Genomic DNA, 72,089 nt, shown 5'->3' on the forward strand with positions numbered 1-72,089 from the left:
GGGGTTTTGAAATTTCCGTTGAAGGTTTAGTCTCGTTGAAGAAACCAACCTGTTCTGAAAAGCCTGGGTACACGGATGTTTTTAATTCACTGGGTTATCGTGGGGCGCACATTAGGAACGTTATGGGGTTTGGAGGCTGTCAGTTCCAGGCGATGCAAGGAATAATCTACCAGAGTAGTATCTTTCAGCACCTTACCTGGAGGTTCTGCTCAAGCGCTATACCAACGCGGGGTATAACCCCGCAAATTTAGCGAAAAAAGAGCGTACCTGCCCATTTTTCATCCGAGTGCTATATCGGCCCCGGAAGATTGGCATAGGTTAATCATCTAACGCTGTCCCTTATCCGGAATTGGAGCAGAATATGAGTTCGTTTGTTGTCATCGCATCTACCAATTAAATACTGAAATGTTTACCCTTGATGCGGGTTTCTTGAAGAAAGAATACATGATGCTGTCCCATTAGGCCTAAATTGACGCAGGGTATTACTTTTTCCGTTGTGAAGTTGCCACAGGGTTATATGAGTTTGGCATATGTGTGAAAAAATCGAGTAACCTAAGGGCAATGTGATCAGCGCATTTCTAGATAAGAGATACCACCACCTGCTTTTCAATCGCGAGATTCACATCACATGGTCGTCTATTGGCCGACTGATGAAACAAGTTCTCACCCATTATGGGGTCTTATTCGTTCTCCGACCCTCATCTCCAAAAGGACGGATTAGATGCTCATTGCCGCAGCTGCTTTGCTACTTGTGAATTCATGGATGACAAGTTCATTTTCTAAAACGTTCTTTTTAGGGGCCACTACTGTACGTCCCATAAATATGCAAGAAGTATGTTAATACCTGGCAAAGCATGACCATGTTCCGAGAGAATGACAATCTGGTCGTTGTTGCAGTTTTAGAAAACACATTCCATGTCTTCTCAACCCACCACACGTTCAAAAACTTTGCGAAACATCGAGTCATGTAATTTTCATCGCCTGGCGAAGTGTCTGTAATGCACACGTTTTCACTTCCACTCATCGTGCTCAGTAGTGTGGTAATAGCCGGCAATCATTTGGCTTATCTGTGGTAGACTTTTTAATTAACGGCATATAGGCGTGAAATAAGTCCTTACATGTGACAGGGAAGAGGGTGGTAAGAATTAAACGCCAGACTAGATCTACGTTCTATACAAAGTAAAACGCACCATAAGTTTGCTGTTACACTGTACTCACTTGAAAATTGGTCCTACTAGCGAAGCTTATTTTGGGTCCCACGCTCGACTTATGCAACTGCCGACGTCTGCATTGGGACAGGTGGAAATCGTAACGGGCTTGCCTCCCAGCAGGCAGTGAGCATATCAGTCATATTAAGCTAGCTTCAAACTTAAGTGGTGTCAGGGCATTTTTAAGAGATGCGACCAGGACGTATAAATGAAATCACTCTTCGAGTAGACGGACTGCACTTTCGAAAAGTTACGTTCCCAAGTCTAACTAAAAACCGCTTGTCAGTGTGAATCCACCCAGCATTACCTAAATATTTCGTTCGCTTGTTAAACCAATCAGACCAATGGGTTCATTAAAATAGCAAAATTTCGGACCCCTGAGCTCACAGGATTCAAGTAATTGAGCTACCATGAGAAGTAACCTTTTGGGAACTAATTTTGCGGCAAACCAAATGTTTTCGGTATATTTTACTGTAGAAAGCTAAATATTTCGCTGATTTTCAGGTACTCTTGCAAAGACCAGTAGGAGGCCACCTGATCAAAACAGTCAAAATCTTTTTTATCTCTCAGGTAAATATCTTGTGAAACACCACATGCTTCGTTGACAGGTCTTTTTGAGGTGATACCCATGGTCCGTCAACAAGCGGTGCAAGGATAACACCGGAAGACATCGGCCATGTGGAACACCCCTTATCCATAAAGTGGGTGATTCCGATTTCTCCGTGCTGAAAATGAAACCAAGTAGGTGTCGGGCCTTCTGATGTCGCTCGGGGCTGTTAGGTGTTTTTGTTGAGTCTCACTATGAGTGAATGAATGAGACTATATTACTTTTAGTGGTATTCTAGCCACAAGTTCTCCACCAGTGTTGACGTCAGAATCTACGGGGGTACTATAAAATCAAAAGGCCCTCGCTGATTTTCTTGATGGCATAACAATAGAAAAAGAGGAGAAAAGTGTGGATATGGAGAGACCGGATGAAAAGCAAAAACAGATGATGGAAGCAAATGAGAAAAAAGAGGGAAAATATCAACAGAAAAATAGTAGAAAAACCGAAAAGAAGTTAAACACGCCAGTATATTTCGTTTCGCTCGCTGATTGAAGGTCTGTTTCCAAGAGAGGAGGCTGGGCAACCGTTATGCGCTTGTCTTGGTGCATTTTAGTCCAGATCATTAACCTACCGGCACATCGATACTGGGTCATTCTTCCGGCTCCACTAGTATAAAACTGAGAATTCTCAAATATGAGTGCCCGCAGTCGCGGTTTTAATGCCCTGTCCCATTTCCTTTTTTTCGTTATTTGGCTCCATTCCCCTTGTAGCATATGGTGATATCTTTCCCCACAGGAGTTGGAACAGAAACCGCTTTTAAATCCATGAACCAATAAACACACCGAGACTGTCAAGTACTCCTCGAAATATTTGCTGATTTGGAGCGATTCGCCACACAAAGATCACATGGTTTCTCCCTGCCCTTTCTTGTTTAATAATTAGGACCCACGTTTGTGCCGCCGGAAACAGGCAAAAGTTTATGGAGCATACTATTTTATAGCTGGAGCCTCTTCTTCACGATCTCGCATATCATAAGTCTGGGAGCGTCAAAAAGGCTCACGAACCATTACTTCAACATCTGGCTGGTAAGCCTCATTTATGCGGTATTGTGATCATCCATATACCAAATGTTTTCGGTATATTTTACTGTAGAAAGCTAAATATTTCGCTGATTTTCAGGTACTCTTGCAAAGACCAGTAGGAGGCCACCTGATCAAAACAGTCAAAATCTTTTTTATCTCTCGGGTAAATATCTTGTGAAACACCACATGCTTCGTTGACAGGTCTTTTTGAGGTGATACCCATGGTCCGTCAACAAGCGGTGCAAGGATAACACCGGAAGACATCGGCCATGTGGAACACCCCTTATCCATAAAGTGGGTGATTCCGATTTCTCCGTGCTGAAAATGAAACCAAGTAGGTGTCGGGCCTTCTGATGTCGCTCGGGGCTGTTAGGTGTTTTTGTTGAGTCTCACTATGAGTGAATGAATGAGACTATATTACTTTTAGTGGTATTCTAGCCACAAGTTCTCCACCAGTGTTGACGTCAGAATCTACGGGGGTACTATAAAATCAAAAGGCCCTCGCTGATTTTCTTGATGGCATAACAATAGAAAAAGAGGAGAAAAGTGTGGATATGGAGAGACCGGATGAAAAGCAAAAACAGATGATGGAAGCAAATGAGAAAAAAGAGGGAAAATATCAACAGAAAAATAGTAGAAAAACCGAAAAGAAGTTAAACACGCCAGTATATTTCGTTTCGCTCGCTGATTGAAGGTCTGTTTCCAAGAGAGGAGGCTGGGCAACCGTTATGCGCTTGTCTTGGTGCATTTTAGTCCAGATCATTAACCTACCGGCACATCGAGACTGGGTCATTCTTCCGGCTCCACTAGTATAAAACTGAGAATTCTCAAATATGAGTGCCCGCAGTCGCGGTTTTAATGCCCTGTCCCATTTCCTTTTTTTCGTTATTTGGCTCCATTCCCCTTGTAGCATATGGTGATATCTTTCCCCACAGGAGTTGGAACAGAAACCGCTTTTAAATCCATGAACCAATAAACACACCGAGACTGTCAAGTACTCCTCGAAATATTTGCTGATTTGGAGCGATTCGCCACACAAAGATCACATGGTTTCTCCCTGCCCTTTCTTGTTTAATAATTAGGACCCACGTTTGTGCCGCCGGAAACAGGCAAAAGTTTATGGAGCATACTATTTTATAGCTGGAGCCTCTTCTTCACGATCTCGCATATCATAAGTCTGGGAGCGTCAAAAAGGCTCACGAACCATTACTTCAACATCTGGCTGGTAAGCCTCATTTATGCGGTATTGTGATCATCCATATCGTCAACCAAACAAAAAGACACGCCAACTTGCTGCCCCAAGGAGTGGGCACATACAATACATAAACAGACTTTCCATTATCAGCATGCGGGGCTAGCACCGGAAATCTTCTTCGTCATGCATCACTCATCGATTAAAGCCGATAGTAGTGCCACGGAGACTGGCGACCGTCTCCCTAAAATATACCTTCCCTCCTAGATTGTTTCACTATCGTCCAACTCACTAACAACTTCCAGGAAATCTGGTCCACCATCTCGGAGTTTACACCTTCGCCAGTCGTTACGTGTTTGATTGCCCTCGCCAGATACAGCGAACTGTCCTGTCTCAGGTAGTATTGTTATACTGGCAATCTTAGCTTGACTTTGATGACTACACTACTGAGTGCAAATCCATCTTATCCCGTCTTGTTTAACCACCTGGTTCACCGCCACAACTGTGGTAGGCGTTCATTTTCCCCCTATTAAAGGACTATATCCTGTCTGATGACCCCTATAACTATCCAGACCTTGTAGATCTCACATTATTTCATCTTCTTCCCAAGCTTCGGCCCGTGGTAATACGTGCTTTGGACGATCTGTTTGACCGCTGTACACTCCACCTGAACTGTGCATTGCGAACGAGGGGATCCCGGCCTGAAAACAACCACAAAAAATTCTACGCGCGATATTGGATTGGTTTTGCTCACCGTGGGAAATCCCCCGGCAAGCGCACAACATTCCGCTGATCATAGGACTGCGCATCTCAGCCTAACTACTTCAATCACGGCGTCCGTCACGGGGCTGTCTAGAAACCGAAGTATTTCAGTGTAGTGACGGTAGGGCACTGTATGCCCAGTTTGATAGCACACTCGCAATTGTTCGGTCCCTACTTTGACCACGCCCTTCCGCTTACTCAATTTCCTCACCGGCAACCACAATAAGTCTTCATTTGTCACTTTGGCTTATCTGTGGTAGACTTTTTAATTAACGGCATATAGGCGTGAAATAAGTCCTTACATGTGACAGGGAAGAGGGTGGTAAGAATTAAACGCCAGACTAGATCTACGTTCTATACAAAGTAAAACGCACCATAAGTTTGCTGTTACACTGTACTCACTTGAAAATTGGTCCTACTAGCGAAGCTTATTTTGGGTCCCACGCTCGACTTATGCAACTGCCGACGTCTGCATTGGGACAGGTGGAAATCGTAACGGGCTTGCCTCCCAGCAGGCAGTGAGCATATCAGTCATATTAAGCTAGCTTCAAACTTAAGTGGTGTCAGGGCATTTTTAAGAGATGCGACCAGGACGTATAAATGAAATCACTCTTCGAGTAGACGGACTGCACTTTCGAAAAGTTACGTTCCCAAGTCTAACTAAAAACCGCTTGTCAGTGTGAATCCACCCAGCATTACCTAAATATTTCGTTCGCTTGTTAAACCAATCAGACCAATGGGTTCATTAAAATAGCAAAATTTCGGACCCCTGAGCTCACAGGATTCAAGTAATTGAGCTACCATGAGAAGTAACCTTTTGGGAACTAATTTTGCGGCAAACCAAATGTTTTCGGTATATTTTACTGTAGAAAGCTAAATATTTCGCTGATTTTCAGGTACTCTTGCAAAGACCAGTAGGAGGCCACCTGATCAAAACAGTCAAAATCTTTTTTATCTCTCGGGTAAATATCTTGTGAAACACCACATGCTTCGTTGACAGGTCTTTTTGAGGTGATACCCATGGTCCGTCAACAAGCGGTGCAAGGATAACACCGGAAGACATCGGCCATGTGGAACACCCCTTATCCATAAAGTGGGTGATTCCGATTTCTCCGTGCTGAAAATGAAACCAAGTAGGTGTCGGGCCTTCTGATGTCGCTCGGGGCTGTTAGGTGTTTTTGTTGAGTCTCACTATGAGTGAATGAATGAGACTATATTACTTTTAGTGGTATTCTAGCCACAAGTTCTCCACCAGTGTTGACGTCAGAATCTACGGGGGTACTATAAAATCAAAAGGCCCTCGCTGATTTTCTTGATGGCATAACAATAGAAAAAGAGGAGAAAAGTGTGGATATGGAGAGACCGGATGAAAAGCAAAAACAGATGATGGAAGCAAATGAGAAAAAAGAGGGAAAATATCAACAGAAAAATAGTAGAAAAACCGAAAAGAAGTTAAACACGCCAGTATATTTCGTTTCGCTCGCTGATTGAAGGTCTGTTTCCAAGAGAGGAGGCTGGGCAACCGTTATGCGCTTGTCTTGGTGCATTTTAGTCCAGATCATTAACCTACCGGCACATCGAGACTGGGTCATTCTTCCGGCTCCACTAGTATAAAACTGAGAATTCTCAAATATGAGTGCCCGCAGTCGCGGTTTTAATGCCCTGTCCCATTTCCTTTTTTTCGTTATTTGGCTCCATTCCCCTTGTAGCATATGGTGATATCTTTCCCCACAGGAGTTGGAACAGAAACCGCTTTTAAATCCATGAACCAATAAACACACCGAGACTGTCAAGTACTCCTCGAAATATTTGCTGATTTGGAGCGATTCGCCACACAAAGATCACATGGTTTCTCCCTGCCCTTTCTTGTTTAATAATTAGGACCCACGTTTGTGCCGCCGGAAACAGGCAAAAGTTTATGGAGCATACTATTTTATAGCTGGAGCCTCTTCTTCACGATCTCGCATATCATAAGTCTGGGAGCGTCAAAAAGGCTCACGAACCATTACTTCAACATCTGGCTGGTAAGCCTCATTTATGCGGTATTGTGATCATCCATATCGTCAACCAAACAAAAAGACACGCCAACTTGCTGCCCCAAGGAGTGGGCACATACAATACATAAACAGACTTTCCATTATCAGCATGCGGGGCTAGCACCGGAAATCTTCTTCGTCATGCATCACTCATCGATTAAAGCCGATAGTAGTGCCACGGAGACTGGCGACCGTCTCCCTAAAATATACCTTCCCTCCTAGATTGTTTCACTATCGTCCAACTCACTAACAACTTCCAGGAAATCTGGTCCACCATCTCGGAGTTTACACCTTCGCCAGTCGTTACGTGTTTGATTGCCCTCGCCAGATACAGCGAACTGTCCTGTCTCAGGTAGTATTGTTATACTGGCAATCTTAGCTTGACTTTGATGACTACACTACTGAGTGCAAATCCATCTTATCCCGTCTTGTTTAACCACCTGGTTCACCGCCACAACTGTGGTAGGCGTTCATTTTCCCCCTATTAAAGGACTATATCCTGTCTGATGACCCCTATAACTATCCAGACCTTGTAGATCTCACATTATTTCATCTTCTTCCCAAGCTTCGGCCCGTGGTAATACGTGCTTTGGACGATCTGTTTCTGTACTGTCCACTCCACCTGAACTGTGCATTGCGAACGAGGGGATCCCGGCCTGAAAACAACCACAAAAAATTCTACGCGCGATATTGGATTTGCTCACCGTACGGGAGGGAGGCGTTCATTGCAATCTGACGGAGCTTCTGTCGGATGTAAAGATCTCTGCGACTTTTATTCGTACTCCTCACCAAGGATTGATTCCCCACCACCGGGAGGCGTTCATTGCAATCTGACGGAGCTTCTGTCGGATGTAAAGATCTCTGCGACTTTTATTCGTACTCCTCACCAAGTATAGATTGATTCCAGCAATCTGTTGAACCACGCCGAGTTACGCGCAAAATCCCAAAAGCCAACTGTCTCAAATGAAGGTTCATCTACAAACGAGGTACTATAAGTACAATAATAAAATGATAAAACTTTTACAAACCTCGAATCGTGGGTCTATGCCGGCCTCTATACGCCGATTTAGGAACTGCTAGTTCTTAACGGATCTCAAAGTCCATGTCGACTCAAAGCCACGTGTTAACAAGCTAGCGAAACCACGTGTGAACTCAAACAACACGTCCGATGACAAGGTCAAAGAACGATTTATTTTCAGGTCGAAAACAAGAAGGGTGGTATAGGCGCGAACCAAAATAACAAAAAAGGTGAATCGCGTTGTACAATATAAAAACGGAAGAAAGGAATCAACGTCCGTCGTGTAGCTTTTTAAAAGCCAAAGCATTTCAGTGCAGTGACGGTAGGGCACTGTGATACCCAGTTTGACAGCACATCCGCAATTGTTCACTTTCTACTTTGACCACGTCCTCTCGCCCACTCGTTTCCTTACCAGCAACCACAATCAGCCTTCATCTGTCACTAGCCAACACCGGAGGCGTTCGTTGCAATCTGCAGAACCTTCCGTCGGATGTAAAGATATCTGTCACTCGTACTCGTACGTCTCACCAAGTCAGTCAATTTTCGTGCAGTTTGCGTGAACTCGTTCCCCCGTATAACTTCTACGCTCGACCCTGCTCCAGCAGCAACACTAGTGAGTCGCCAAAGTTACATTGCACACGGTGATTCTGAGTCCCCTACTACCATTTGTCCGTAGTGCGTATTAACCCACTTCATCATCCCCACTTCCGCCTTCCGTGGCCATATGCCCAACAGCCCAAGGCTTTGGTTCAAATTGGGCTTCAGTTCAAATTGACCGGCCATGTCCTGGCACTTCTGCTGCCTCTCCAGATCCATTATTCTGGCTCCGCACTTCCTACAGTTTGAAGTTTTTTGTTCGTCGCGTTTCAGGCAGGAAGCTTTTTGATATGCCCTCACTTGTATTGTTTTTGCCCTCCACGTTTAAATCCTAACGATCAGATGTTGTGTCATTTGCTGTGTTCTCCATGGGGGATAAGGAGTCTTTGTAATTTTGGATTCCCACCCATGCCACATCAGGTGTGATGAAGTCTCCTTCGTTGATGCCCACTGTATACGTCACCGTCACTTTTCCTGGAAATTCCGATAAATCAAAACCCCCGTCAGTTATGCTCTTATTCCGACTGAAATTGTAGGGTCCGGACGGTTATCGATCTCACAGGACGATTGCGACTATTTGATTATACGCGGTTCGTAGCCAGCAGTCAATAGGAGCAGACTGACGTGAGGCGGCAGATGATATATGGAGGACTGACAGGAACTGGTTCTACAGACGAACGGATTAGTAAGCATCATGAACTGAGCAAACGTACAATCAACAATGACACAATTAGCAGGAGCGGGAAGCAGTTACTGACGCAGCACGGATTTCTATGGGGGCGACAGCAAGTAAGTACCAAACGGTGTACAGACATACATATAGGGGCAGTCTGACAGTGTGAATTGTCCGTAACGGCGCAGGAGTCCGTACGTTCGGGATGTGAGGGACTGTCTTTCGGTCGGCGTCGACGCAGCCGCACGTGTCGCGCGACAGGTCAGATTACTCGGTATCGTCCGTTTAAAACAAAGCTCAGCAAAGGCTATCTGGCAGGCGCGATACATGGGTAATACAAAATAACCAGCCGTTCCGGACGCCAGGTCGGTGAAGTTGGTAGCGCGTTCGCCTGCCGTCCGGAGGGTCCGGGTTCGACACCCGAGAGGCACGCTTTTCCGTGGGAGTGGGCGCTCAAAAAATAGGTGCAATCGAGGCGAACTTGCGGGCAATGACAGACGGGCAACAAAATATTGACATCATCCACTGAGGGATAAGCAGACCTTAAGTAGGAACAAAGCGGGGGGAAACGAGCAGCAAGAAAACGAAACGGGGTCATAACAGACAGGCGTAAGTCATGTTACTCATGAGTGGTCAGAAAAAAAGGAAAGTTACCCTTGTTCACCGTTGATTCACAGGGCAAATCAACAGTAATACTATGATAATGCCGGTAGGTATTCTACCCACTGCTTGAGAATAAATATTATCATTGTTGTAATCCTTGGCGCACGTCCTCTCAACAGGATGTACATTCAGTCGACAACACGTTGATTCACAGGGCAAATCAACAGTAATACTATGATAATGCCTGACGGTATTCTACCCACTGCTTGAGAATAAATATTATCATTGTTGTAATCCTTGGCGCACGTCCTCTCAACAGGATGTACATTCATCCAGTCGACAACATCCGGATGCAAAACATTTCCTAAATTTCAGCGCCGCGAATAAACCAACTTTGGGATCACATTTATGATTTCCCTAGTTGAAGTTTCAGATTTGTCTAAAAAGGTCATCAGGATCTTCAGTCTCCCACCCGTTGTGTTTCCATTTAGGGATTAACGCGGTTGCACCAACTCTTTCATCTGGGTATATCCTACCGCACTGAAGCCTTCTCTAACCCCCAAGTCTATGTGTGATTGGAATATGCTGCAGAGTACTAAATCATTCAATAACCGTCCTTTTAAGAGAGTTGCTGCAACCTTCACAACCCCCGTTAACTACCATCGCCTGTGGGGGTTGCTCATCTACACCTAACTTAACTGACAATTACGAATGAAAATTAACTTCTAGGCCCTCGTTCAGAGATGATGCACCAGAGATTTGCTTCCATTTTCATATTCCGTCACGCGGAATATAGCTCTTGTCCGATACTTTTTCCAGCCCTGAATGAAAATCCCGAATTTGTTTTGTTCGCAGTCTCATATCAAGGTTATAAACTAGCGACTGATGGCATGTTCTACTACTACCTGTCCTACTGAAATATTTATTCTGCCTCATCCACAATATTGCAAATTCTATTGGCAGACGTTATTTGTGCCCATAAAATGCGCCCTCCATCTGGGTGGCATTTATTTGTCAGTATATCAGTAGCTGATTACCATTCGCCTCATCTAGTACCCGGTTCAAAGCAGTATTAGACGTTTTTTCACGCAAGCCCTTGCGTTGTCAATTCTACTGCCCAACGCTGAAGACTTAGCACAGTGCTACACCTTTTTTGGCTTGCGACTCTAAGGTAATTGGCAGCCGCTTAATGACAAAGACAAAACCGACATAGGAAGTCTGGGAGTGAGTCTCGATCCTATGCAAATCTGTGAATCACTCTCGTCTTCACCGCAGCTAGCTGCTATGCGGATCTCAGTCCAGACACGGAACCTGAAATTCCGTGCGTCTGGTATACCATTATTGCACATACTTAATGGACCTACCAGTTGCATTTTCACCAACCCTGCCGGTAAGTTGGACGAGTGTTTTGTCCCTCAGATTAAATAGTCCAATTACATTCCAACTGGAGTTGGGGTCTGGAACTGTTGCACGGTGCCTCAAACCTATGAGTTCCATTCCCCCTGCTCAGCAGTAGTTGGTGTGCAGGACAATCTTCCACTAGCTGTTATCTGCACGGAATCTCGGACACAGTGAACGTCATCGTTGTATACCCTCAACAAGTGCTCGAGCTGGCAAGTTCATTTCAGAATATCGGCACCTTAAAATGCTGCGCTAAATGCTCTTTCCTTTCTTGCTTTGGAGCAAGCCACAGGAGCTGTCAACTAAGAAGAATAAACCCGATGGATGAAGCTAGATTAGACGTTTCAGTCTAACATAACATCTTGTGACCTTGCGATGATCGAGAGAACGCAGGCCTCGCGTGGACGCCGACGCTATGGGCGCTTCTTTCCGTAACAGAAGACAACGGCTCATAAGCGAACTCTTCGAAGCAAGGAAGTCCTGGTGATGCTGTTTTATACCTACATGCAGCCTATACTGATTGTCCCCTCTGACGCCACTCCAGGACCTTTTGGCGATGCACTGTGGATGGAATCCCGCTGCGTGGGTCCGATCCTCTCCTTCTCGGTGTGGTCCACCGTTGTCTCTCAAGTACTCCAAAAGATGACCAAATCTTCCGAAAACACTTGAGCAACATCCCTTCAGCTATCATGTCACTCATCTCTCACCAGCAGGTGATATCAGCAGCCACGGGCCTATTTGATGGAGCGGAAGCTCGTAAGATCAACTGGACATTTTGCAGCGGCGCTGACAAAAGAGGTTCATCAGAGCTCTTGGGTCAGGTGATAATAAACACGCCACTGGGACATAGTGGCCACTGTGTGCCGACCTTTGATTTTATCCGCTGCCGGGCCAGAATTCCCGAACCTCAAACGAAGATTCGAATCATCCCAATTTGCGGACTTCCCATTCATGTGTTTCTCAAACAAGCTGAACTGGAGCCAACTTCAGTGGAAGACCTATGTGGGACCACTCTTCAGATAGCTCACGAGGCTACGTGGTGCTTGTCCTAAAAAACAGCATGCAGTCGTATGGGCCGCAATTCACTCAAAAGAATTACGCGTCTGCTGAAAAAGAAGTCACAACTATTTTCCAAAAATTGACTACCAGTGACACAAGTTGGGCTAGCATTTCGTAATATGCAGAACCACTGTAAATAAGAAATCCACCATCGGAACACATGAAAAACCGACATATTAGATCTCACCCGGAAAAACAACATATGCTGTCTAACTACATGAGACACCGCCGCAGAAATGATCCATCAGTGTTCACTTTTAGGGACAGGAACAGGGATCTCGCGAGTGAGCAAATGATGGGAGGTGAGGTCTGTGGAGAACACTATGTGGGTCTATATTCAATATCGGCGTCCCTGTCACATATAATCTTGTCGAGGCGCAACTACGAACGGCCTCTACCCGATTTAGTCTTTGAGGGGGGATATTTATCAACACTTGCGCAAAATCAACCCGTTATGCGCGTTGGAGTCCGACGAAGTTCATTCAAGTATTCTGAAGGAAATGTCGTTCACACTGGCAAAACACTTCCACCAGTCGCTTGACAAAGACCACCTTTCCTCAGCTTGGAAGCAAGCTATTGTCACGCCATCTACAGAACTGGTGATGAGCTACAGGTCTATCAGCTTCACTAGCGTGCCTAGCGAGTTGGTGGAACGCATTCGAAAGGAAGCCCTTCTAGACCACCATACTTAAAAGAACTTGATTTCTCCAGCTCAACACCGATTTCTTCCTGACCGTTCTTGCGTGACGACCATGATCGTGCTGTGGACTGCTTGAGCGATGCTAAAGGATGCCGAAAATTTCGACTTTTCAAATGCATTCGATCGATTGTCACAGCTTCACTGCTCTACGAACTCGTGTCTTATGGGATTCAAGGGAAAATCCTACACTGGATCGAGGCGTTCTAATGGGACAGAATATTACGAGTGAAACTAGCACGACCTATTATTCTCCGGTGCCGGTCCGCTTTGGGGTTCCTGAAGGCTCCGTTTTGGGACCACTACTATTTCGAATATAATCAACAATCTACTAGATGTTCTTAGAAGTCCATGTCTACTTTTGCGGACGCCTTGAAATCCTGGAGTTCTAATGCCAGTGCCTTCCAAATGAATATGGACGCCGTAAAACAGTGGTCGTTCGACTGGCACCTCCCTCTGAATGACGAAAAGTGCGTCTATATGTCACCCTGAGGAGACTCGACAGGCAAGTTTGTCATGCGCGATGAGAATGGAACAGAAGACATCACTAGGATAGATGCTAAAAAGGATTTGGTTATCTGGCTCTCTTCAAACACATCCTTCTCAGTGCACCATGAGGAATCGGCCCAAAAGGCATTCACCGTTCTACGAATGGTTCGGCGCACTTTCTCCCGTAGTACTCGTATGCACTTTCAAATACTCTATATGGCCTACGTCCTACCGCTTCTGGAATACGTCGACCAATTTGTCAATTCAAGAGACACGAAAGACAACCATCGTTAAGCGTGTCCAGCGAGATGCCAAGAAAATTGTTGCCTGCCCTAAATCCGCGGACTATGACTATGCTGTACTTAGCCTCTTCCCCCTAGAATATCGTTGACTTCGGGGAGACCTCATTCTTACGTATGCTTTGTTAGATCAAGGTTTGAACAATAGATTTTGCACCACCTATCCAGCTGACACACGGCGGGGACATGGTAAGATTTTCATGCTCAGGGCATATAGGTTTATTGGGCAAGACCTTTTATCATTTCGGGTAATTGCTGCGTGCAATAACCTTCCTCCGAAGGTTGTAGGCGCCTTCTATAGAACCCAGTTGAAGTCATTACTAGACACTATTTATGAGAGTACTCGCGCTGGCGATCTTACTGCCCCGCGCTGAGAAATCGAAGAGTAGTGCTACACCATTTTGTAACGTGTGCCTTCCAGGTTAACGGCAGCCGTTGACTGACAAGAACAAAGCGGGCTCGGGAAGCTTGGAAGAAAGTCTCGGTCCTGCGTGTGGATAAGTGAATCGGTGTATCCAAAATTTTGCTGAACTTGAGTGACCTTGAGTTGTTTTAAGTGTTTGTACCGCGTGTCTCGACTTTTCGCGATGAAGCTCGTTAGGTTGGTTTCTTCTTTTCGCCTAGATTGAGTCGGTTAGGAATGTTCTCCTCCGATATTTTCCCCCATGAGCTGTCCATTTCAGTATTTCCATGTCCGTTAGATTAGTGTTAGATTGGCGTTTAGATTATAGCAGATTAGCGGTGGGGAATGATGTGGGCAAAACATTTTCAAAAATTTGGCTTAGACCTTACGCGTCGATAGGCAACTGGTAGAAGTTGAACTTTACCACTTGTTTTCCGTTTTTCAGAAACCCAAGACGAGCTAAATCCGTAGCTAAGCGTTGCACATGTCCACTACTGTAGCACATTCGTAATCCCGTATGAAATAACTGGTGGACGTACTCCCGAAATTGTCTGACTTGTATGCCGTACTGCTCCTTGAAGCCTACAGTTTTCAGTTGAGGGGAATGTCCGGTCATCTTAACGGTGCACTCCCTGTGCGCAGTTATCCCGTATCAGAGTCAGAGGGGTTTACCCTGATTTCGCCTTCACTGTTGATTACGCATGCCTTTTCAGACTGTCTTCCCAAAACAGTATGTGTGCATACTTTTCGCCGCTAAGGAATTAATGCCAATCTGGCCTAGTCGATATGAAATTGGCGCTCGTTCCCTTCGGAGCTTCTGGCTTTGCGTCCGTCAGTGAAGGACAGGATTGAGCCTCCCTCAACGTCGCTTGCATGTAATACATAACGGTCCCGAAACAGACTTGCGGGATTCAGTGTTATCATAAGCTTGAAATAGCTCAGTGGGAAATGCGCGAACTTACCGACCGGAAGCTTTGTGGTTCGAACCCAACTCGGGTGCTCCTGTCTAGGTTTAGGCAACCTGGTAGTATCACAGCCCTTGTGCTTGTTTTGGCGGCGTGGCACCTATGAACCGAAATGTTACAGATGAATGATTTATTATCACTTGCCATTGAGGAGGAGTAATTTTTACCGATTTTGACCCAGAACTTTTGGTGTGAAATAAATCCCGCTGTCTACCGCTGTATTCTCCGATGTGGAAAACTTATTCGGAAGACTGCAGGTTCAACTGACATGGCATCCAGGATAAGTCACTCGTGTTTTTCTCTTGGTAGTCTGTCAACAGAAGCGAACATATTGCTGGCACAGGGACGGTTCATTATGAATCGGTGTTGCCCGGGGATACTGGTTTGTTGGCAATTAGGTGGTTCAGAACACTGCTGCAGAATGCGTTCCACCACTGCACGGTTTCCCGGCTAGTCTAAAGCTAGCTAGTGCCAGACGTTCATTGGACAGCAGTGATATTCCGATTCAGTGGAATGGGCTCCGCATCACGAGACTTTTTGGAACAAATTACAGACTGTTTACCAGCTGAATCGACGTTCCTTTTGATTTTTCGGATTGGAACCGTCGGTCGTGGGGGGAGTCAATCGAATCAAATTTAACCGGCCGTAGATATGCGCCTTAGGGACCCAACATACTCACATGGTGTGAAGGATGGGACCTCAAGGTTATAAAACAGCACGCTTCGTCACGCGACCTTGCGCAACTCCATAATCCATTGAGTCATACCGTTGTTTATGCATGCGGCGCTCACGGAGCCTCATGCCGAGTTTGTCAATGGGTATAGGTCCATGGCTGGAACATGTCTGTCGAAGGCTAATTCGATTTCGGCGGATGGCTTATTCTTTACGAGTCTTTTTTCATAAAATATCCAATGGGGATACTATGCGAATATACCGATGATGCATCGGATTTTCGTAGTAGTTCGTGGAGGAGATAATTAACGGATAGTGTCCTTGCGTTCAGGGTCGGGCCTTATGATACTCTGAGAGGCAGATGACTTTTGAAGTAGTGACGGTCCTGTTGTCGGTGAGTGTGATTCCGTACTTTTTTGTAGCTTTTAAAAGCTATTGAAGATTGAGGTCGTGTTCCTCTTGGGTATTCACACATTGTATATGCAGGCACACGCGCTTTTCTGCTTCTCGGACTTAATAATACTGTCAGTAGTTCGCTGGAAACATGCTATACCGTCTGTGATACCGGACGGATGCGGCGAAACTGAAATAGACCACAACTGGCTTCGAATGCTGTAGAAGGTCGGATGCTGAGAATGGGATATGATGATGAGCAGAGAAGAGGTCTAATGCACCGTAGACTTCGATCCTTTTGTCCATTCGTGGCAGGGAGTAAGCTACCAGGTGTATGAACCAGTTGATAGTCTGGCTGTAGTCAACAGCCATCCGGCGTTTGTGATTGCATTCTTAGTAACCAAAACTCGCACCCTCCAGGGAGCCGTTGACGACTCGGTTGAGACTTCTTACAATAAGCGGTCAACTTAGGTGCGAATGAATTTTTCACCATCCGGATGATTTCTTGATTTGGTGATAGTAGGCTTGCAGTCTGGGGTTAAGTTGGCGAGAATTGATGATGATTCAACGTTTACTGCCGTTAGACGCAGATATTGAATACATCACGATCCCCACCGAATGAAATTTTCGTCTTGCTATTATTATACCCGAGAAAAACGTCGGTGCAGAGGATTGGCGTTACAAGAATCTCTAATTCATTGTACTACATACTTCTGCATTCGATGGAAACATGCTTACTCGGTCTGACAGGACAGTGGTTTATTCGCCATCTTGATGACTAAGGTGGCATACGTTTTCCAATTATTTAGTTTCACGACATCAGAACAAGTGAAACCACGAGAAATTCCTGTATTGACCAGAATACAGGGAGCGGTGCCACTGACCAGCAGTTGTGATGGCGCGTGCCAGGGAAGTAGGTGCTGCTGCAACGAATAACAGCGATAAAGCGGCCTTCACTGTACAATATATATGAAAGTTGGCGGTATTTTTTGAATGGCACACGCAGTGGAGGTGACCGCGTTCACCTCAAGGATTACAAACTGCTTTTCCAGCGAGGCTTTTTGAACAAGTATGTCTATCATGACCACAGAAATAACCTGTTTGAACGGATAGTTCCAGGTAGCTCAGTGAATAAGACGCGAAGTTGCTGGTCGGAAGGTCCGCGTTTCGACTGCTCCTGTCTCGGGCAACCTAGCGGTATTTCAACCCTCATGGTAGCTTCGGGTGTTGTGGTAGGTAGGCACCTAAAGGGTTTTAAAGTCATACGACTGTCTGAACGGACTTTACAGGAGCTGTGGTTGGACAATCACGTGTTTCGGGATTCTTTGAGGTGGGCGGAATCGTAAAGCAGGTGTAGGTTTGGTACTAAGGTGATTGCAACTATTTGGGAGTCAACTCGAGGGATCCAGCTGGTTTGTATGCTTTAATCCAGAGTGATTTCGCTCTGTGCTAGTTTTTCTTGAATGGAAGAAGACGCCAGGCCGTTGATTATAGCATGATGCACACATTCATCCAGATATTCTGTTGCAGGTGCTGAATTACACTCGCAGTCTTTGGGTGATGATGTCAGTTTTTGTATGAACTGATCAATATCCCGCCCCTTCTCGTGCTTACTGCTTTGCCACCATGGATGCATCAGATCAGCACTCGCGACCGACGTTCGCTCACCCCATGTTTGACACTACAGTCGCTGGGTAAAAGACTCCTCAACATCGAGTGCCTCCTTTGATAGTAAGTGACGTGATCCAGGGGCATGACCCTTATGCTTTGTAGGTGCAAAGCCTATACCAAAGGACCAGATGAGTTTAGTCACTTCATCCAGAAACCGATGCTTTTATTTCCTTGTCGAAGACAAGAGCGATATCGTCTGCTCATCTCGGACGACATTTGTCAGTAGCTATTTTAGCACTAGGGTTTCGAAGACCTGGCGTTCGTCCGAACATCTCGTTCACGAATGTGGATAGAATGGATAGAGTGGTCATCATTTTCGGACACCACTTTGTGTGAAGAACCTTTTGTAGGGGTTAACATATACGTTGAGGCCGGCAAGTCTGAGAACACAAAGAATTATATTCACAAACGCTTCCCTAGAAAACGGAGGGATAAGTGACTCCGGACGAGCGCACGATTAGGATCCCTGTATGCGTTCCAAAACGAGCGGCAGTCGGTTATTGATCCGCGCTACCATATATGGTGACGTGATCAATTAAGGTCTCTGGCTGACACGCTGTTGGAGGACAGCATGTAGTCAGACGACTCAAGTTATTTTTAGAGTTAGCGCCGCATAGAAACAGTCTGCGAAACAGTACATAGCTGGTGTAGTCATTCCTCATCCAACCCACTCGGCCATCCAATCGAGTGTTATATGCGACGACTGAGCACTTGTTCATTCAAATCTCCGCAAACCAACTAGAAATCGCACAACGAGAATTATAGGCACAAGCCATCCAGGATAGGGTATGCGTACTCCATTTTGTGCATAGTTAGAGACGCTGCAAGATATGACTGCTGATCGATGTCAATGTCTCTGGAGTCACCCGGGAGTGATCGTAGTAGGCTAGCACTGAGTCCATTTCCTATCCACTTAGATTATTCTTACTTTTGAGGCTTTCAGATAACTCTTACGGTTTTATGGCAGCTGTGCACCAGTGTTGAATATTGATGTGTTTTCGATGATGGCGACTGATCGCTTCTTATGGACAGCTCGTGTGGATTCCGATCACGCACTTGTTCGTTGTTGTTTTTTTATCTTCGTGGGTGTGTGCACAGTGTTACTTCTTCCCCCGGCAGCTCACTGGTAGAGTATCTTCCTTAACCGTCCTGTTATTTTACCAGGCTGCATTGAAATCAAAACCATGGATAGTCGCCTGATGGTTACCGATTCTCAAAGGCTAGTTTTGGGGCTTGATTTAACCTTTAATTTGGAAGCCAACTTCTTGCTGGACGCCCTGAATGCATCGGTCTGGATTTGGTGAATTTTTGTCTCGTGCCTCGTTACTCTCGTTCCGGGCTTTGGGATTGACGCGATTTTAGCATAGAGTACGTTAGGTCACCCACTGCATGCATCATGTTTCCGTGTTGGTGAAACTTTCATGTAAAGATCATGACGGCGTAACAACGCGATACGATAGCACCATGGTCAAGTTGAGCACTGGGGGATATTCCTGACCTGGGTGGAGGCTGTGCGTGATCAGAAACTCTGTAGAACACAGCACGTAACCAACTGTAAAGGTGAACTTGCTGTCACTTTGTTGCCGGACTATCCAGCTAGCATTTGTGTCATGTGCGCTGCCTGTGTTAAATAAGATTGGGAACTTATGCTGAGCCGATCCCGCTGATAGTGTCTTACTCCAACATGGTGCTCAGATCTGATTCGGATGGTGTATGTACCTCATCGTTGACAGTTCCTCTTAGGGACATGAGGATTCTTGCAATGCGTCCCTTTTCCAATTTTTTCTGCGGTCCATAATAATCGTTCAGCTGCATCACCCTTTCGGCACCTAGCTGCCACGCCACCCGAAGGAAGCACGAGTGCTAAGATACTGCGAGGTTGCCCAAGCCTAGATGGGAGCAGTAGGGATGCAGAGCTTGGGTTCGAACCACTCACCTTCCGGTCTGTAGGTTAGCGCTTTAATCACTGAGCCATCTGATGTGCTATTTTTCGCGATGACGATGCTAATTAAGTTTGGCATAAATCAACTGGTCGTGAGCATGTGTGTTTACCTCGCCCACCTGACATTCAATTACCTGGAGGATTTTCGATAGCCAGTTCTGTTGAGATGTACCCGTCTTCTGTCCCCGACGTTCTGCACGGGAAGCTTGACCTACGTTGGCTGGTCAACACACATAGGGTCTATCGGAATGCGAGTGCCATTAACGTCTTTGACCATGGGTCTCTGTACAACACTGCTTCCGATTCAGAAAGGTTGGTCAATGATGTAGGTATTCATCGCCTCCATCATTACCGTTACCATTTGCTTCTAATACGTTCAATTTAGATGGAAATTGACTCAGGGAATTAAGTGTAGAAGGAACTTTTGTTTGATACTTTCGCTCAGGCGTTATGTTTACTCATAGGCTGGACTACAGCCTAGGAGCTGAATAATCACCCCCTGTTTGCTCTCTGTGGGTCGCTTCCCGGTTGAGGTGGGTTGTATTGTTGATACGCCTGCGAGAATTGGCCACTTCACACGAAGGATCTGAGTTGTTGCTGCCAATGATGCGGTTGAAACATGTTTTTTTGTCTCTCAAGAGGCCAGTCCTTGATAAAAATATAAAAGATAGTCGTTCAGCTGTAACATGCTTTCTGTGCCTAGCTACCATGCCACTCTAAGGAAGCACGAAGGTTGGAATACTGCCAGGTTGCTCAAGCCTAGACAGGGGAAGTCGAGAGGTAGAGGTCGGGTTCGAACCACGGACCTTCCGGTCAGTAAATTCGCGCTCTAACCACTTGAGCCATCTCGCCAGTCATTGGTTGTTCGCTTTACATTTGGAAAGACCCTCTGCATATGTAGCGCTTTTGTAAAGTGCAACATGGGACATTTGATGGCGGGCAATGTACAGGAATTCCAGAAGACCGTTTCTGGTAACATTCTGCATAAAACTTTGCAAGATCTTCTCTTAGTAAAACAGAAGTATGGCTTTCTCCCACTATATTGATGGGGTATCTTTGAGGAAGGATTCCTTAAGAGTAGCCTTGTGCTCACAGCAATCAACGTGTGTCGAATTTTCGATAATCTAGTCAAGAAGTTATTACCCCTTTTAAGTGGTGGAGAACGCCAAATACGTAAGCAGATTTCACTCGACTTTCCGCCAGTCGTTTATGTCTTCGGCACTTGCTTCCAAAGCTCTGGACGATACATTAATTTCGGATTCCAGAGCAAGGTGTTACAGTAGCAATGGCCTTCTGGGTACTCACCTTTTGGTTCATCTATGATGTCATGGACGTCCGGATGCTGCACACGGTTAAAAATATCGTAGAGCGAGAAAGTGCATGTGAATGGCTCCGGCACACTGCTGAGTATTTTTGTTGGCGCGTCGTTGGGGATGGCGCATTCGTGTTGGAACCATGACAAGCAACCACTACACGTCATTCGATTGTCCATAATCGATGGAAGGCTGTTCCACCATCTGTTCTCGGTAATCGGATTCTGGGCGATGGGCTATCAGGCCCTGTCGAGAAAGCCACAAAGGCGGATCTAGTTTTGGACCTAAGTACGCATTAGTTACTTTAATTGGAGATGCAGTTGACAAAATGGCAAATAAGTTCTGTAGGCTCAAACATTCTCGTCGATGGTCGACACTCTCACAGTTGGGTTTTGGGTTCGGGTGTGAAGTCCACACTACATGCCTACCTACTTACTATCTGTTTTGCAGTTAACAGGGTTCTCGGATGAATCGTGAGTTAAGCGGGAGGGCTTGTGAACAAAATTTAGCGACGCAATTTGCAGCTGTTGTTTTGTGGGCAGCTGAACTGGGACGCCTTCAGGTCTTCGATAACCGTTGTCTCAAAACCATAGATCTAGTAGGCTCATACCAGAAAACCCCTAACGAGACAGTTGGAAAGTGATTGTTCGGTTGTGCAACAGGGATTTCAATCGAAAACTGTCCGCTAACAAAGCTGCGGTCGCCCGGTCATCCCGAATGATTGTCTACCCAAAAAGCACCGTTTTCCGTGCCCAGTTCTCAGGGACCCAAGGGGAGCTGTGGTCAGCCTTATACCTGGACAGAGTTAGCCTTTTTATGCAGTGTCTTAATCAGGTGTTGAAGTGAAACTTGAGGCTTGCACCCATTCTTCCAGTAGCATCACGACAATCTCCCGTCTGTAGTGAAATTCAAGTCCTGTCGGGTCTTAGCCTATTTGGGAAACAGTGTAAGCATTGTTGACCTCCGGTGCCAACTTGTGCTGGACCTAATGGACCGGTTAATCCCGCAAGTCGCTGACCGGTCCCCTAGGTCGAACCGATCGATGACATAGTTCCTGATATCTGAGGCACCGGTATATGCATTCCTACCGCTGTAGATCGGTTAGGTATAACTACTATATGTCCGTTACAACACTTACTGGAGTTGATCACAGAATGCTTTTTGATGTACCCAGCGATAAGCCGACCACTTGTTTTATTATTTTTGAATTTATAATTCAATACATACTGGTATTGTGGGCACGTTTGTGTGGACGAGTGTTACTCCATCGTGAACTGCTTGCTGCTGCGGCACAGTATTCAGCAAACAGAGACTGACCCAGATGGCTGTGGCTCGAATAGCTTGCCCTTGATTTGGTTGAGTGACGTGACAATATGTCAGTCTCATTGGCACAGTAATTGGAAAAAAGTCGCGAGGTGTTAACGTTTCATTAGCTTTCAGCAGTCTTAGGACTCAACATGCTTCATTTATGTGTCAGGTGTATGGTAACAGACAATGAGGAAAACGACGTTTTGCTAGAGTGGAGGGGTTAGGGTCAGTTTCAAGGTAGGTATGAGTCTATGATCAATTCTTTTTGCGCACACAAAAGCGGCCTTCTATGGTTGGTAAATGTGGCTCCACTAATTGCTTTATTTCATTTTAATTGGCTCAGCTGTAACACCCTTTCGCTACCTAGCTGCCTTGCCGCCAGAAGGAAGCGCTAGTTGCTCGTAACCTTGGGTTCGAATTGCACAAGACATGGATGGCGTGTTTAAGGGAAGCATCTGGCGATTGATGAACTCGAAGTCCGCATGGTCGATCTTTCGGTGTGGTTGTTTGACTGGCTGGTAGCAAACTTTTTGGAAGATGCCCGACTACTCTTTGTGAGGCATTTGATGCGTTCTGTAAATAGGGGTAAATTGACGTATCACATGTGAGGCAGATAAGTCGGACGAACTCGGACCACCAGCCCGCACTGCGATCTTCGTAGCGTTTGAGGCAACCTGAACTGTGCCGCCGAATGTGTGTCTGAAAGCTGACTTGACCTTATGACAGATGTCTGTTACTCTATGTTCACGGTTGGATCCAAGCGCATGAACTTATGCTTTCTGAGTACGACTGATCTTTCTATTGCTGGTCTCCGAGGTTGGGCAGCATAACAGTAGCTCAGCTGTTGCACTTCTTTCCAGGCTTCGAATCAACTATGCATACGGGATAATGCAGATGAACGACTGAATTAGGTGTATTAGCTCATCTTTTACATTTTTTCTAACTCAGACTATCCACTGGATGAAGTCATTTACTAGCTACTGACCCCGGGTCTATCCCTATCAGCACTTATAGCTTGACAACTGATGCCCTCCTGACACATTTCTGGAATGATCTTTTGAGGTGAGGAATGGTTGTATCACCGAGTTTGACGAATTCAAACTGAGGTGGTTGGCTGAAAGTTATCACAGTTGTCTTATTCTGTTACTGAGACAACTGTGATAACTTTCAGCCAGGCGAGTGGCTCAGTTTGGTTAGAGCGTGATTCAAACTGAGGTGGTTGGCTGAAGGTTATCACAGTTGCCTTATTCTGTTACTGAGACAACTGTGATAACTTTCAGCCAGGCGAGATGGCTCAGTTGGTTAGAGCGTGAATTTACTGATCAGAAGGTCCGTAGTTCGAACCCGACCTCTGCCTCTAGACTTCCCCTGCCTAGGCTTGGGCGACCTGGCAGTATCCCAGCCCTCGTGCTTCTTTCGGGTAGCATGACAGCTAGGCACCGGAAGGGTGTTACAGCTGAACGATTTTTTTTATTCTGTTACTGCTTTCTTCCCGTCTGTACCCTTTTGTCTCTTCGCATGTGCCAGGTTTCTCATGAAACTCTCCCATGAGACGGTCACCATGGAGCTGAAAAACGGCACCCAAGTTCACGGTAGCATAGCTGGCGTGGATGTGTCGATGAACACCCATCTGCGTTCCGTAACAGTTACGCTGAAGAACCGAGAATCCATGAATCTGGACACACTAACCGTGCGTGGCAATAATATTCGATACTTCATCTTACCCGAGAGTCTTCCGTTGGACACACTGCTGATCGATGAGGGTCCACCAAAGCGTAAACCCGGTCGTGAAGGTAATTAATACCCTTTTACACCTTGGAAGTGTCCTGTGTTGCTGTTTGAACTCGTGGTTTCCAATTCGGAATAACTTGATTATGGGCTGTCTCGAGCTGAATACAATTGCTTTTATGTATTCTACTGAGTTGATGATCCTTAGTAGTCGCGTTATAAGCTGCTGCTTAGTATTCTTCATGTCTTGGTTGCCAGCTTTTCAAGTCAGGTTTCACCCAAATTCACCGATGTATCTGAGGTGATTCCTGGCCGATTATCACAATCATATAGAGTATGCCTTTCAGAGGAAAATGTGTACCGACAACTGAAGATGTGATACAAATGCGCGGTCCAATTCGTCCCATTCAGTTTTGCACCTGACGACCTAGGTTTGAATAAGCCTCGTGGAAATCCAAACTAGTGTTGGTAGACTTCCTACTCGCTTTTATTCAGTGCATTCTTTCTGTCTGTTAATGATTGCTCTAATATATCTGGTACGATACTGCTCAAAATATCTTTCGTTTGAATTCACTCATGGTTGCTCCTGTATAGAGTTGGGACCGTCTTAGCACTTGTCAGTGCCCCGGGTTCCACAGCTTAGTAAAGTGATTTTTTGACCGTTGTTAGTTGTTTAGTTGGAGATCGTCTTCCTGCAGTGGGGCTGTTCACAACTGAAGACGTACCTTTTCATACACCAGCTAACTTGAAAAACACTTCACTATGCTGTTACGCTGTATGACGCAGACGGTTTGTACAAAACAATTCATTTATTCATGCTCATTATCCTTGTTTGTAGTCCCGCCAGTCATTCGAGGCCGTGGGCGCGGTTTACGCGGTCGTGGACGAGGAGGGCCTCGCGGACGCTCACGCGGTCCTCCCATACGGTATTAGGCGAGCACAAGTCGGCGGAAGGCGCATTTTACAACTGGCTGCTTTTTTTTAAATGGTTCCCCCCGAACAGGTGCTAATAAAACACGTTTTGTATATATACGAATGTGTTGTCTCGTCTTTTGCTGTAATTAAGAAAGGCGCTACTAAAATGGTTCCATGCAAAGTTCTCAGTCTCACGTGCATATAGCATGAGCATATAGCTGTACACACGCAAAAAACGCGAGCGCAGACTTGTAGTTCGGGATAGGTAGGTAGGGAGGACTGTAGTTTTTAGGCGGATCTATAAGAGGAGGTCATATGTACATGTGAAAAGAAAACTAAGGTAGAAGCATGCACGTACACGAGTACTATATCGTAGGTGAATAAGTCAGTGCGTGGTCAGGTGGATGGACGGAAACGTGAGCGGGTTCGGTGTCCACTAACGGAGGGCAGTACTGTTCCGCTTGGCTGAATGGAGGGAGAAAACAGGAATAATGTTAGTGAAGGAAAGTTTTGATTTACTGCTTAGTGACTTCGCCACTTTTCCTTCATACCCTGTTGGTCTGTGCAACGGTTCACAGTTGCCATGCTTCAGACTTACATAGGAAACCAGCAGCAAGAGCTGGCCAATGTAAATGATCTCAATGCTTTTATACCCGGTCAACGTGTTGGGAACTCGGTGAGACAATTTACTAGAGAAGTTTCGTACAGTACCGTTTGGTTACATCGACAACCCACGAAGCTATACACGAATGCATAGTGCATCCAGAATCTCGCACTAGTCTGACCAGTGGATAGGGGTATGACAATCTTCCAGCCTGGAACGGGTGTGCTTCCTAAGATTTTGACTACTGAAAGAGCTACGCCTACGAATGCTACTTGTGGTGAGGTACTGTAGCCAAGTGATCTGTGTTTGGATGCCGCGGCGGTATCACCAGCTCGCGCATAAGCTCAACCGCCTAGCATGCTTAGCTGCTGGTGGTAATGTGGGGTGCAAGAGCAGCCACATTCCTAGGGCAACAAAACAAGTTATCCGTTTATCCAAGATAGACGTTCCTCGAGAAGCTAAGCTCAAGTGCACCCTTATCTTTCCACGTGGTTGGATGCTTCCTCTAAACAGGCATCCAGGTTACGATAGAGGCTCTCTGCTGTTGTCAGTTGGCCATGAAATGGGCAACAGATCTCTATGATTCAAAAACCGACTGTGCAAAGCCCGGGTAGCTGCAGTAGGGCCTACCGCTACTACATTTTGGAAGGTTGGGCTTCCACTTATCATAAGATATCATCTCTTTGGTGATCAAAATATCCGATCGTTACTTGTTGAACTATGCAGCAGTCGAATGACACTTGGATCGCATGCGGGTAAAGGTTAGGTGTTTCTGCCCGGCGTAACTAGAGTACCTTCATGAAGGTCTTTTGCAGATAAGCATCCCTGCGTTCACCACCCGGCTGAACAATTATATATATATATATATATATATCTGCAAATCTGGCCTGGTTTATATGAAATTTGGTGGCATGATGGCAAGGTAATCTCAGTTTCGTTGACTTTAAGAGGTCGGATTAGATTAAAGGAATGCCACTGAATGCGTTCACCATCCTTGAATCAACGCGGTTTACTGATCATCTCCGGGTTACAGTTTAACTGACCAGGACAAAAGAAGGCCCAAAAACAGAAGTGAAGGCCAGCATCACGCACCGAAGATTATTTGTGCTTTCAGACTGTTAGCACTTACATGCGCTAGTCTTGTGCACTAGATACTCGACTTAGGTTAGCTCAGGGCCCTCAATTGGCAATTTGGTCCGGGCTGGGTATATGTTACCCAGGTTCCCCTCAATCATTTCGGAAGGCAGGATACTTTCAAATTGAGACCGAGTTGAGAAGATGGATATTTGTGAACTACAGAGACATTGTTGAAGGAAAGTGAGTCAAAAGGAAAGCGAGCTCACCTATTTCATGTCGGATCTGAAACTGAGGGGGCGTCTACTTCCTACTCCTCTTTGAATCACTTTGGCCTGAGAATAAGGCACTTGGGAGTTTGGCGGGTTTTATCAGCTTGGCCAGCAGACCATCCGCACTTGGAACCCCTGCGGTGGCACCTAGAGACCCTCGGCGGTTCGGGATCAGATCGAAACTGGCCATATCTGTGGATAGCCGTGATGAACGCCGCCGTCTGTTATGCACATTGATGAGACTGGGACGTTTCTTCTTGGGTTGACGACTGTCGATGGCCTGTGATTTGCGCTCCGGATGCTGGCGACTCTTTCGACCTGGAATCAACCTTTCAGCCAGTGAAGCGTGTGAGCAGGTTTTGGCAGGTTGGGTAATGGGGACAACCAACCGGTTTGGGGAACTCCGTGATCGTTCTGCCACTTCTTTTACTTCTGTCTCCGGTGCTGCAACCACAAGATCCTCGTCTTCCAGGTCATCTTCCTCGTCGTCAAATCCCTCGATGTAGAAATCGGGATCCTACAAAATGTGCGGACATTTTTTAGTGCTCTGATTATGGAGGAGTTCGGGAGTAAAACGGGTGTGTAATGCACATCAGAATCCGACGTAAAGTTTGGTACTCTATTAATGACGATTTCATTTCAATATTGCCAGGGTATAGATGCAGTTGACTAGCGACCGGGATAGATGGTGGCCAACGCTTAGAGAGACCACCTTTATGAACCAGGTTACTAGTTGTCACTTAGTGCGACCAATGTATCCAGCCAAACATGGATGATGAAATTTGAGCACACAAGTGAGTCTTCACAAATAGGGATTCGATCAGGAATACAAGCTAACGATGGTAATCCAGAGGGATTTCTAGAGAACGCGAACCTCAGTCAAGTGTCACCACCGTGACGGTTCCAAAAATGGGATTATTCGTCAGCAAACAGACGTTCGTTGTGGGGGGTTCACTCATCACACAACTGGCATCATTACAATCGTTTGTTATCCAGTCAAATTCAAGATCTCGTTACTCAACCGACAGTCGTTCAGTGGCTCAAACGTGAGTCGTGTTCAGCTGGATACACGTGTCATTTTGAGGCAACTAAAATCTTATATCAGAATCCCTACAAGTGTGGTTAATTAAAGGTTAACAAGAAAAAGGCACCGAATCAACCTTGAAAGTTCTGGTAGCTTTAAAGCACAGAGTTTGTGCAAAAGATATCCCTCCTGTAGTTTGTCGAGCGCGTTTTTGTCGTTTTTATCGCCTTTACGACCCTAACGTGTGTGAGCTAACTAGTTTACTCTCAATTTAGTGTTTCCGTAAGCAAGTAGATGCACCAAGATGCTTGCACCACAGGCCATTCAAAGGTGAACAGGCCATTCAGCACTTGTTTTCCGTCTTTATCTTGTACTTCCTCGCAGAACTCGGCATTTGTTCGCGGCTCCCTTATTTGGTTCAATGTATTTTATCCTGCGAATTTAAGAGCATGGAAGAGAACGATGCGAAAAACTGTTCGGTCTACAATTACAATACTCTTTACCCACAAATACCACGAAAGTAATCGAAAGCCGTAAAAACTGAGACATCATCAGCAAATCAGATGTTTGCGCGAATTCCGTCGTTGTGGGGAATTACTCGGGTAGGAATCAAGGCACGAGCAAAACAGATCACGCATTCAGTCCGGTGGCGGTGCCTGGAAAACACGAATGGAAAATAAATTAAGCTACTCATGAGTAGCTCCACTAAGTCCGTAATTTTTTGAACCAGGCAATCCGCTGGTTGTACAGTCAGCTATGGGTTATGGTCGAAAGGAGGCTTTGAGGGGGCATCAAATAATTTCATCTCTTCGGATTACAGATGACTTTGCGGAGACGTTAACCACAACCAGTTAAATATCTTGACGAATTCCATTTCGATTGCCGACGAACGAAACACCCAACAAGACCCTCAGAAGTGAATCAGAAACCTGTTGGAAGGGCCGAATGACAAGTCATCCAACCGGGAATTTGTGCTGGAAACATCCGAAACATAGATTTTTACGAAGCTAAGATCCTCCATTCAGTTACGATCTGCATCAAAATAGGTTGAGACCTTTGACCCGTGATGACTGAGAAAGGCGATTCCGTAGGCTTTTGATAGCCGAGTGAAAAACTTAAAAGACGATCTGTGTCATACATCAGATTAGTTGGAGGCCCTGTTGTTTGGTGCACTTGCATCATTTATCTGGTACTCAAGGTCCTCACCAGCTTCCGATGTTTGGCTTGGTTAGTCGTTGACCTAGACCAGGTCAAACGTGTCAAACATTTTGATATGAATAAAATAACCACAGAATGTAGGCATGATATTGCACAACTCACCTCATCAAAATCACCTCCTTCGAGGGAAGTGGAATTTTTTCGTCTCACGTAGCCATCAGTCCCTGGTAGTTTGCTAGCGGAAGGTCGTATGGTTACGGCCGACCCCTCCGTAATGTATGAGTTGAAAGTATCGGACTTATTCCTCCGCATCTCCACTTTCGATGACTCTACCGGATGCCTCGTGGTCACCGTGGATCGTCCATTAGCGAAGCGAGCAGTCAATATTTCTTCCGAGGATGGCAAGTCACCCAGTTCCGTAGTGATACCCAAACTACCGAGACTGCACCTTTGCTTGAGCTCTCTGAGTAAAGCACAGAATTCCGCACGAAGAATTCCTAGCTCTTGTTCGGTGAGACGGTGTCGAACGGGGCCTGTGCACGTCGCCGCGTCGGTTAATTGTTGCTGAACCCAGCGGAGACGGTCTTGAAGCTAGTAAGGGATAAACTTCAATCGAGTAATGTGGTTGTGCTGGGAAGATCATGACAACCAACTGGAGTTTTTGACGGTTTTATATTAATGGGGACGCCAGACTGATAATACCAGGCTGAATGTTCACGAAATTAGCTTTTCAGCAATGTGTTCTCCCTCATCAGACCATACGAAGGGAGCGATTCCATGCGGTTTCCTCTAGTGCGGGCTGTAATCCCGTCTGAATATGCTTTACAGAACCAACCATAGTAGTCCCTACTGAATGACGATCTCCCTAGAGTGAAACGAATATATTCCGGAAATACAGTGTTTCTGACGAGTGGGTTGTAAGTAGCACGGGAAATAGGAGTGTTTCTCCCCTGACAAGTCACTCATCTGGGTATGAAGAGGTCTTAAATGTGTTCCATGAGAGGAGGAACCTGTCCCATTTTCACAAATTTTACGGAGCTAAGTTTCGTCGTGGCAAAAAGGCTCGTTCTTAGGTTCCTGAGTTACGCCTACGAGAGTGCGCTTTGTTTGTCTTGATTACTTATTTATCTATTGGACTAGAACCCTAGCCTTCCCATTTCTTTTCATTCTTCTTTGAAGCACTTATTCTTCCTTGTTGTGTTAGTTAAGCACCGGTATTCACCATGGGTGTAGCACTGCTGAGTATGCACCCACCAACATTCAAGGCTTCGTTTGTTGAAAGCAGCAATGGGTGCCTCAATATTCTGTGGTGACCAACTATAACGTGAGTACTGATATCCCAGTCGGACAACTAAAAGAATGGAGTATGCAAGCAGGAAATATAATCGGGTGGTATCCCTTGTAATTCAAAATCTGATGCTTACCGAGCAATAGCTTCGGAGAGTCTGAGTTTAACCAGATAGAGCAGTTTCGAATCAATCCATGGACTACCGTTCGTCTTAAATCTACCCCTGATACATGGCTTCTGTCGCACTTTCTTCGAGATCGCGAGACTCATGGCGTTTCCCAAAAGGCAAAATTACACCACATTGAACAGGATTGTGGACTTATTGGGAAGGTGAGTATTCTGTGGACCTTCCAGGGGGTCTGTGTACCCACTCGGCCATTTACACCATAGAAATATCCACCTTCCACATGTGGTGGGCCAGAGTGAGGATACAATAACCATTCTTGAAGCGGGCTACTGAAATTTCTGGAACGGTCGCGGTAACCGTGACGGATCGAGAGGTTAATCTTTTGGCCAATCAGAGGGCGACGGCGTCTTATCCGTAGCCAGTTTGACACATGGTCTTTTGTTTGACGTGATACTATTCACGGAGGTTCGCATCCGAGAATCCCGTTTAGGCACTGGCTATCAGGCATTGCGTGCGGCCTCGTGCGTACTTCGATAGCATGAGATCTGTTTCCCAAACGAACGCCACAAGTGATGTATGTGGCCTCATTTTAGGTTTGAATTATTCTAAGCAGCTGTAGCGGACATTTCCATGTCCCCTCAACCAACTTCACTTAATTTGTCCAGTACATGGGTGTTTACTAGATCCCACGACTTACCTGCTACACAGACAACACAGTCAACACGCACAGACTCGCGCGCGCGCAGGGAGCAGGACGTCAACCTCTCCACAAGTCCACGGACAATCATGGAACACGTGTAGCAGCCAAACTGCGGAGAAAACACGTTACCGCCGTCCGGACTTTCACCAAGGGACTCTCACATACGATAAGTTCCTTTATTGACTTGCTCCCATTTCGCATTGTATTCATTTTCATACGTGCCGCAACCACACTAAAAAACTTCTATTAGTGCACATTCACCTTCTGATTTGTATTATGGCTATCGCCACCTGTGCACTAATACAGCTTCCGTTTCCTATATTTACTTGTCGCCGATGGGATGAATGAGATTAGAATCCGCTATTTTTTGTTATGGAAGATGGCACGAAGGAGAAGCTCCTCATGTTATGAAGAATTATCACACATATTTTCCCTATGCCTACGGCTACTACCCTTTACTTCACCCAGGTCCCCAGCAGGTATCGCGCTGGCTTTCGCCTCACCGACAGGTGTGAGGAAAAATAAAACGTTGCCATAGTTAAGCAGACAGCAACTAGCGACAAGTCCACCGATCGTTTAGCAAGCCTTCCTGGAACAATGAATTCTCGATCAGACATCTTCCAAGACGTTAACCTCCTTTGGCACTAGGTGGCCTACTGTTCATGCTTATGCCTGTCACAACGTCAGGCACAATCCGTTGAGGAAAATCATGACTATCATCCTGTAACGAGCATGATATCTGCGATTTTTTTTTACAAAGTCTTGTTGAAGCTCTTGACATCTTTGCTAAGAATAGCCTTAAACACACTAGTGGCAAAGATTGCGCCGATTTCATTGTCGATCACTTGCCCCAACTTAGTTAATATAACGTGATCCAAAAAGCACTGGCTTCAATGATTGTCGGACACCCGGCAGTTGAGAATTTCCGCTGGGATCAAAACTAGCTAGTTTGACTCACATTTAAAAGCCCTACCTTGAGTTATGCAACTCGAAACAGAGTTAGATTTTTAAAAATCCATTGTCTTGACTATTCAATTATCTCAATTACTGTGGACAGACAAATCCTGACAGATAAGCTTCAAGTTTCCCTTCTGCACACCTCGGCTGGTTTCTGATTATTGTTTTGTTTGCTTGCACTGAAAGAAACCAAATCTCACACTTAACACACTTAACACTTAACCAATGTTCTCTAATAAGCTGTCTAACTGAGGTTTTACCGTCATCCCATTAGCCCCGATGAAACACGCTCAGGATTTTGTCTTTTATTCATTAAATTGTCGACTTCAGTTTGCTTCAAATTTGATGAACCAAACAGTAACGTACCGGTGATAAGATGATTAGCGGAGTGATAAGATTACACGTTTGCAGTGACAACAAAAAGTGGTGGGAGTCTATTAGTCTGTGCTCGCTAGTCTGTAGTTTAGTGCTCTTCTGTGGAGGCACAGCTATCTGATAAAGTTAGTGTAAACCTTTGTACCAGAACGAAAACATAAACGCGGACAATTTTGTTATCTGTTATCGAGAGCAACTGCAGCAAGCCAAGAACCGGTACGGAAGTTGCGCGAACACAGCTTATCAGAAGTTCTCGTAGACTCCTTCCTACGTAGCCATCACGGTTGAAAATACGATGACCGACGCGGTTCTAGGGGATTCGATAGTCATTATGTCGTAGTGCGCCTATGTAGCATCCAGGCAGTCACTCAAAGTTGTTCTGTCAACCGTACATGAAACAGTAGCAAACGGGAGGTAGATTTGGGGACCTCCATAGACGAGTTGGGTGCATAATTTATGGACAAACTTTGATGTATTCAGTGTATTCGCCACAGATGTATCACGCATAACGGGTGACAAGTCAAATGAAGTATGTCAAGATGTCTACGGTACCTCTGGAAAACAAGCAGAATTTACCGGGAGGTCGAGGATTATCTATCGGTTGCAAAACACAAAAACATGAGGCAATCATCATCATCATCCCTGTAGTCGGTAGTTTTAACATTCATACTTCGTATTGCAGCGATCACTATTATTAACATGATGGGGAAACTAAAAGGCGAAAAACTCGAAGTACCGTAGAGTGCTTATAGTGTGACTGATACATGAACGGCAAATTTATGCACTTAAATCAGCAGCTCGAATTCACGGAAGCCATTCGGGACTCGACTGGGTCATGGTTGTCAGTATCTCCAACCACTGACGTACACCATCTAAGGTTGGTGGTTTCAACTTTCTTTTACTCTTCGAGTCTCACAGCAAGCTGAAAATATCTTGGCCTACGCATCAGGAAAAAATGAATAGGGTAGGGCAGAGCCAATACGTTCGTATGGCTGTCGTGACACATAAACGATGTTCCAATGCGGCAGCCGGGTTTGTAGTAATCTAACTGAGTTGTTTTTATATCCCAAAAAGTTGTATAAAAAGACCGTCACTATCTGTAAGACATCTGGAGCCGAATGAGAAGCTAATATGTTTTGGAAAAGTAATAAATCCATCGATTCCTTTCATAAATTTCCTAAATGATAACGTAATTGGCTCTCGCTACTAAATTACACGGGTAAGGTGAATTCGATGGGGCAAATCGCCCTGTGCAGGACGAACCCCATAATTTGGTGCTTCTGATCATTATAGAGTTGTCTCAATTTTGAAAGGAATTATTAATTGACTAAAACATACAAAGTTACCTGTTCCGTAGGTTGATTTGACTGACATTCATAGGCTGCCGCATACCACGTAGTATTGGGAGACTTATTTGTCAGTGCTGAAGGCTCCCTGTGCTCTCGACCAGAAGGTGGCCTGTTCTGTCTTCTGGGTGACTCACTAGAGCTAGTGTTGTTTTTGGCGTCCGTAAGAGGGGCGGTTGGTGACGCACGCATCCGCCTCGACTGTCTCAACTCTGCAATAGATGGTGTATTCGAGGTGACCGGTACTTTTTGTGGACTTGGATCTGGTGATGACGAGGAAGGAGAAGTAGACGGCGGAGAAGATGGAGAAGAGAACGCGGAGTCTTGGTGGAGTACGAGGTTAGGGTTGAGGGATGGACTAAGGTTGACAGCCGAGGTTGCCGAGGAGCGGGGCTCGATGTTTGAACTTTGAGATAACCATCGATCAGCCGGGGTGGTTACATGTCGACCAGCCAACAGACGGCACATTTTGCGAAGCTTTCAAGGAAAGACAAGGATTTATATGGCAGCGGTATGTTGAAAATCAAAGAAAAATGATTTTATTAAATGGGTTTAGATGTGAGGTAAACCTGATGCCTGAATATGATGCCGTACAATATATTTCAACAAGAAGACTTATTTGCATAACAGTTTGGTTTCCAAGACAGACTCAGCTACACCTGTCGTTTATGACATTTTTCAACTGAATGTGCTGCACAAAAGTCGCCTCATGTTTCAGTTGATACGATGTTCGAGGTATCGCAGTATATTTTCATAAAGGAAGGTCGCCACAAGGTTGTTAAAAACAGAAATTCGGGGAGGCCTTTGCGAAGCACATTCACTTGAAGGATATCATAAGCGAGAGCAGTTGAGTCTCTCGTGAAAACCAAATGGATGTTCAAATGATTGTATTTATTGAAATCCGTCTAACTTGGATTCAAGTAAAACATAAGGTTGACGGAAACTCGGATTTGAGCCTTCCTGATGAACCTCAAGACGGACGAAACTGGTCGTGGGTTGTCCAGCAGATTTCAGCAACCGTGTGAAGTGCAGTGTACCTGTGTTCACCTTTACTTTGTTGATTTTCAAGGACATATCAAAGTCACTGTAGGTACACCTGCAACCCAATCAACCCCGCACTGACGATGTCATCGCCCCTGGCGATGAAATGTTTGAAATCCGACTGCCAAGATCGGCGAACAGCCCAACAACTAAACACCACACCACAATGCTGATGGCGGTTTTGGCATGGATAAGAGAACTTTTTAGCCACTAACGACGGGCCGCATCAAGATGAACAATCCAGACAGGTGAATGCCGTCTCTGATCCCGAAGGTGGGTGCATGTCAACCAACAAAAGTGTATCCCAACAGAATAGTTATGCAAATTCCCTAATATAAGAGGAAGATTATTGAAACTAGGGCCACGGAGAAAACTTGACCTAGTTCTTGTTACCAAAAATGTGGAAACCCTGTATTTCAGGGGTAATAGCGGGTACTGGGAAGACCAACTTCAACTGTTCATTGTCACCGGACAGTTATCGTATTATACTTTGAACCACAGTCCGCTTAGTAGTTACTGGGTTCTAACCGTAGCACGTGCTATGAACAGTGAAGGAGAGGTCACCGTCTACGGTAGGTCTACGTGAAACTAGTAGAAGAAAATTGTTAAATGAATTCGAGATCTGAACGTTCAAAAAAGGTGTTATCAATTACCTTCCGGATTTCAGGATATTTATTACAGCTATGCTGTGTATTATATGGTCGATGAAGGGTAACGCAGTCAACTGAAGAAAGTAGCTGGGTCGACTCACCTGGACGCGCATTGCATGTAAGATCAGGTCCAGGTTGGGGTCGTTGTCCAGAGCGCGGTCAGCGGAGAACGTCAGTGACAACTGACCAGCGTAGGTGGTGAATGTGACGCTCAGATTTCTGCAAATTACCCATTTTGAATCCAGATCTGTTTGTGAACTGGTAGGGACCGTTTCGACCGGTGGTGAGCAGTAATCAAGTCGTGGGGAAGGCATCCAAGTATCGATTCGCACAACAGGAGATCCGCCGATATAAACTAGACCGGCATTTGCGTTGGTCAGATGACGGGCCAAGGCACGGAAACTAGTGCCCAACCGGGGCGGATAGATCGAGGTCCCACGAGGAAGACGTTGACGTAGCCGGCGTCGAAGAGAACGCGCCTCGGCAGATTTACTTGCCAACAAAGACATGTAGGCCAATCGGCGTGTCGGTGGCATCTGGTAAGTTTGGTGCGGTTCTTGGTCTTTTGAGTGGCCAGTGAACGGTGATACGACTTCCACACCGGTCACACTCACACTGGCTTTGGCCGAACCACCACAATTGGCCTCAATCCAACCAGCCAAAGGATGGGGCATCAGGGTGTAGAGTATGGTTCGTGCCCATGCCAGACATAGCGGGTCAACAGAATTGTTCAATTCAATAAGGCGTTGTCTGGTTTCCCACAACCGAGGAAGCATACCCTCGGTATTGATTGGCAGACAAATATCAGCTAGCACGTGACGTCCTGGACACAGTGTATTCATTGTGGTTGGTGGAGCGGTCATGGCAACCATTCGGTGCTCGTTTCCTACTAATCCCGTCTCGACCAGGCTGTCTGCTTGGTGCCGCTGGAGTTGTGAATTCTGATGCATTTGCTGCTTGCGAGGACGGTGAACTGAACCTGTAGTCAGCTGATGGCGCAACCGGTGTTGATGGGACAAGAATCTGGTGATCCCGGTGCACGGGGAAGCATCACATCCTTGAACATTTAACTGTTGGACGGATCCGTTTTGCAGGCCACTGATGGAACAACCAGGAAGAACCGGAACCTCTACCGATAAGAACGAAAGCAAATCCGGTGGGTGTTTCAGTCCAACAGTCTGTAAAACGAGAGTGATGATGGGAGAGGGAATCGAGGTGATTACGACATTGCTCAATAAGAAACTCCGAAAAGGTATGAATGAAGGAGTAATTTTTCAGAAGGAACCGTGAGTAGGGGTTTAAAGAAAATTTTGGAAGCGGACATACAAAATCTGTCAGACGAGCTGCATGTTTACACCACCCTCGTACAATTTCTACAGATGAGTAATATCCCAGCTTCACTAATTCCAGTCTACTTCACGAATGAAGTAAACCCTCTGCAGACAAACACCTGTAGGCGATATTGATCTGGGATATGTACCCTCCTGAAAAGGAGGCTTGACGAGTATGCGATGTCTCATGGTTAAGAAAAAGTCCCGTGTCTTTGGTGTTTTCAGCGACAGAGGGTAGCATGTTTTTAATGCACACTGCAACCATGTCACACATTCAGTAATGTATGTTGACCTGTTGATCGGCCGTAATCACATCCTGTTCATGAGATCCGGTGACGTAACGCGATGGCATGTACTTTTTCCAGGTTACAACACAGAATCAGCTGGTTCGAATGGAACATTCAGTTTTTAGAGTGCGAATTTCATACAATTTAGTTTCAAGAAGAACACAGATTGTTTGCGCCTACTTGAAGAGCCCCAAGGACGGTGAAACCGGTCGTGGGTTGTCGAAGAGTTTTAAAAAACTTTGTGAGTAGTCTCTCTTATGAAAATATACTGCGATATCTCGAGTATCGCACCAACCAAAACATGATACGGTCTTTGTACAGCACATTCATTTAAAGAATATAGCGAACTAGAGAACCAACTGGATTTCCCGTAGAAACCAAAGTGGCGTGGTAGTGAGGACACCACCAGAGTTTTTAGAGTGCGGTATATCTCCTGTTTTGCTAGCAGGTCCCCGTTTTGGTTGCGGCTAGCTTTTCCAACACATTTACTTATGCAATGAATAGAGCAAGTAATTCCGTACTTTTGGCATATCCGTGACCATATAGAGGTTGGTGAAAATGTCGGGTCTGTGCTACCAGTTGCCCTGACAAGCGAATTGTGTGCGTAGCGGAGTCATGTGATGTTTTGGCACCGTTCATTTTCTCCCCAAAGATGGACAAAAACAACGGAGCAGTTTGAAATGAACTATGGTGAGCAAATGGAAGAACAGTGGAGTGTAATTCGTTATGGAAAGTGAATATATCTGTCTAAAAGTAGTACAGAAGCGTGCATTGGAATCCTAATGTTAGGAGCCATATGACCAACGTTTCGTTGAATTAGATTCTCCAGTCCTTTTAAAAATACAATAGCTCAGCTGCAAAACCCTTTCAACGCATAGGTGCCATGCCAGCTGAAGGAAGTAGGAGAGATGAGCTATTACCAGGTTGCCCAACCCTAAAACGAAGCAGTCGAGGTGCAGAGATTGGGCCTAGCCACGGACCTCCCGGGCAGTAAGTTCGGGCCTTAACCATTGGGTTACCTCAAGTTCTTTCAGTGCTGAGCCAGTCTGCACTCTGGGCTTGTTTTGGTATAGTATGAACCAATTTGGTGAAATAACCACCAATCTGGTAGATTTATGCTGTTGCGTTTTTTCCTGGATGGCCGTTCACATGCATTTGCCACGACGATTAATTAGGAAGGCATTATTCCCAAAGACATTCCTCAGCCCTGCTTGGACAGCAACTAGAGGCCAACTGCGTCATTTGCCAAATCTACATAGCCCGTGCCGGACTTTAGTCCTAAGACGCATCCTGATTGCAGCTGATCAATGTGCTGCCTTCACATCGCCGACTCACGTACCAAACAAGCCGGACAAGGGACTGGCAGTACCCAGTGAAAGCCGAACGCCGCGTTGAATATAACTAAACAAAGTATTTACAGTTGATTCCCATCATTGCTAGTTAAAAATACTGCATCTGGTGGTCAGGATATTGGACAGTTTCAACGGTGTGCAGCTCTCAGTGTTTTCAATCCAAGTATCCACTTCGCCACACACAACCCAAATCTCCACACTTGTTGCCACTTGATCTGCGCGGGCCACAAGTGGCCTGAATTTGGCTCATATTGTCGTGCAAATCCAGCTACCTCACTAGAAACGACCGCAGGGCCTAACGCTGAAACAGCCACTCGCCCGATGGACAAAGTACTAGTGAGGTGGCGTTCGACGTGTGCCTGCTTGATCAGCACACGTGTGTCCGAAAGCAGTACTTCAGCGAGGGATTCATAGCACAGGCACTGTCACGGACACTGTTTGCATACACCGAGTGTCAGGAACGTTCAGCAACAAGATGGAAGATGCACATTCCGTCAACACCAGGGGAACCTGGCACATTCCTAGCCCTACAAATCCACATATGCAATCACCTCAACGCGGAACTAACGATACTACTACCACTAATAATAATAAATGTTGAATTAGCTGTGGCATCCTCTAATTGAACCGATATCGAGGGTTGTGATACTGTCAGGTTCTTTGGTCCTAAAGGGGAACAATGACGAAACTAGGATAGGGTTCCAAAGACAGAATTTTTAGCCAGTGGTCTCTCACACTAATAGCTGAGCTATCTCAGCTACAACACGGAAATGCAGTGTAGCAGAGATCCCAAGACGTTCACCTGGTGATACGACTCCTGTCGCTCAGAAGTGTAAAAAACTCACAATATGGTTGTCCCACAATCGGTTCGGGAACGCGTTTGAGTGGATATACTGTTAGCTTATTCCTTGTATACCAGCTGAAAAGGCGGACTTAGCGTTCACGAATAGTTAGCTTGAGCTTCCTCTACATAAAGCGTAGTTCACCTGGGTTTTTCGATATCTTCCTTTTTTCCCGACTTTACGATTTTAGATGGCTTGAAGAGGTGCACGGTAAGGCTCCAAGCTAGTGGGTGTGGATTTACTGACGAACAGTATGCTAAGCGACACTCACTGATGGACGACACTATCCTTGTAATTACTTCGTGATTAGAAATGGAAGCGGTGGTCTTGAAAAAGGGCAGACTTTACGTGATGTGCTTCAAGCTTTTTTCTTCAAGACCTATTTTAAGTCTTCATTTCTGAAACATGTGCACAGATAGGTAGTTAAACCAGGGTGGACTGGAACTTCAGCACTTTCGTCCAGAGTTAACAACAAACATTTAGAGGTGACAAGATCCGGGTTCGTAATCAAGTGAACCAAAAAGTATCAGTTTAATTCAGCTCGTCGGCCATGACTAGTGCACTGAATGCTATAGTTTTGCTCATCTGTTGCAGAGGAAAGCCGATCACAAAATAAGATGGCTGAACAAATTAAGTGTGGATAGTCTGGCGCTGAGTTGACTTCAAAGATAAGTAGAAAGAATTAAACAGTTAGCGGTGCGGGTTTACAAATGAGTAGTATTGTTTGCGTGACTGATTACACCTGACTACCAGGACGTTTGCAGTTCATTTTCAAATCATGAAGCTTGCGTCCACATCATTCTAACTGATGCAACCATCTGATACGCCCACAGCATTTGGTACACCTGGGTCTCATTTCTACTTGGTCACATCGGTGTCACGCAAGGTATTAAATCGGTTACCTCACAAGCCAGACCAGTGTCAGACCAATGAGGAATCCGGTCAAATGTCACGAACAGTTAGTACGTGATTACTTACGCGTGATTACCTAGTGAAACCACCGTAAGTGCCTCCGGGATGGTGGCCTTTCTCCTAACGGAAGATTCGCTCGATGACACTAATGGATTTGTATGTCCGTTTTACGGATGGCTCTCAGAGTTCCTATAAAAAGGGCTTAAGTCTTCGGTGCGAGAACATTATCGCAGTAGATGAGGCATTAAGGCAGTCCTATCGAAGAACTTGCCAGTATAGGGCGGAAATATATAAATGATCTGTAATGTGACAAACGTAAGTGAACAAGAATATCGTGCACCCCAAAAAGAGAATGAACGGACAATACGGTAATGGAATGAGCCTGCGAACTTGTAGTCTCGATACTCTCTTAGAAAGGAAAGTCTTGTGAGTTGACGAACATCATCGGATTGGGAGCTCAGTCAGTAGGAACCCATTGAAAAAATGCATTGAGTCTTCGTCCTTCTGACTGAAAAACTGTGATACTATAAAAACAAGGATCTACTAAGTAGAAACCTATGTTTATTCGCCTTAATTCTGCCCGGTTTGAAAAGTAGGATAACATTTTCCCCTGGTGTCTCCAGCAAATTTGCTCTATCAAGCGCAATAATTCAGAGAATAAAACTGAGTTCTCTGAAGTTTAGTTTACCGTGATCCGAGCAAATATGAGCAAATATGGAAACGTACATAAATGGTCACCGATCCTATGATTGTGAACTGAATGAAGTGGAATTCAGAAACAGTTTACGGTGCATTCCCGTCGCACATTTTCTGCCGGACATTCGCTACTTATTAAACTCATTAGTAGTTAAAATTGTCCACGTGATGGATGCTCAGGGAGAACGCAGTCCAACGGCCCTCACGAGAGACTCATCTGAATCCCAGATGGATATTTCATTTGTGATGTTCATTTTCAACGTATTCATGAATCAGTCGGTACGGTATTCGAGGTATAACAGTAAATTGTATGGACGAGACATCCAGCCGGGACTCAGATGTAGTGGAAACCAAAATGATATGCAAATGAGTGTTTTTGCCGAATTTCATGCAGTTTGGGTTCAAGTAGAACACAAGGTTGACGGGAACCAGGAGTCTGTGCCAAACTGGTTAACCCCAATAAGGGTGAAGCCGGTCGTGGGCTTCTGATGAGTTTTCAGCAATCTTGTGGCTGGCGCGTTACTGTTCAGCCGTATTCCATCTGCGGTTCCTTAAGCCTTTCAAACAGTCTGGTCCGACCAGCAACATGCTCTTACCTACATATTTTCCACACGACTTGAATATGGAGCAGAAATGTACCTACAGTGAAATTCAGCAAAATCAAATGAAACCAAATTCGATCAACTCTGATCGTCACTGAGCCCCTGTTCATTGCATAACGCCTACAAGTGTAAGAGTTTTGACTGGAAAACAGGACGTAGGACCACGATCCACAAGGGTTGTCAAAAACCAGAAAAAAGCTATCGACAGAATGATGGATAGAAAACAATCAGACTGTGCTAATCAGTTCACTGGTTACCTGGTGGTAGGCTCGTAGTCCGCCAGCTAACAGACTCAGAATAATTTCTGAATAGGACGCCTTGGTCACCTGACGCACGCGACTGAGCTTGACCAATGAAAGAAGCGCACATTTGTAGACCAACCGGTTACCAATAAACCCGGACGGACTCGAACTGTCTGATGTCGTTGTCGTGGTGGTTAAACTTGGCAACCTTGCAGGACTGAGTTTTCGGTCCTCTGGAAATGATGTAGCCCTAAGTGCCCAAATACCCACATCAGCTCGGGTGAAAAAATATTTGTGCAGAATCACAGCTGGGCCAGTAACCAAGGCGCGAATTAGATCACAGCAAGTGGCGATGGTGGCCAAAGAACTCGACCAAAATGTGTACCACCACTGGGCTGCCTCTGATTCTTCCGGATCTTCGTCCTCCGGAGAGGGAAGTAAGGAGGTCTGACACTCTTGTGTAGCGATACTTCCGGACACGGTCAAGATAGGCTTGCTAGTTTGTGCGTTTGTGTTAATGCTCTGTTGTTCCGGGCCTAATTCATTGATCGGTGCCGCCTTTGGGTCAGACGAATGGCAGTGTAACTTGGCCACATACGATTTCTGGGGTACCGTCGGTTTGGTTGCTGGGCGTGCACTTGCAGCTATGAGACAGGCGTCAGAAAAAAAGGAAGTAAGACGAACTACCTGCGTTTTTTCGAACAAACAAGAGGAACATGCATGGACAAGTTTGCCAAAGAAACAGTAGCAGTATAAAGCTGAAAAATAGTGAGCAACGGATTTCGAAAGTAAGGCAAAAGTTATACAGATGCAAGACAGTAACGTTTAGTTGTGCAAAATGATTACACGCAGTCGAGCTGGTCGCTCCTTAAAAGTACGGAAAAAACATCATTGCAGTGATGCCTCGAACGTGAATGACCCCTCGCTGACTTACCACAGTCATTGTTCCTTTCGGAGGAAGCATGGCTATTGGCTCTTTCTTCGGAATCTGAGATCTGACCACGCCAGCGACGCTTCCTATCGGATGTACCGTCATTACCGATAACCAAGTTAGCCGGAGCGCACTTGGGGCTGTGCACACGACTTGGTAAGTCAGCTAAACAGTTAGTCAACAGGTGGACCAGTGCTTTGCAATCGTCTGAGAGGGCTGCATGCAGCCGAAAAATCAGCAAGCTTCCAATACCAGCAGAACCAGACCGACGACACACAAAGGAGGTGGAGGACGAACTGCAACCAGTGGATAACTTTCCATCTACCCCACGGTTGTACGTGTTTGACTTTGTTGACAGGTATTGACTGCGATCAGTTATTCGTTTGGTAGCCGTATGGTCTAGTTCATCCGACTCGGTCACGCTATCCGCATCCGATGCCTCATTCACATCAGCCTGAAGGGGGCGATTCGAAAAAAAACATCAAGTGGATAAAACCTTTCAACTGTTGTTCCCTCATCTAAACAGGACGGATCAACATACTTCGGGGAAAATGCCCACAGTGTAGGTTGCTTCTGACGAGAGTGCATTTTATGCTTTGCAGCGATGCACTAAGATTTCTCACTGATTTGACAAACATGTGAACTCTGTGACGGGTGTTTTTGTGGAGCGGTGAGCCAAATACACAAAAAGCAACATCTATCCGTGGACCCGGAGCACGGTTTTGGGTTGTACAATTTTAAGTAGTAAATTGACAACAGATTTGACACGGAACGTTTTGAGACATCATCGGCCGAACAAGCACAGGTCGAGCCGGAACTTATGTTCAGTCGCTCTGGATATACTTATCTTGGAGATACTCTAAACCGTGAGTGTAAAGTTAACTGCACGAAATGCACATGGCGTCGTGTTAATTTAAATGATCATAGAACTTGTTTTTGAAGTCAGTAGCACATAATGGGTTTCAGTAACATTGATAAAAACGATCTGGTGTGAACATTTATGTCAACTACCGTGCAGAACTCGATACACAACCTTAATGCACTACTGACCAACTAATGTAGACTGTCAGATAATCTGCATTAGACTCTAGCTGCAGAGTTTTGATCATCCTTCGAAAACACAGAGAAATGGGCAGCGAATAAAATACATGAAGTTAGCTGTGCTTATATACCGGCCGGGTGAGACAAGTGCAACTATAGCTCTGTTCGCAGAGCTTGGTAGTTGACTTGCAAGCGGTCGATCACCAATCGAGGTGACATGGTCTGTGAGAGTTGACTGACGGTGTCACCTCGTCTGCAATCCAGCTGCATGCAAAAAACAAGGATGACCTTTCTAAATATTGTGAGAACAAGCCAGCAGAAAACCGATGAGGGGGGAGGGAGTGGATTAAGGCATCACTCAGGAGATATCAGCTCAGGAAGTTCAGGTTAAAAAGTCGATTCTAAACAAATCAACAGTTATCAAACATTTAAGTCGTCTCAGGCCTTGAAAAGCCGGTCCTTATCCGACTCATTTTTCGAATTGACGAGGGTGCAAGAGACTGTTATCGCATGGTTAATACAAGCATTCTCAGTGGCTAGGGAGTTGAAGCCACAGTTATTTGAGACGGACATCAGCCGGTCTAAATAAGGCTTGTTAGGACGAATGAACACGTTCTCTTTCAAGTCTTCTTCTAGATGTTGAACCTGCCAGACGCTTCGAAAACCTAATCGTCTTGACTGAAGGTCAACACGTAACGACCTGGTGCAGGCGTTGGGAACGGAGATGATTAGGCTGATGTAGCGATTGGCCGTTTGACCAGATGGACTGGGATTTCAAACCCTGTGGTAGCATTCCGCTTTGTACCGCCACAATGGACCTCACTGTGGTGTGACGGTTTGTACTCACCTCATCCACTGGGCTATAATATCTGGGAAGCCCGTGTGATAATCGTGGTTACTCATCAGGTTGAGCAATAGATAGGTCTGAACAACATGGTCTAAAAATCTTCCTTATTGAAATTGGGATATGTGCGATGACTTGGTCCTCAAGAGGCGAACTATGATCATCGCTGCTTTGTAGTCGGATATTTGAGCCAAAGTTTTAGGCGCTCCTACCACCAACAATCACCAACTCCACAACCACAGATAACCTCATGGCACACTGGGCGTTGCAAGGTGCCATCAACCGGGTCATCTTACTAACCGTAGGAAGGTTAAACAACGTTTTACTTCTTGGATTTTCACATTTTTCATTCTCTCCTAGCCCATCTCATAAATATTGATCTGTTTGTAGACGACTACATAAGAAATGACAGCTCGATTCGCCTTACATCGCCGTTAATTCAACGTTTACCGACCTTATGGCACACAAAATCGACTTTGGAACCTAAGTTCACACCCCGAATCACAGTTTATCCAATCGTCCTTAATGCCCGTAATCTGGATATCAGGCCCCTCCAACTCTTCTGCTGGATCTGCTTTTCCGTGACATATTTTTTACAGGGAGTGAGAATGAGAGACGAACTTACGACTGGTGGCCCATCAGTGCCCTCCCGCTTGAGACTACGGAACCTTGGTGCAGTTTAATTGCTACGGCACTGAAGTAGATGGACTGCGTAGTTCAAACCGGGTTGCATTTTTAGAGTTGAATTTCGAGGCTCGAAAAACGGTAAAAGCCTGTTTCAATTACGCGTTAACTGTTTCACCCGAAATAGCCGAGATCATCTAGCCATGTGCTGCCTGTTGTTTGCGGTTTCGCAATTCTTAGGTTGTCCCATAGCTTGTCTTCCGCTCACTGTGGCACATCAAAAAGCACGGTAGCTTAAGACATTTTTCAATCAAGACTTAGGAAGAGAAAAGCTGCAGATGTCTTCAGTGAGAAATCACAGAATTATCCACAAGGTCATCCTAGAACCCTCGTGATGGAACAAGGGGCGCTGCGTTAAAAATATTGATTCTGACTGACCCATATTTTGACCAATTTTTGTGGTCTGTAGCCTGCTCTGCGTACATTCATCCAGTCGACATCATGTTCAGTTATTCCGCATGGCTCGTCTCCAGACACCTTTACGTAGGAATCGATCTAGGGCACGTATGAACCATGCCGTCAATTAACTGATGGTGGTACGGAACAGTTGCTGACTGACGCTTGCTCTGGAATACTCATGTGGACAATGACCACATTCTAACTCATTGCTACTTTAATTTACAGTTTTCTGGGGCACGCCAACTGCGCACACCTCCTTTGGCTGTTGAAGAGCTCGCAGAAGTAAAAGCAGAGCCCTTCCCCTCTTTCTTTTAAATTAGAAATCGTGTGTGTACTGTACAGGGATTATAGCCGACAGTTTCATTCGCTGACGGTCTGCGGAGATAGAGTAGACAGCTACGCATTGCAGGTGGTAGTTTATATAATTGATGCCCTAATTCAGAAGTGACAGCGTACTTTGAACTGGGGAGATCGAGAGGAGAAGCTGTGCAGTGATGGCGGCAACTTGAATGCATGCGTGTGATTGAGTATGCGAGTGAGGAATGTCTGACAGTGTCTCTAAACACTGATGTGTCCCATCTCAGGGTCCCGATCCAGGTAGACGGCAATGACCAAGGCAGCTGATTTTGCTGGTAGTGGCTTTAACCCTTTTCTGGAAGTTATTTCTCGATCGTATCTGGCTCTTCACCCTCCACGGGTTTGTGCCAGAAGGGTTCCAAGATGAATTCGGTTGACTGGGATTCGGAGCATGTGGAGAAGCTAAAGCAGTCTGTGGGATGTAACCAGTTCATCGATTGTGGAGGATCATTTCTCATGAGAACCGTTCGACATGGCTCAGCAGTACTGATGCAATTTTCTGGCAAACCCGAGCAGTGCACCGAAGTCATCGATGGTCAAACAGCATCCTCAGCGCCCGGCGACCAGGTTTCCGATCCATGCAACAATATGAGGTGCACTACAGCTGTGTAAACCTAACCCTTGACAGATAAGCTGATGTCACGTCTGTTCTGCAGATGATGGAAGTTAATAAGCGCTTCCTTAGCCTTCCAATTCTAAATGGGGATCACATATTTGACCAAACCACCAGGACTGTTACAGATGCCTCGGTAAACAGGTTTGCCTACTCTCTCGATCGGCCCATCCGCAAGCATGAAGTCTGCGTTCGAGCCCACCAAGTCTTGCAGCAGCATTTCACACCTATTTTTGATGGCCTGAACCGCATTCCCAATCGTGGGGTAGGATCGCTTAGATTAGTTGATATCAACTGAAGTAGGCTGAAGTCGTCTGCGAACTCCGTATTTTGGGCGAGCGCCTGGGAGCACTTCGACCCCACAGGCATTAAAGGCCTGAAGTGAGCCTTCTACTTCATATCAGTGGCGAAGCTGAAGAGGAAGGATGAACAAGAACACGAGCGCCTGGGAGCACTTCGACCCCACAGACATTAAAGGCCTGAAGTGAGCCTTCCACTTCATATCAGTGGCGAAGCTGGAGAGGAAGGATGAACAAGAACGACCTTGCCTAACACCACAATGTGGTGAATACAGGTGAGAGCTCACGCGTCCACAAGTATAGCGTTTTAAAAGGGTTAGTAAATAACAATAAATAATCATTCGGCTGCACTATCCTTCAGCGCATAACTGCCAGGCACCAGAAGGAAGCACGAGGGCTGAGTTACTGCCAGATTGCGACATCGTACTCGTTGCTTGTTGGCATGGATCTCCTGGCATCAACTGGGACCAGCGATCTCGACGATTTCCAGTTGATGTCTTTTGAGCCTATCAGAGTAGTTGGACAGATAGCGCTCAACATTGTCAACATAGCTCCTTTCATACTTTGCCACGCTTCACCCATGTGACAGCTATCAGGACAGTGTGAGCGTACTGCAGAGAGTAGTTGAGCTAGCTCAGATCAATACTGATACTGCTGAGTTATTGTAGCTCATGAAAATAATGAAGTGGAATGCTTTCTGTTAAATTGTGAGGGATTGAAGGAAAACGAATTGTCAGACGTGCTCACACTATGGACTGGTCGGAATAAAGACGTAATTTCCAGAAGGAACAGCAGTCTTGAATTACGGCTCAACACCGGTAGCTGATAGCCTATTATCCCACTGAGTTCACGGGTGCTTTGCACTTAGTGGCTGCCAGGTTACACGTTGCGAGCTTTCATGTTAAAAGCTGGCCAGAGACAATTGATACTCAGCACACAGCTGGAGTAGTTACCTTCCGCTGTATGTGCAGCGAGCATTAGATCCGATTCAAACACCCAGATATGATTCCAAGGATACAGACGGCACCATTCCAAGTTTTGGAAGCACGCATTCTTAATAAACCTGATCAGAGTCACCCCATCTTGAGCTATGTGATTCGTACCTGCGAAGTGCAAAATCATTCTGAGAGACTTCGTCTTTGAACGAACAATCCACCGGTTTTCCGTTTATTAACGGTGCTGTCCTGGCGTCACACTTGTTTCACCGATGTGCGGGAATTTGAAAATGGAATTTCCATCGTCAGGATACGATGCAACTCACGTGGACGATGTGGAAAGCTTCCTCAACCAGGCTGCTACCGGATGAGTGTATTTGAAAAAAAAAAACGATCAGTTTGGTTTTTCGCCATACGATTGGTGCTGAGCTAAGCTCCTTGGGAGATCTTAGTAATAACACGTGAAATAGCGCGATGTCTCCGGTCAACACGGATGTGCATCCTGTCTGAGTGCTTTCCACCGTTCGTGGCCGAACAGCTAAGGGTTCAATCACTGGCCGGAGGGTCGTGGGTTTGAAAGCCTCTGAGTTTCGTGAGATGCTCACTGCTAATGATTCCCAACAAGGATAAAACAGCTGTACAATGTTTCTCAGTTTTTCGGCGTAGATAAATTTCACCCACAGAAGGAAAGCTCAGAGGAAAACAACGCGGAATAGCTAACAGTCACACTCTCCTCACAATTCTGATGAGCTCCTGCACTGGGAACTCAAAACTTAGGAAAGTTATATGGGATGTCTTCATTCGAGACCCATGCACTATGCTTTGGTGCTATAGAGGAATAGCAGTAATCTGTCATCCAAGACTCAAATATGCTGTTCACAGATTTGTTCGAAAAGCTGCGAGTTCGAATTTTCTAGCTATTCGTTGGACGCATAGTGTCGACAATAACGTACACCCATGTGTCAGAGTTTTAGCCGCGTTAGCCCAGTTTGGTATACCAATAACAATATTTTCTGAGAATAATACTGTTCCAAATCGGGAGCACTAAATCAGATGACAGGAATTCTGTAATCAGAATCTTCTTTCGTACCATCGAGACTGACGGTGCCTCACTGTGAAAGTACACACGCAGTTTACTCGAAGTGATCCTGCATTAATATCAGCTGCTCACGAATGTCGCTCACAACAGAGTGTAAGCTGTGGAGACATCTTGTAGGATGAACGCGTTGACGGCTGCTTCCCGCGTCCATGTGATTACGACCAGTAAAGCTGATCAAGAGTCATGAGAAATGCAAGAGCATCGCGATGAACACAGGAATGTTAGGTGAAACTGTGACATCCCGGCCACATGTGCTGCGTGTGCCATTTGTGTGTGTCCTCAGACTGACCCCCACATTTTGTATGCACGCATGATGTCAGTAGGCCACAGACTGGTGGTGGTTTCAACAATATGTGGTTGGGATGGTGAACATGTGATGTCTGTGTGCTGTTTCAACTGAAGTGAAGTGAAGACAGATTGCCAATTCTTCAACTAGTCACACTCACTGGGGAATGCCACATCCCGACACATACCAGCACGCCCGTCCCCCTTGAATCCATTAGCCTTGCATGTAGTTTGGTACAGAACGGTGACGGTTCTACACAGACACACACACACAACGCTCTAGTTGAGATGCACGAACCTCACTCAGTCCGCGAAAACTGCGTCTATAAGTGACAGATCGCAATCCAAGCCAACATGCAGATGCCAAAACTAGGTACGTATTCTAGGTATGAAAATATGGATGTTATCCTCACGCGCCTGCCCACAGATATCAACCAGCTGGACATCAACACATCCAAAAATACAAAAGGGACACGATGAAGGAAAGTTGTAAATGTAACATGCTTTGGCTGCAACCTCCATTCCCCCACCGCAGCAGTTTAGGCGAGTAGGTGGTTCGGAAAAGTTATTTCCCAAACAGCTCGCACTGTTTCGAGTCTGTGATTGATTGACAAGTTGAACTGAGGAATTTGATCGAAAACAAATCGAATGGGTTATTGTTACCAGTACAACTACTACCGAGACTAGGAAGAAAGTAAACAGCTGGTACGATGGCTTGCAAGAGTGAATGAGTTAAGCTTAGAACTACTAGGTGGACAGCCGGAATTATTTTGACAGCAAGGGCATAAATCTCCGAAGACACTATGTACGGTGGGGATTCCTAGGTGTAATTCCTACCATTGAAAAAGGATATTCAAAGTCGGATAAGGGAACGAAGACGGCGGGTCAGCATGAAGCTTGGTCAAGGAAGAAGAGTGAAAACGAGACGTGTTCCTGTCAGGAAGATCAGATTCCTGAAAATGGTCCCAGAATGCCTAAACCCACTGAAAGTTGTAAATGTAACATGCTTTGGCTGCAACCTCCATTCCCCCACCGCAGCAGTTTAGGCGAGTAGGTGGTTCGGAAAAGTTATTTCCCAAACAGCTCGCACTGTTTCGAGTCTGTGATTGATTGACAAGTTGAACTGAGGAATTTGATCGAAAACAAATCGAATGGGTTATTGTTACCAGTACAACTACTACCGAGACTAGGAAGAAAGTAAACAGCTGGTACGATGGCTTGCAAGAGTGAATGAGTTAAGCTTAGAACTACTAGGTGGACAGCCGGAATTATTTTGACAGCAAGGGCATAAATCTCCGAAGACACTATGTACGGTGGGGATTCCTAGGTGTAATTCCTACCATTGAAAAAGGATATTCAAAGTCGGATAAGGGAACGAAGACGGCGGGTCAGCATGAAGCTTGGTCAAGGAAGAAGAGTGAAAACGAGACGTGTTCCTGTCAGGAAGATCAGATTCCTGAAAATAGTCCCAGAATGCCCTAAACCCACTGCGACAGTCAAATCCCGCCAAAATCGCAGTAAGGAAGCCGTCAAACATCTAAGCCAGAAAAGCCAACTTTCGATTGGACGTCCAAGCAGTTAATCGATTCGGCAACGAGAAACGAGTGTTCAGGCTTTTCATAGAAGCACGATCGATGATGATGGGTGTTCACCAAACGCCGATCAGATAGCCTGGGTCAATGTCAAAAGTGCCCTTCGAGGCTGCTTCGTAACTGTTGCATTCAACTGTTTGCAATAGTTGTTGTGTTCCTTGTTGACGAGTAATTTTCTGACACTAAGGCACCGGAGTTGGGACAGCAGTTAGTAGATACAGCAACTTTCCAATGTATCCATCGGTGGATATTTGAAGCCTCTTTCGGGCGCGATCTGTTGCACATGAAGGTAAGAACTAGGGGACTCAGAATCTGGTAGTCCTTCAAGAAGGAATTCTCCACAAAATCACATATTTCATTTCTCTCCGAAGAGGCGATGTATGCTTGGGGACAGGCTTTGAGAAATTACACTCAATCTAACTGTTCAAAATAATTTCCCCATCAGTCAACAACGGGACTTCATCCTTAATATTGAACAGTAACTACTCAAAGCTCGTAACCGGACAAAGTGCTAACAGGTGTGTCCAACCCTCCTCAACAGCAGATCACACCACGCAACTGAGCTACAGTCTGACCTCTGGCTTACGGGAAGAAATTGCTCTGAAGTTCGCTTCGGAGGAGGGAAGTCGTTTCAACTGGACCATGCGAAGAATATTACTGACTATTTGGCTGATCCACGACGGATTACAGTATTTTGATGGGGACTGTGCTTTTCACCACCTGAAGTAATGTTTGAAGGGTTTAGTTACCTCAAATCCAACCGACCGTTACTAATATAGATAAATACTGACATTCTGCCAAATGCAACTCAGCTTCCACAGGCAGACAGCTTTGGGCTTGAGAGCGTACCGCAAAAAAAGGCAAAAAGCATGAACTCGGCTTCATTTGTTCAACCATGACGGTTCAACTGCCAAAGCGAAATCAAAACGAGCCTCTCCTATGATTTTTTCTTCATCACGAAGAGACTGGACTTTATTGCGGTGTGACGGATCGTGCACCTCCATAACCCATCGAGCTATACTGGGGAGTGCATGTGTGAAACCCACATGGCCACTCATGCAAGGGTGGTAAATGGATAAGGGTCTGGTCCTCGAAGTTGGGGGTTGAAACACACTTAGTGAGTTACTCCCTAAAATTTCAAAATTCTCTGCCGATCCGACGTCAACCACCGCTGCCTTGATGCCGGGCTTTGGTTGAGGACTCCAATCGTCCTCCAGTCTAGGTGTGGACGCCCTAACAGTATCCTAACCTAAGTAAAACCATGAACCGCGAACTTACATGTCACGCTCTCATGTCACATCGGCTGTCGCGTGGTTGGATCAGTCGAACCGCCTTATTTGCTGCACAGAACAAAGCACGTGAGGCTGCTTCTGACGTCTCCCTTCTTTCGTTTTCACATACTCGTTGAACTCGCCTCTTCAACCTGTTACTAGCGACATTTCCGTGGGCCGATTCTCAATGATCGTTCGTGCCAATTGTCTTTACCTGAAATATTTACAGCTGAGTCGGTCGACACCGTCACAGACACTTAGATACAGCAGTGGAACATAAGTGTTCTCACTTAGTGCTGGTGCCGATGATGATTATTTTGGCTTGTTAAGATGAACAGAGTTTGCTGTCGATACAACGCTGACTGGATCTAAAACCGCGGCGGATGTGTGATTTGACCTCTTACCCAATTTCGACCTGCGCGGGTGAGTTCAGTATGGTCTCATGTTCGGTGTTGCTCCGGCATTTTTAGATCAGGCGTGGGGGCCCTGCTTTCAGTTGAGTGTGATCAAGCCAAACGAGCGAATGGTGCCCAGAAGATAGTTTTATTAGGTTCTGAGGGTTAGTGGCTTGTTGAATGGTATTATGTGATAGAAATTTCAAGGGTGTGTAAACGGATTTCCTCCAAGGAGTTATTATGCCTGGGTGGCTGCTTACTATGGACGACTGCACTTTCTGAAGAATCTTGTTTGACGGAAAAGTAGGCTGATAATTTAAAGCAAGTGACACAATCACTCAACCTGACAAGTTAATGATACTCTTGTTTCAATAATCCTAGACATCAGATCGAAGAGAGAAAATTCCTCTCCCTCACGTGACTTCGGCTCATTCAAAGCAAGAACTTCTGCACCATGTGATCGTTTGGTCACAAATCCCAAAGCACTAGGTTCTGTCTTTAAAAAACAACAACAACAACAATAGTACTGTCATTCAGGTCTCTTTTCACACCAGTACTCAAGTCAAAGGGGCATTACGCGGAACAGGTAAGCCAGATGTGTTCCATTCAAGTTCTACAGATGAAACGGCGGTAAATAATTTCCGAGTTCTCGACACAGGCTTGTTGTTTGTCCTCAGCATGCAATGATGTCATAAATAACCTTTTGTGACTATCTTCAGTTACGACAAGGCAAACATGGTTGTCACGGTTGGTCAAAATGCGGGTGTGATCTGGATCTGGTTTCTGTATGTGACGGAGACAATCAAGTCAAACAGACTTAACTGTCCAAAATTAAACCCATCTCTTCCAAGGCCGAGTCTATATGAGAAGAAAAGTGCGCTTCCTGCGATCGCTATCGAAAGGAACGAGTTGAGCAATGCTCCGTGGTGCGACTCAAGATAATGTGGTGGACTTGGTTCTTTACACGCCTCACTTGAATCAAAGAATGAGATAGCTAATGGAATTTGAACCTCCTTATTTAACATCATTCCCTCGATCTAGCCCCGGACTAGAGGGTGGTTCAGCTTCCAATGTTGGCTATCCAACTCGGTCCTTCACCAAAATAGTCCGATTGGGAGTCGAACACCGCATCATCGTGCTCGTCTTCTGATAAACCCGTGTTCGACCCAGAACGAACTAGTATGTTCAACCTGAGCAAGGATTTTGTGGCACCGCTGGTTGTGGTGGGCAGACTTGAAAGGGGATATTAGCTAGTACTACGTGTGTACAGACGATCGTGAAAACGATGTAATAATCGGCAATGTTTTTTCGCCTGTCCACACTCGGTTGTGCGCAGTTGCAAACAGAAACAAACATACATAGGCCTAAGAACCAACACAAAACCAAGCATGCACAACAGCAACAAGCAGCAGTGAGATGGGAGCGGACGAAACGGAAATCGGAGAAAAAGGAATTCGCAGAATAAGGTTGCAATGTAGAGGCCTGGCGTACACGAGGTGAACCTGGTGTCTACAACCACGTAAGCACAGTTGGTTGTGTGCGCGAAGGTGGAAAAGAGGAAACAGAAAAGGCCTTATGTATGTGTGCAGGAGAACAGCAAAATCTGTTTAAACCTGAATGCTACAACTCTGGTAACATTGGTTGCGAAAGCCGTTCACACATCCGGCTGTCTGTGTGCTGTATATGTGTGTGAACGCGGATCGCGATAAAATCAACGTGGGAAGCTCTGCACAGGCAGAAAAAACGATAACCTGATTGATGCGAGACATAAAGAGTAAAATAGTGGATTGTAAGAAGTGACCGTAACCAAGTAGCTGGGTATTTCATTTGCTGAATGCCTACGGGTTCAGTGTCGGGTTCTACGTCGAGGTTCGGTCATTGTTAACTAAACGGCCAAGTCAGACGGATTTCGCAAATTCGGTCGATGAATATCGTGCAGCCTAACCTGACCGGAGTGCATCGAACCTCAAAACATAAACTGGTGTTCTTTGACCGGGAAGAAATTGAAGAGCAGGAAAATACATTGGACCGACTGTTGTCTGATCCATCCACACAACCCTGAAGACTATGGATACTTTTTCAAGATGTAACAAGAAAATTTGCAATAGATATTACTAAACAATCAAACAACTAGTTCCATGTTAAGTTTTCCAAGTACACTCAAAATTTGATGCAAAATATGTCCTGGTAGTATGAAACGAGTTGAGAATCAGGCAAATGAAAGACCAAACTCGTTATGAAGGTACCCCCAAAATCGATGAGTGACATTTCTTAAACCGAAAGGAAAACAATCAAAGCTAGCGAATGACATATAAGCTATATTCGCCAATCCAGCATATCCAAAAACTGTCAGATGAATGAATGGGTCAGTTCCGTCCGGCTGACTAGTGTCCATTTTTAAGTGGGGATAAATAACAATCTGGATTGTGATAGGATCACCTGGATGGGGAATACTACTAAACAAATGAACTGATCAAGAGCGACTGTTGCCAGTTCTTCCAGGCGGAGCTGTGGAAGAAGGGACGCTGGCGCGAGCACATCATCCAAGATAGAGAGAACTCCAGTCCAATGATCATCCCACTCAGGCTACAATAGGTCCTGGAAATTTGCTGCACTGTTCTGCTAAACAAAGTATTCCGATTCAAAAGAGAATGAATTCAAGACAAAATGAGACGGGTGGAAAATCAAGTCACGTTGCGCCTTGGCTTGGGAAGTGTGAGATTCAGTAGCGGAAGCAGAGGAAGTTTAGTTCAGGTATACTGGTGTGTTACGGGTATGTTGTTCAGGACGAGCAGTTGGTTTTCAATAGGTTATGCTACGACGGTGTATCTGCATCATTTTGAAAAAAAATCGTTCGTGTAAATGTAGTCACTGATAAAGAACTTGCGTCTTCCAGAGAATATCAAAATTTCTCATCAACAGGAAAGATTTATCGTGAAATGGGACTCCAACTTATTGCACTGCACGCCTTTCACACTATGTTAATGACAACAGCATCGGAGACCCCAGCATCAGTGTCAACACTCATGTTTCGCTGCCGTACAACGACAAAGCTTATTTACTTGTAATTAAAGCGTCAAAGTGAAAAAATAGAGGATGTTGAATGAGGAAGGGACGTGGCGTTAGAATTTTGAAATGCCTACATTTCCAAACGCTCGCTCCGGAAACTGATAGCACGAAAGCATGAACATCATCGGTTAGATACCACTTCTTTCAATATCTCTGATCAGAACAGGGTGGACAGCGGACGCAATCCTGGAAGATGGACAGTACAAACAACATTCAAACTCTTCGTAATCTCTTTCACACCTTTCTATCAAACTATATGTTATCCACCTCTTAGTTTGCGCCATTCTGAAGGAGACCCGGAAAACAGCACTCGAATCGGTAGACAACATTTCGGCACATGTAGCACACGGCAGTTGGTGTTAAATGTTTTAAATGACTGAAGTTCTTGTGGCACAGCCAAACACCTGCTTTATAATTGCCTCGTTAAGAGTGCGTTGATGCCACCATTCGATGCCATCAACAATTCTGTGACATCGGTGTTCGGAAACCTGCAGGCACCTCAGAACATCTGTCCCTAGAGGCCATGTCTCGTAACCATACAATAGTGTACGGCCCTTGCTGTGGTCTAGTGCATACGACCTCCAAAACTCAGTAAAGTGCCTTGTTGATACTGCAGACAACACGAATTGACAGACGTGACTGGGGAGTTCGAGCTTCGTTCACCGACTCCGTCAGAGATAATACGACCATCAAAGTATGTGACATTTACCATAACCTTCATTGCTTCTTCTTGAATTGCAATAGACATGTTCAGAGATTGCACATTCTGAAGCATGACTGCGCTTTGTAGGTGCCAGGTAAATGCCGAAAGATGGCATGGAAGTGCTTGTGTCCAGTATTCTTCTCCGATGAGTTGGGCGATGTCCTCTGGGTATTTCAGATCGACGAGTTTGTTGGCAGCAACAATTTGAACACCGAGATTTTGCAGATCCTCCTGAGTTCGCACTAATATTTTATCGATGACAAAGATAAACAAAGATGGAGTAGATGGGTATCCTTGCTGGATACCACTTTTGTATGAAAGATTCTGGAAACTTACTCATACACACTCACACGCCCAAAACCATGGAAATATAAGAGTGGGTGGTGTTCACGAATTTAGGGGATGTCCGTTGTTGAGCAGGTGTAGTTAGAAGTGCTGACCGATCGGGAGAATAGAAAACAATTGAGTAAAACCAAGATAGTGGTGAGGCTGTACACATGTGGCACTCTTCTAACACCTGACGGAGCGTGAAAATGTGATAGGTAGATGGAGCCTATACCCGGGTCAGGTCTTGCCTGGTGTTCATGGGTTAAGGTTTTTCGGGTAGCCGTGAGATGATTAATCAATGACGCCAGTGACGCCCCTTCACCACGAGAGTCAAACTGATATCTCTGTGCCCACTACATTCACTGCGAGCAGCAGTGAAGATAAGCATTATTAACGAATCTCCCTAGTTGTTTAAAATGATGTTTCTGCCAGATAGACACAAATAAGCCAGGCGAGCAATGCCTAAGCAATTTACCACCGTCCTCAGACAGAACGGATGAGAAAACGCGATGAAGCTTTAGTGTGGATATAAATAAGATAATTTGGAGCACAAAAAGGGTTCCACATTTGCAGTCTTTGTCACAGGCCGACAGTTCGGATGGGAAGTGACAGGTGACCAGGTGAACTGATGCTCAGACTATTTTCCCCAGCAAGGTACCAAAGACCCATTGACCGTTTCACTAGGTCAATGAGATCTTAGTTGTATGCTAGGATTTAACAGTTGGATGTGTGGCGAAATACATTGTTTCGTATGGGATCCTTTGGATAGCTGCTTCCCGTCATTTATGATTTACCGTCCAGTTGAATGACCACCAGAACGCTCCAGCACCACCGTCTCACCTTCGATCGTTTGCCCGCTAGGGATAAATCCACATTTGGCGTGGCTCAGCGTTCACGCTTGCTGCACCAAGTACCAATAAGTAGAATACTATTCATGAAATGCTGCATGTTCAAGTGCAATGTGGTGAGATTTCAATAGAAGAAAGTTGGATAACCTGTTGGCATCACTACTCACTCTCCTTATGGTAACATTCGAAGATACAAAAAGTTGAATTGAATCAACATTGTCATATGGTTCTCTAAACGTTCTGTGAGATCAGCTCATTAGATTGGAAGAAAGACCGGAATATTGTAGAAGGGGATGGACTTAGAATTATTTCGTTCAATTGTCGGGATGTTGCTGTCAGTATGGGGAAAAATAATCACTCGAATTAGTTTAGTTTGATTTTTAGAGACAGAAGCGCTGTTCCTAATCTATGGCTGTAAGTATTTTAGGATAGGTCATTGTCAGAGCTGGCACATGTTGACGAGGAGCGTAGTCCAATCTAGTGATTGGATCATGCCAATAAAATGACCAGAAGAAAGTAATGACGACATCAGCAGCAGTAAAAAAGCTTACCTCTTGAAATTCCTCCAACAGATAGGCTTGCCACAATGGTCGATTGATAAGCATCGGAAGCTGACTCAAAGATTGCACAACGGCTTCGACATTGATCGGGCAGGGTTGCTGATCTCTCGAACCAGGTCCTGCGGCTCTGGGATCGAACGCTTCCGAGGACGAGGATGATCGGTTCAATTTTGGGACCCACCTACTTTTAGAAAAGTTTGGTGGAAGGCAAGATGAGGGAACTCGAATCACGTGTTCCTCGATTCGGAAGGCCAAACATTCGCGCCACGCGTAGCCAGTTGAAAGACAGGTGAGACACTGAGTGAGACGTGACAGGGTATCTGCTGGTGGTACCAGTGAATTGGCACGATGACGAAGTTGCTCTGAGTTGGTCCATTTATCCTGCTGTACGTTGGAACATCGGGGACTAGAAGCCAGAGAGGATGCTGCCGAAGAACGGTTCAACAAGCGGGAAGCGATGATTTCACGTAGTTTGGCCAACTGTAGGCCGGGCGAGCCGAACCGTAGACAAATCACAATAACCGGTGCGTTTGAGGGGCTGTAAAGATGCGGACTGTTGGATAGTGCCTCAGTAGATACTTTGGGTTCTTTTAGATCTAATGAGGGAAGCCAACGAAGTTCAGCGGGAGTGAGGGGGCGTAGGGAAGGATAGTGTGCATTGCGCTGGCACTGACAGACCTGATTTCCGTCTAGATCACCCGCTCTCATACGAGAGACTATACCGATAATTGGATGCAGACTGCTCACCCTCATCTGTGGTCGATCGCACTGACAACAGATGACTTGCACGAACCAACGAGCTGTCCAAACTCCGAGGCGACGGATAACACAGGCGAGGAGACAGAGGGGCAGAACGAGGGTGGAGAACAGTGTTGTGATGAAAATAGATACGGTAAGGAAGACGAAACTCGCAAGGCAAACCGTAAGCGCATTACGTTCCCGAGGATGAGTAATTGGTGGAAATGCACCGGGCGCGATCGTACAAGGCACATGAGCGACGGGTTCAATGGGCTTGCATTCGCCGTCTGTGTTGGCTACATATTTAGGGGAAAGTAGGAGAGAGAGAGGGTACAGAGAAGCAATAAAGAGTTGGCATGTGAGTAAATAAGTTCAATGGATGGGTCGTTTCAAATACTTTTGAATCTCCTGGCTTACATAGGGGTGGAGATAGTATTGTTACCCAAAGGGTCAGGAAACAGAGATCGGGCCTCGACAAAGCACGGGTTTGGAAAAAGCGGTACTAAAGCCTGAAAGTTTCATTGACTGGTCACCGATCCCGCCCCAAATCTCCATCATAAGGGCAGACGTTCTCGCGTTAACTTAAGATTCGATTTCTGGTCGTCCCTCATACTCGACGAAAATCAAGCATCAATAATACATGGAAGCCTGATCCACAAAAATGGCGTTCAAATCCCGTGCACTTGGTCAGCTAACATACGGTGCTCGACAGTGGTGCTGGCATCGACGACAATCATAACGGTGACCGATAGGCGCGTCTCAAACAGATGTGTTCTCGCAATGTCAAATTAGGCTGCAGAAAAAAAGAAACTTGGTCATACATCATAACCCAGCTCGCTTTCCGGATATCCAGCGAACCTGGTGCAATGGCTTACTACGTACATAGCGTGGAAGTTACACTCAATTATGTTAACGGCGTTGAGTGGTAGTATACAGTTGTTTTTACACTGTAAGGTTATCTACGCCAACTAGAGCGAACACCAAAGACATGGCAAGTGATGTTTACTTGTTTTCAGCGCAACCCCCGTAGAATGAACCTCTGAAGACCAGAAAAATATGTTCTGTCTAGCCGGACAAAGTTGTCCAAACAAGATAACGGAATTCGGTCGTTCTGTCTGTTGAGTGGAAACAATCGTTACAATCGCAGCTACCGGCATTTCCAGGCAATATAATCTATGAATACCCGTGTCCGCCAAACCAGATCTGTACAAGCATGGTTGGTTGGTCTATTTGGTGTCAACGCCCACCTTATAGACTATGGGAAGCGAGTCACCTAGAAACAATTTGCAGGATGAATGACTGAACCGAGTATTTTGAAATCCAGCGAATGGGACCCAAACATGCCCCCCAGTGGATCATATGAAGATAAGTCATCACCAGTAGCCTTTAATCAAAGATTGCCGTTGCTTCTGGGGCGTCCAACTGTGCTGTTGTACATACTCAATTGACAGCCATCAGGTTGCCTGAAGCTTTCTCGGAGGAGGGTTTCAATGAACACATTTCTTCCACTTTCAAGCAATTTTTCTCACTTAAATCACCAGAGTGATGTACAGATCACTCTCCCTTTATAGGTTTCACCAGTAAGAACGCCTATTCTCATATCCTTGAACGATCACCAGCAGCAATGTCCAAATGTCCATCTGTAGTGATGATCTCCGACACATCTTAATAGTTTTTTCGGACCCACAAACTCAGTACATTTAGTCACTTTTGATGTTCAAACCCCAAAGAGGACGGGGAAACAAGCTGCTCCTTATCGTAGGTTTGATTCCCTCTACCATACCAGAAAGAGAATCAAGGATATGAGCACCGTTACTGGAACACCTACCATTTCCATGTCCAACCACGCTCGGCTGCGCAGCTGTGGTGACGCAGAGGCTGGATATGGAGGTTCGTGTTTATTGGTTGTTGGTCTGCTCGACGAGCTTCGCAGCTGAATTGCAAACGTTTCATCACCAATTGAGGTGACATCGTCAGTGTGGGGTTGAGTGGGTGAATTCTTCCTTTTCTACCTGTGCTTATATAGCTCCTAAACAGCATTTGGTAGCTCTGAGGGCGATCTCCGCCTAGTTTGATTGGTCCCCTGTGAATCTGGTCTCAATCTCTTGTGTCTGGTTGGTTCGTTGGGCGTATTCAATACGACAGTTCTGTGTCTGATTGTTCTGTTATGATTCGGTTGTCTTCTTGTTGCTTTGAGGTCTAGATTTGTCTCCTTGATTAGTTGACTCAGTGGTCTTCTGTTTCTCGTGGGCTTCTTCCTCTGATGTCATTAAACCGCTGGTTGTCGTTAGATTTCGGCGGCTTAGAGTCCCGTGACTGTGTAGTTCTTTTGCTAGTAACGGCTGATAGAGGGGGTCAATGTCGATGTGTTTATTGATCGACTTTTGTGTGGAGTACCAAACCTCGGCAAACTCTCGCTCCCGTTTTGTTCTTGCGTGAGCAAGTATTTGAACTCAATTGAACTTCTTGTTCTTCTCCTTCTTCGTGGGTTGAGACAAGTGACATTGGGTCATGTCTTCTGCTGGCAAGTCTGTGCTCGTGTATTCTGGTAGCAAGTTTCTTCCAGTTTGGCCAACATAGTGTTTGTCGCAGTCGTACAATTAGGTCTGCAGACCACGTTCGTTTTCTTCACTGTATCTCACCTACCTTTTTGGTTTCGAGAGTTTTTTTCTCAACGTGTCTGCAGGCTTGAAGGCGACTGTAATTTCATGATGCCGTAAATGTCGTACAGTCATCTCCGCGACGTTTCTGATGTATGGCAGCGTAACATTCCTCTGTTCTGGTTGTGTTGACAAATCAGCTTGGTGGTGGTTTTGGAAGCACCTCCGTATAGAATTCCTCTGGTAGCTGTAATTTTGGAATGTCTCTTTGTTAATCTTTCCTTCGCCTTTGTGGTGTTGCGATGCGTCTCAATCCGCTTGAATAGGGTTCGAACACAGCTCCGTTTGTGGCAATTCATCTGGTTGCTGTAGAAGTTCAGAATCTGATCTGTATGTGCTTCTTTCATGTATACTTCAGATTTTAGCCGGTCGTTTGTCTTTCATGTGACAAGCATATCTAGGAACGCCAACTTGTTGTTTTCTTCCTTTCCCATTGTGAAGTGGATGTCGGAGAACACGTTGTTCAGCAGTTCATTCGCAGCAGTTCATTCGTTCATCTTTCTTTACAAAAGCAAATGTGTCGTCTACATATCGTACCTACATTTTCGGACGTTATTTTGGCCGCTAGTGAACGAATATGCCGATAAACATGTCTTGAGTGAAATCGTCGTGGGTAAAAGTGGGTGTTGGTCTTTAGTAGAGAATCTTCGGATTATTGGGCTGAGTAATTGGAACAACACTTAAATTGGGCACTTGCTACATTCTGTTTGGACTGCCGGTCTGCAGCAAAAATGTGAACTATGGAGCAAAATCTCCTTTGTGGTATTAACGGCCTTCTATCTGAGCATGAAGTCCTAAGTCCGTGCTTGTCCAAGCTATTCGTATCTATCTAAAAAAATGGACCACCCGAGGTAACTCACGTGGGTCCATTGCGATGCTCGCCTTCGGCAAGGGTACACACAGCGAATTTGGTAACCAAGATGTTCTTAGTCTGACTCCCGTTGTAAGGGGAATTCTAGTATCAATGACCCCGTATCGTCTTTCGGCACCACATAACATTCTGACAAGTCGGCAACAAGCGAGATTTCGAAGTGTTTGTTGCTGCATTGAGCATTTGTCTGTCAGGGATTGAAGTGATGCCGGTCCACATTACTGGTGTTTCCTAGCTTTAAAGACTGGTCTAAGGCTGTATATCACCAGCTCCTCTTTCGATCAATATCATAAACCCGTTAACGTAAACCATTTTATACAGTCAACTAGTTTTGGGCTTACAGTACTGTAGAAGGAGCATTTAAAAAGTTTTTTTTCTGAAAAGAGTGGTGTCCGACGGAGAGGCCTAATCTTCATTCATGTTGAGATAATGGGGGCGAAAACTAAAGTCTTCTAAGCCTAGGTTGATAGAATTTCCTATGATTAACCTGCAGATCTGCAGTGTGCAGACGACACTGCTCTCGTCTGTAAAGTACATGGGAAGGTGCAACTGCTAGCATAGCTTTCTTCAACACAATAGTAGATCTACCGAGTGTAGATTCATCTTTTAGAATCTACAGCTTCCGAGAATGTTTGTTGGAATTCAAAAAGTACTGAATATCTTGGTAGGTAGATTAACTATGACAGAAAAGTGCCTGATGAGGTCAATGCGTGAATCACAAGGATGAAAATCACGCGTTCCCCAGTTGGCATTACCTGTTGGTTCAAAAGGGCGTACCATTGAGTCCCATGGGTTCCGAGTACGAAAACACGGTGCTGGCTGCTCTACTACATAGTTGCGCAGAATAGCACCGACTGTCCAAGACGTCTTCAGGTCTTTGATCATCAGTATCTCAGAACCTTTGTCTGTGTCGGATGGTATCAGCGGCTTCGTAACGAGATACTAGAAAAGGTCTTGGTTGCGTAGCAGATAGCTCAGTCAGCAGGAATGACAGCATGTAGGTGAACTCAGCTGTGCTGTAGGCTGACAACAATGACTTGACGAAACACAAGCTTGCATGTAAAGTTATAGTTCATCTGGCACTGCCGAAGATTATATAACTTCGAAGAACAAACTTAACTCTTTGGGCCATCTACCTGTGAAACGCTAGAAGAAAAGCATTCGGCTTGAAGTTTTGGTTTCCTTGTAGCGACGGCCTGTATGTAGTGTACATAACTCACATAACCCTAGGTCGAATGACCGTAGGGATGGTCTGGATTAGAATATGTATTAAGCGTTCCTCTGCAAACGCCTGGGAACTTGGACAATTGAATCGTTTTCGAAACCGAGCGCCGCTTATCAGGTGTTCAGCTGATTCATCTGTGGAGAGCAAGAATGAAATAGTCTAATCTCAAAGTACCCACTTTTTTCCCCAAACCACAAGTTTCGGTGATGCTTTAGGAGTTTTGCGTCTACTTTGGTTGTAAAGCGGGCTTGCACTGCTAGAAAAAAAAGTCACGTGGGAAGTTATCACTGGAGAAACTAGTCAAGGCTGGATCACGTGAAATGAGCTGTGCAATTAGAGGATGGTGGCGGGAGTGAATCCACATTACTGAACAGCTGCTGATGATCGAACTGTATAGCGCTCGCCCACTAACCGGAAGGTTGTGCATTCGAATGATCCTAGAGATTCGTAAGACGTTCAGTACTGATGAATCCAACAGGAGTGAAACAGGCGTTCACTTCTCCTGGACTTCTCAACCCAGCTTGACTTCATTTGGAGGATGAAATTCCACTTGAAATTAGCAACTTATTTTGATATGTTTGTAGGTTCAAGCATACTTTGTCGATCGAGTGACAACTTTCCTAGTCATAAGATGGTTGCGTGTTGAGGTGTTCCACGACGAATTAGTCAGTCGATAAATAATTGGCTTATGATCATGTGATAGCGGCGAACAAGTAGTCAGTTTGACTACAACACATTGGCCTCCGGTACCGCATTGACACAACTTGGTAGACAGGGGCACCATTCTTTCCAGTGAATGTGACGGAAAAGACAAACCGGTACAATTTGGGCGAAGGAAGCACTGCCCAGTATGCGTTGTTTGCATCAGAAAGATAATCTTCAACAGGCTTAAATTGCATGAAAGGAGGGGGACACGGGAAAAATCGTTCTCTCGTGTTATCATTATTCTCCAAAGGGGAATCGTTTTAACTGGCTATCAAGGACACCTCGTGATGGGAATCTATACCCGCAGCTCGTAAAGTGCTGGTGCCGATCTCCGTATTTTTAAATTCATAATAACAACCGCCTTTCGAGCGACACTTCATATCTCGATTTGTCGTTTCAGCTGCAACGTGTGACGAATCCAGACAAAATTACGGAGAAAAAATCGGATTTTCCCGATCGATTGGCTGTTATCGTGCAGAGTCGCCTGCGGCTTAAAGCATAAACACGAATTAATACCTGCACCTGTTCTCGTATGTTACGTCATCCTAGTTGGCGGTGCCGGGAGTGCCCAACCAAAACACAGTGGAGGAGGGTGTTGGTATCGAATGGATGAATAGCTACAAAGTAAGCGAGAGAAAACTAGCCGAATGATCGCGCCAGCTTAATCAGATCCTGTGCGCGATGATGTGAACTACGACTTAGGGATGTGCAAAAAAACTGGGCGGTAAACGGAAGCACCCAGACGCGTGAATACCTGCAGGTGCACATACGCACAAGGGGCAGTAGGATCTTGTACAAATCGACAACAGAACGTGCGGACAACAACAACAACAACCATAACAGGTGCTGTAAATGCGGTGTTTTGATGCTTGACCGACATGGAAATGGGCGCGAATGAAGGGATGTAGTACACTGAATACCGGACTTGCCATATGTGAGGTGCAAATGAGTAGCGGAAAGCGTCCCTTCGGGATATAGATTCAACTGGGTTGTTTGAAAACGATGAAAATTTTCTTTAGAACGAAGATCTCAAAGCGCTCCAACTCAATATGGATTAGTGAGCCAAGTAGGTCAAACCCTGTCCGGCACTCTCAGCATTGATCGTTCTAATCTGGGTTCAAAGATGTGCTTTAACAACGGATTTAAAATTTTGGTACAGAGTTTGGATCATAAAACGTGGATGAGGAAAATCAGGGAAAATCGTTAAGGTTCGCCTACCAGAATGAGTTCCGCTTGAATCAGTCTCTATGCCTGACTCGAAGTGCTACAATATGACCTTCCTGCTGCCAGTTTTCTGAATGTGTTCGCAAATGAACGAAAGTTTGTGATGGGCGAACACTAGTCCTCGAGTCTGTCCCTGCCATACTAATTTCGGACAACGACACAAGAACGACTAGACATTCGTTTTTACTATTTTCGGTTGCTCAACGTGGATGCTATCTTTCTTGCGAGTCGTTGTTAGGCGACTTTTCACAGTGAGTTGGGACCCATGTCTCTTCCACGTTTGGTCCACATCCGTCAGACGGTTAACATTCCCGTGGTAATGAACATCCGTTCCACTCTGTTTTACACAACTGCTTAACTAAAAACAGCAGTCCAGGAATCTACACTTCATTTCTTTGCTCAATATGCTCTAGTACCCGTGGACATAAAAGGCCCGTCGCCTGGGTTTACTAATAAAAAAGGATTACCCTCTCTGGTCGTTTCACCATGATTTCGAAATTGAAATGAATGCCTAATATTCACTTCCGCTGTCTATTGTCTTACCAGTCGAGCTTCGTCACGTAGACGACCTCCTCGACTTAGACCACAGTGACTATATCAACATACTTGGCTCAGATCACATCGAAGTAAAAAAACAGGTCAAATAATGTAGTGCTCTTGGTCACTGCTTTTGAGATGTGCCCTGTACCAGGTAAAGTCCTACTTCACTGTGGACGAGTACACCAAACAACCCTTTTACATGCAGTACTGTCGATGAAGCGAGTTCCAGAATGGGATGAGCTAGTTCATTTGAGAAGACCACTCGTTCTACTGGATCACATTCAGTCGGTGTGATGTTAGTCTGTCAGTGAAAGAGCGTACAATGTAGCAGTTCAACCGGTACTGTTGTATGGGTTGAGAATGGGCCAGTTTGCGCGGGGAACAGGTGGTTATTTCATGCCGACCACAGACGTCTACGCCGTATTGCAAAGGCTCGGTGGGAGCACCGTAGTTCCAACGCCGAAGTAGGTCGTCTGGCATATGGTAGGTCGTCCACTGGGCGTGCGATCGAAAGTCGGCTGTAATTACATCAATCGCGTTGGCTTTGTCAAGTGCCCTGATTCAAAGACTACCTACCTAGGCGAGACTTGTTCGCCCAATCAGGAATGCGAGGGGGGAGGGACGAAAAGACATTAAAAATCCAACACACGGTTGGTGTGTGACGTCTGCCAGAATGCGGAGCTAAGGATCCATCCAATCGGTGACTGGAGACCCTCAGAGATATGAATAAACCGCGAAGTAAGTGGCACTCTTCTATTTAATCAAGCAGCGCCAGTTCTTAAGTTCGCTCTCCTCGTTTCGTGTTCTACATATTGTCGTTATTCCCTGATGTTCTGTTTTCTCTGTTGGTGGCAAACCACGTTCATGAACCCGGTTCAAGAGTGAAAAACACCGAGCGACGAGCGGAGGATAAGCAAAGTGGACTTATACTGGAATGAATTCGTTGCAGCGGTCTTTTCGTAGTCGTAAAAATAGCTGACTCACACCATACCAGCACGCTGAACGGTGTAATGCGATTACGCGTGTACGTGACAGCGACGTCCGAGTTACTCCCTTGCCGAATATATGGCAACAACTGGCTTATTGTCAGCAAGTTGTAACGCAGTGACGCTGTGGATAGTTGCTCAAAGCGCACACCTGGATATCATGCTATTAAACACGACTGTCCGTAGTGAATGCCAGTTTAAGCGGATAAACCGGTGTATGGTGTCAAGGTCCTTATTTCCAATCCTGGTTATATCCGAGTACAGCGAGACTTCGCTGTCTAGAGGGGGCGGCGAGATCCGGAAACATTGTCACAACCTATCACACCGATCATACCCACTCCGGCAATGATGTTTATGATGCTTTGACCATCTGTTGCGAAGGAACTACCCGAAATTGTCAAACAAACACTGGCTTCAACACCATGTCAGCGGGCAACCGAAAACCTCAGTAAGCACGACCAAGAGCTAAATGAAATAGATCGATCATCGAGTGGTCTGGGAAATCTGTCGCTGTTATCTACACAGTATCGCGTTTTGTGCAGATCTACCGACCGATGCGCTTGGTCGTCGTGTAACTGAGGCATTTCTGAAGCCGATTACTCACATCTGAGAATGTCACAATACGCAGCAGTGCGTGACCACCGACAGAAAATCAAGCTAGAATAACCCAGTTAATTGGCTGGATAAAAGTGTTGTCAATCGTTGAAACTGTGAACCTATTCACTGGGTATATGGTGTTTTCTGGTGATTCATTGATGAACCCATGTTGCAGGCAATCCGGCACGGATATAACCACTTGAAGCCTTTGTTGGACTACAAGAGGACCACCACCACGAGCATAGTCGTTAGGTGGATCACTTATTCAGAGACGGAGTTTGAGATCACGATGATTAAAAAACGTAACGCGGAGTCGTTATCATTAAAAAAGGGACAATTAAAATTTGCTACCTAAACAAATACGCAAGAGTAGATCCATTCGTGAGACAGAATCATATTCGAGACCTTCGCTGCATAAACTCGCAGACTAAACAAACCCGTATTTTGCTTACTAGGAGCAAGTGACGTCACTGATACACGTACTGGCCGAATATGTCTTACAAGTAGGATATTGACGCTGTACAACATACCGTCACCTCTCGTGCGCACAGACAAAAAGCGGAGGAACAAACGCACCTTACCTATACATGTAGTACTAGCTCCCACAGGAAAGCTGACGTCCTATAGGCATAATATGATGACTGATACTTTTTGAAACCCAGCTCAGTTATTATCTCGAGCAGTTCGGTCAAAACTATTGAAAAAGGTAGATTGGGAAGCGTTGAAACAACATGGAAGAAGTTTCTCACAATATCTCGCAAAAGATTGGCTTATCATGCTCGTCCAGGTAACTGACAATCGAAATGTGACCTAGCTGGATTGAATGCGCGGGCGCATTGCAAAGAAGCACTACGCGTCAAAATGAGTCCAAAGTGCTTCATAATGATCATGATAATGTAGCAACTAATCCAAATATGCGCTGCATACTTAGGGATATATCCAGTGACTCGAGCTGTTTGTGGCCAGCGAAGCAAATGGACAATAAACCACATTATACAACGGAGTATGTCCTAACTGTGTTTTTTTCAAAAACAAAGTCCAAGTATACACAGTATAGGCGAAAGGGTACATGGGAGTGGACTATGCCACAATTCTCAATGAGTCCAACTAGAAGACGACCACTTATAGTCAGAAAACCTTTTCGTATTCTGTACTTTTCGCATACACTACTTGTCGTGATCTCTTTTCGGGATCCAGATAAGTCGCCTGTTGATGGACCTCCTTGCAGTGTCAGGCCGATGTCTTCGTCAAGTGGCTTTTTTGGAAGTGCGCTCGCGACAGCTCCACGGTTAAGGAACGAGACTTGAAACCCACCCCTGGCTACCGTGTTAATTTTGGCAACCTGCCAGTATCTCAACCCTCGCGTCTCCTCTGATTCGCACGGCGACTGTGCATCGAAAGGGGGCCATACCTGAACCACCACCAACACTATTATTGTTATTATTATCATTATTTCACCTCGATCCTTTCGGTGCTTATTTTTATCGAAACTTCTCGCACATGGCTGGTTTCGGGTCGAGGAGCGGGACTGTGCTTCACTGTCGATCAAACTAGCCCCTACAAAACCGTGCTCACAGTCTGTGCAGCTTAACTACTGGGTAAACCCGGCACGCGTGGGTGAATCTAACGGCAGTCCTAATTGGAAAAATTATGCGGTCATTCAAGGATTCTCCTCCAGGCCAATGAATATCCACGTAATAAATCCTCTACTATATTTGGAGGTCAGTAAAAGCCCCTTTTCAACCCAAAGATACCAGTGAAGCGTAAAACGAGGTAGAACAAGAACATGTCAATCATGCAACCAACACAACAACAACAGCTTCACAAGACAGAACGTTCGTCCAGAACACACCAGAAAATCTACGGGTTCAAACAAGCACGGAGGCGGTGCTGCGATAACAACCACCATCACCACCTGGAGCTTAGGTTGGACAGTTTTCCAATTAAGACGTAAATTCCAATGTTTAACATCAGATGAACATTGCCCATACCATCTGTGTATGTACATGTGTGCGTATGCTTCACGAAGTCGGTCCACAGGCGCACTCGTCCATGTATGTGTATATCTCAAACCAAAGAATACGACCGAAAATAGCACGACCATATTCCATCGTTGGTCGTTCAGTCGGTCGGCTGAAGAGGAGAGGACAGGCAACGGATTTCTGCTTGCGCAAACGAGTGAGTGGATGAATATATCACTGACACGGGAGAGTGGATTCGTTACCTGTCTGACATCTCAGCAGGACATTGACTAATGGTGTTTTCGTGTGCATGCACATAAGCCAGGAACACCGGTGCTGCCAGAACACATGCGCTCAGATTGCGCATTCATCGCTCTCGCACATGCACGCACCCACAGCGGTGAAAAGTCGACTGGGGTTTTCGTGGTTAAACACCTGAAAGTGCTGATTGTATCCACCACAGTCGATCACCTATCGCCCATGTTCGGTCGGGGCCGGAAGCAACTGGATACTTCGTCACAATTAGTGCGGCGCGTGCATTAGCCGCAGTGGCTACTGCTATGCGCGTGTGTGTTGTGATGTCGGTCAGGCGTCGTACATGCAAGCCATAAGACAGGCAAACTATTCTAGGTTTCTTGTCTTGCTTGGCATCACATGAGTCGACAACGACTGTTGAAGTGTGCATGATTACGATCTTTTACTGATGTGATATGGAGACCAAATAAGTGGAGACATAGCAGGGATCCTAGCCACCAATTATCCACATGGATGCCCTAATTTAGCCTCTAGATGGAAGACGGTGTCTGGGAATTTTAAGTTACCCAGTCCTGAAGTCCCGAGAAAAATATTACAAATGTTTTTAAACTTCTAGACAGGCGGACAGACATTGCTGGCCAGTCGCACGATGCTGTAGACACAATATTCTCGTGTATTTGTACGTGGTTTGAGACTGAACCACTAGACGAACGACGGACATGTTGAATTAGGCATTTTGCTCGGCAATGTTAACCTTTGTAAATTCATAAGGGTCAACAGCAAGGCAACAACTGACTGATACTGTTAAATTCTGATAGCGAGTCCCGAACAAGACGAGGTACCTGGGAGATTGCTCTTAGGGACAGCCTTTACCGTGCACGGTCCTGAAAGTGTGGATGATTTCGGTGAGACCGGTTTTACAGAATTGGGTCCGTATGATTCTCTCCGTACATGGTTGGAGACGCTGCAAGATATGGATTCAACTAATGCCAGTGGCAGCGCTGTTGTCAGTTTCTATCTAGACTACCTGAATGAGTGTATGGAGGTTTGGGCACCTTGGAATGACTGTGGTAGGCTAGCACCAGTCGTTTCCCTATCCAGTTTTATTCTTTCTTCACAAGGTTGTACAACAGCAAAGCACGAGTGTTGAACACTGACATTGTGCTGTCGATGAAGATGATGATGTTAGCAATCTTATTCTCATGAAGAGTACAATTGACTTCATGCAACATCCACCAAGAAGGGATTCATCTTGGATCCAGGTGAAAGTAACACGACGAAATGAACATGCCTCTCGACCGAGGAGGAAGTGCTGCTGCGGAAATCCAAAGGGGCTCGGAAAAGCAGTTTTTCAGCACCAATACTACAAGTCGCGTGCAATCAATGTTCTCAAGTGTTATGGCCTAAACCAGCGACTATCAACTGGGTGTAAATGGCCGACGATTAGTAAGATCATGTTGATGGATGGAGAAGTAACGAAACCCCCACAACATCTGCCATCTGAATTAACACGAACACTCAGAGAACGAATCGGAATATGGAAGTACCGCAGATGAGCTGACGCGTATGATTCGTCGTCATTTTTGCTTGCGAAGTCAACTAAAACCGGGTAATTGACAATTAAATGATGGTCTCGATTTCATTACGCCGCGAATAACAGCAACAACATTGCTGGATGAACCGTGATAAGTAGAGGAGAACAAATTTCCAGGTTTTCTTTGGTCTCCGCGCCCTGAGTCAGAGAACTAGGGTCTCTTCAACAACATAGACAGAAGATATTTGACGTTAATTGTGCAGAATTGCGAAACACTAGACAATATCCCGAAGAGATAGGTGATTTCGGCTCTTTCTCAGTGACCGAAATATTTCTGTTTCGTTTACCATCATGTATGGTCGACCTCTGATTGGCAGTCCATTTTTTCGAGTTGAATTGTACGATCTGTCAGCAAAATAAACGCCAAACACGGCTTTGTCCGTCTTGGTTAGCTTTTGCATTCGCATCAGTCGAGTTGTCCTAACCTCATTAAAAAAGCAAACCAATCCCGAAGCTCCCGACTAGCACTTGCACAATCACAGGCTTTACTACACCAACCCAAATGCGAAAACGCAAACAGATAATTGGGGATTTCCTGTATTCGGTTTTCGACTATGAAACTCGATTACTGGAGGGGGCTTTTATAGGGTAGACGCTTGCAAGTAGTGGGGAAAGACAAGAGACACGT

General features: G+C 45.5%; 3 protein-coding genes across 3 annotated transcripts; 1 reads left to right on the forward strand and 2 right to left on the reverse strand.

Annotated features, from left to right (window-relative positions):
- Positions 1–14,228: 14,228 nt before the first annotated feature.
- T265_06282 (hypothetical protein) lies at positions 14,229–25,554 on the forward strand (the record flags this gene model as incomplete). The annotated part of the gene is made up of 3 exons (XM_009171502.1): positions 14,229–14,264; positions 23,858–24,123; positions 24,897–25,554. 3 exons carry the CDS (start codon positions 14,251–14,253, stop codon positions 24,989–24,991), a joined length of 375 nt encoding a protein of 124 aa, XP_009169766.1.
- On the reverse strand, positions 19,488–23,757 carry T265_06281 (hypothetical protein; the record flags this gene model as incomplete). Its single annotated transcript, XM_009171501.1, has 3 exons — positions 19,488–19,711; positions 20,206–20,425; positions 23,680–23,757. The coding sequence occupies 3 exons, from the start codon at positions 23,755–23,757 to the stop codon at positions 19,488–19,490; spliced, it is 522 nt and encodes a 173-aa protein (XP_009169765.1).
- Positions 25,555–26,954: 1,400 nt separating the features above from the next.
- Positions 26,955–59,061, reverse strand: T265_13988 (hypothetical protein; the record flags this gene model as incomplete). The annotated part of the gene is made up of 9 exons (XM_009171517.1): positions 26,955–27,440; positions 29,268–29,696; positions 33,899–34,375; positions 35,691–36,831; positions 40,390–40,433; positions 41,869–42,497; positions 42,788–43,238; positions 56,377–56,601; positions 58,097–59,061. Coding segments are annotated over 9 exons (4,845 nt in total), but the record flags the coding sequence as incomplete, so codon positions are not given.
- Positions 59,062–72,089: the final 13,028 nt, after the last annotated feature.

This window comes from Opisthorchis viverrini, assembly GCF_000715545.1.
Source record: "Opisthorchis viverrini unplaced genomic scaffold opera_v5_131, whole genome shotgun sequence".
Taxonomy (NCBI): Eukaryota; Metazoa; Platyhelminthes; class Trematoda; order Opisthorchiida; family Opisthorchiidae; genus Opisthorchis; species Opisthorchis viverrini.